At 41.0% G+C, this 72,089-nt stretch overlaps 1 protein-coding gene and 1 non-coding gene across 3 annotated transcripts; one reads left to right on the top strand and one right to left on the bottom strand.

Annotated features, from left to right (window-relative positions):
* Positions 1-28,966: 28,966 nt before the first annotated feature.
* On the top strand, positions 28,967-33,869 carry LOC131227724 (ubiquitin-conjugating enzyme E2 20-like). 2 transcript variants are annotated; one of them, XM_058223533.1, is made up of 6 exons: positions 28,967-29,215; positions 30,127-30,154; positions 30,311-30,538; positions 33,274-33,337; positions 33,435-33,494; positions 33,585-33,869. In XM_058223533.1, exons 1-6 carry the CDS (start codon positions 29,079-29,081, stop codon positions 33,623-33,625), a joined length of 558 nt encoding a protein of 185 aa, XP_058079516.1. In that variant the 5' UTR covers positions 28,967-29,078; the 3' UTR covers positions 33,626-33,869. The 2 variants fall into 2 exon arrangements, with proteins under 2 accessions (XP_058079516.1, XP_058079517.1); XM_058223534.1 differs by lacking the exon at positions 30,127-30,154 and having other exon boundaries at positions 29,088-29,215.
* Positions 33,870-42,307: 8,438 nt separating this feature from the next.
* On the bottom strand, positions 42,308-42,414 carry LOC131228400 (small nucleolar RNA R71). The gene has a single exon (XR_009162903.1). It is a non-coding gene; the product is annotated as a small nucleolar RNA R71 (small nucleolar RNA).
* Positions 42,415-72,089: the final 29,675 nt, after the last annotated feature.

Below are 72,089 nucleotides of genomic sequence, written 5' to 3'. Positions count from 1 at the left end.
GTGTAATGTATGTGTTAGAACTTGTGCAAAAAAGGGAGTGGGGGCCACATGCACTACTCCAAGGTGGGCCACATATCAAGATCAAGGGCCATAAAATGAAACTTACATAGCTTATGATCTATATATTAGATGGACGCACAAGATGCGTTATCGGAACTGCAACGACGATGCGAACAAGATGGCATAGGTTTCGGGCCGATCCGAGTCGGGTTAACATGACCGAACTAAAGGATGACTGCAAACACTATCCGAGGGTCGTGGGTCACAAGGATTCGACCGGTAGGACCGTGGGGCAAAGGAAAATGAAATACATACCTACACACACATGCATACACAGGAACTCGGGTCGGGTCTTATAATCCTCCTCACCAACAAAAAAATTTCGTCCTCAAAATTGACCAATCCAGGATAAAATGAAAGGCAAAACACCACCGTCATATATCAATAATCAAAGAGAAGGCAATATAAACAATCATATATCAATCAATCATCAAACAAATGGGGAATGCTCTCTAATCTTGGCCTCGCGTTCCCAAGACACCTCAGCCTCCGAATGATGACCCCATTGCACCTTCACCAAGGGAATGACCTTGGTCTTGAGAACCTACTCCTTCCGATCAAGAAAACGGATCGGTTGCTCGATGTAGGAAGCATCTTCACGGACATCGAGTGGCTGCCAATCAATCACAGGAATGATGTCCGACCCAAACTTCTGTAATATAGAAACATAGAACACATCATGGATCGTGGATAACTCAGGAGGTAAGGCAAGCCTATAAGCCACAGCACCCACGCGCTTGGTAATCTCAAAAGGTCCAATAAATCTCGGGGCAAGCTTGCCCTTCACAGCAAAGTGAACCACGCCTTTCATACGCGAGACATTGAGATATACCATGTCCCCAACTGCAAACTCAAGGGGTCGACTCCGACGATCAGCAAAACTCATTTGCTGGCTCTGAGCTGTGCGCATCCTCTGCCTGATAACATCAATAATCTCCGACGTCTACTGCACAAGCTCCGGACCTAGGAGATGTCACTCTCCAACATCGGTCCAACAGTTAGGAGAACTACATGGTCTACCATAGAGTGCCTCAAAAGGAGTCATGTCGATAGTCGCCTAATAGCTATTGTTGGACGTGAACTCGGCGAGGCGCAAATGCTCATCCCAACTGCCTGTAAAGTCAATCACATAAGCTCTGAGTATATCCTTAAGGATCTGGTTGACCCTTTCGGTCTGCCCATCCGTCTGCGGATGATAAGCGGTGCTGAGATGTAAAGTGGTCCCCATCGCCTACTGGAAACTCCTCCAAAACGGAGATGTAAATTTGGAGTCTTGATTAGAAATGATCGAAACTGGAATGCCGTGCAATCACACTATCTCCTCAACCTTTGCAAGCCGGTCCATAGACCAGGAAGCATGCATCAAAATGAAATGAGCCAACTTCGTCAGACGATCGATGATAACCCAGATGGTATCGTGATCGCGCTGAGTCCTCGACAAACCAGCGATGAAGTCTTTCGACACATGCTCCCACTTCCACACTGGAACGCTCAATGGCTTCAAGGGACCAGGGGGTCTCTGGTGATCGGCCTTAACACGCTGACATGTGTCACACTCGGCCATAAAACTAGCAATCTGGTGTTTCATCTGTAAGTGTTATGGTTTCTAGCTCCTATAATTGTTAAATTTTGTAGTGCCAAAACTTCTCTTGGAATCTGTGTATCTCATCTACATAATGAAGACTATGCATCTCTCAAGGACAATGGTCTTTAGTTCAAGAACTTCAAAGGTAAGTGTACTTGAATTATGATTTCAAGCTTCAAGAGTTCAAGATCTTCAAAGCTTCGTACAAGTTAAGATAACGTTCCTAGATTTTTATACTCAAGTTCAAGCTTCAACGTTAGTCAATTTCAAGCTTCATCCTATGACAAGATCTCAAGTTTCATGAACTTCAAAGAACGACTATCAATTGAAGAAAAAAGAACTTTCAATGTTCATACATTATGTATAAGGTGTGAATGACCCTAGATTGACCATAGGGTAGGTCATTTTGAATACATAATTCAATTAGATCATTTTATAAGTGAATAGACTGTTTCTCGACTAGTCCTAGACTCTGTTCGACTAGTCCTAGCACTGGCTTGACTAGTTTAAGAAATTCCTTGACCAGTCCTAAGTTTGTTGCAAATTTTCAGAATTTTTTTGTTAAGCCTCGACCAGTCCTGGAGACTGCTCGACCGGTCGTGTGAACAGTGCTTGACTCGTTCTCAACCAGTCCTGCAGCCTCGACTCAAAGTCCAGCAACTAAATTTAGTTCCACACGACTAGTCGTGGAGGTCTCTCGACCGGTCGTGAAGGGCCTGCGACCAGTCGTGGAACAGCTTTATCTTATCGCGCTCAAATTTTCAAAAATCTGTTGGTCCTGCGACCAGTCGTGGTGTTCTCAGAACCAGTCGTAAATGAGATTTCTTCACCTATAAATAGAGCACGAATTTCAAAGTTTTTTAATTCAATTCAAGCAAAATCAATATGCCACTCTGATAGATAAGTTAGTAATCTTTTTAAGCTATATTGTGCTCATTTAATATTCTCTTTTATTAGCTTTCTTTGTATTCGATTTTAAATTTTCACATTCCAATTTTATTTGAAAGAGGGATTGAAGTATTCCCATTTCTTGGAATCAAAATCAAATTAAGCTAGCCCAAGGTGCTTTAAATCTAGAACCATTTCATAAGTGAGTTTGGACATTAAACTTCTACTCTGATTTGGTTCTTCCGGGTTGCATCGAAAAGAGAATATCTAGGTATTTTACATTATTGTAAATTTCTGTATTTTGGTTTTATTGAGATTGAGCCAAAAAAATCTCTCTGTTTTGGTTTGTCTGAGGTGTTCCAGAAAACTCAGAGTGTGGGGTTTTTGAATTGTGTAAGCCTACTTAAAAGACACAATTGTGAAGGTTCTAGGTGAACGTTGAAAAACCTATTTTCATAGTATACGCTAATATCCACTGTGTGAGGATATTAGGAGTGGAGTAGTTGTGTGGCTGTTTTTCTATACAGTTGGTGTACACACAAGCGAACCACTATAATTTCTGGTCTTGTGGATTGAATGTTTATTTCTTTTTGTGGATGATTATAATTTCCCTTTTTACATTGTAGAGAATGTTGTAATTTCTTTTATGTAAGTATGGAGAATGTTGTAATAGCGTAGATTTCTTTCATTGTTATTTATTTCTTTATTCCTCTGTATCAGTTTGAGTTTTTGATACACAAACCGTTCTAGTAAGGTTGTCCTGCCATAAACCCTTGGTTTTTATGGTGTAAGGTTGTCCTTAGAACAAATCTGTATCAACCTCTTAATACTCATTCATTTGAGGTTGCCTTTAAATTTAGCATTGTGGGATTATCTATTGCTATCTGTATTTAATTTATTTAAATTTCGCTGTTATTTTTTTAATTTGGCATAGTCCTATTCACCCCCCCTTTAGGACATATAGCTCAGCCTTGTCATCATCCCTTGCCAAAAATACTACCTCCTCATATCACAATACATCTTCGTGGAGCCCAGGTGAAAGTAAGTCTCGATCGGTGTGCCTCGATCATCAGATCACGACGTAACTCTGGCACGTGCGGGACACATAATCGGCCTCTGAAGCATAATCCACCATCAGAACTAATCTGCCAGTTTGACTGCTCTACGGATGCAGCCTCTGCTCGGTACTCCTGAAGTGACTCATCTGTCTACCGAGCCTTGATCACCCTACCCGCCAAAGAGGGTTGAATTGACAAGATCGAAAGCTGAACAATGAAAGAGTACAAACCGAACTCATAGTTAAACTCTGAAACATCCTCGAGCATCTGCCATTGTCGAACCATCAGCTGTGCCACCAGGCCACGTGGCTGATTGCTGAGCGCATGCGCCATCATGTTTGCCTTACCTGGGTGGTACTGAAGGTCGAAATCATAATCCTTCAATAGCTCCATCCATCGACTCTGACACAGGTTCAACTCAGACTGCGAAAATAGATACTTCAAGCTCTTATGATCCGAGAAGAGCTCGAACCTGACCCCATATAGATAATGCCTCTAAACCTTCAGTGCGAAGATAACCGCTGCTAACTCCAAATCATGAGTGGGGTAGTTCAGCTCATAGACCTTGAGCTGTCGCGAGGCATACGCCACTGGCTTCCCATGCTACATCAGTACAGCACCCAAACCAACTCTAAAGGCATCGGTGAAAACAACAAAACCCTCACTCCCATCAGTAAGAGTGAGAATAGGAGCGGATGTGAGGTGGTCCTTCAACTCCAAAAATGCCCCCTCGCAAGCCTCACTCCAGATGAACTCGACGCCCTTCCACGTCAACCGGGTCAGCGGTGCTGCAATACGGGAGAAACCCTCGATAAACCGACGATAATATCCCGCTAGACCAAGGAAGTTACAAATCTCAGACGCATTCGTGGGCTGGCCCCACTGACGCACTGCATCAACCTTCGAGGGCTCCACAACGACACCCTCCCTCATCACCATACGCCACTGGCTTCCCATGCTACATCAGTACAGCACCCAAACCAACTCTAAAGGCATAGGTGAAAACAACAAAACCCTCACTCCCATCAGTAAGAGTGAGAATAGGAGCGGATGTGAGGTGGTCCTTCAACTCCAAAAATGCCCCCTCGCAAGCCTCACTCCAGACGAACTCGACGCCCTTCCACGTCAACCGGGTCAGCGGTGCTGCAATACGGGAGAAACCCTCGATAAACCGATGATAATATCCAGCTAAACCAAGGAAGTTACAAATCTCAGACACATTCGTGGGCTGGCCCCACTGACGCACTGCATCAACCTTCGAGGGCTCCACAATAACACCTCATCCTGTCAAAACTCATACTTTTCTAGCTTCGCATACAGGTAGTGGGCACGGAGGGTGTCCAACACAATCTGCAAGTGCTCAACATGGTCCTCCCGGGTCCTCGAATACACAAGAATATCATTAATGAATACCACCATGAACTGATCAAGGAACGACTGGAAGACCTTGTTCATCAGCTGCATAAATACAGCGGGTGCATTGGTTAGTCCGAATGACATGACCAGGAACTCGAAGTGACCATAGCGCGTCCAGAAAGCCGTCTTCGGAATGTCCTTCTTTCGGACCCGAATCTGATGGTAACCGGAGCGCAAGTTTATCTTGGAAAAATACTATGCACCTCATAACTGGTTGAATGGATCATTAATATGGGGAAGCAGGTATTGGTTCTTAATGGTGACTCTGTTGAGCTCACAATAATCTACAAAGAGCTGTAACGAGCCATCCTTCTTCTTCACGAACAATACCGGGGCTCCCCAAGGTAAACTATTGGGACGAATGAAATCTAACTCCCAGAGCTCATCCAACTGCTTCTGCAGTTCCCTCAACTCCATTAGTGCCACCCGGTAGGCGGCCTTCGAGATAGGCGAGATACCGGGCACCAAATCAATCTGAAACTCCACCTGCTGACGCGACGACAAACCTAAAATCTCGTGGAACACATTCAGATACTCACGAACAACTAGTAGCTGCTCAATACACCTTGCCAAAGAATCCTCGACGACATAAGCCAAGAAACTAGACAACGACTCTCCTCTGGGCTCGGCGACGAACTGGAACACTGGCAAGCCAGGAATGTGAAACGTAACCGTCCTCGCGGCAAAGTCTAAGACGTCATAATACTCCGCAAGCCAATCCATACCCAAGATAATATTAAAGCCTGTCATCGGCATCACAAACAGATCGGGGGGAAGGAACATGTCGCCCACTAACACTGGGCAAGAAGGGCAACGACAACTTAACACAACAGACTTCCCTATGGGAGTTGAAACGGCCAAGGCCTCAGACACGGACTCCGATGGAATACAAGTCGATTGGCAAAACTACTCGGTCATAAAGGAATGAGAAGCACCAGAATCAAACAAAACGTGGGCAATGTAAGTAGAAACGAGAAGAATACCCTCAACAACTCCGTCGGTTGATGACTGCGGGTCTTAGCCTGGTGCCTACTGCGTGGAATAAAATCAGCCCTGAGCTGGCAAGGGAAGCAAGCCGGAAGACTGTGGATCCTAAGTTTGCGCCTGCTGAGCTGCAATACATACTCGACTTAGGGACTGGACATGTGGATATCCCCTCTGCTGCTGCTGCTGTCTCTGCTGGGGAGGTCTACCTGGTTGCCTCTACTGCTGAGGAGGAGCCCTAGGAGCAGGGGATGGAAGCTACGCTCGTTGCTAATACTGCTACTGAGGAGGACAAGGAGGAGGCAACTACGGTGGCCTTTGCTGCTGCAAGGGGAGAGGGCAATCGCACCTCCGATGCCCGGTCTTCCCACAACCAAAGCAAACACCGAAAAAGGGGCCGGAAGATGAAGCGGCCGGCTATACTGATGATGACGATGAAGCTACTAACTGAGCCGCAGGCTACCGAAACTCTGATTTGCCCCTCCATCTCTGCTGATGGTGCTGCTTGGAACTGCCGGCTGGTGCTCTCCCATTCTGGTCTCCACCGGAACTCTACTCTCGTGATCTCTGGGTCATAGCCTAGTCCTCCTCATAAACCAATGCTCAATGGACAACCTGATCGAACGTCTCCAAGCAATGTCCCACCACACGGCTACGAAGAGCAGGACGCAAGCCAGTCATAGAATGACGAGCTCTCATCTTCTCATCACTGGTGAGCTAAGGAGCAAACCTAGACAAGGCCAAGAAACGAGCCTCATACTGTGACACCGACATATCACCCTGAATTAGAGTCTTAAACTCAATCGCCCTCTGCACCTGAACATGCTCGGGGAAGAACTTCTGGTCGAAATGGACCACGAATTCCTCCCAAGTCTAGACAAAATCTGGCCCAACCATCCTAGATACAGATGACCACCAATGACGGGCCTCGCCCTGAAGAAGGAAGGTAGTAGGGGAACTCTCTGATCAGCTGGACACTGCATAGTGTTGAAAATCCTCATGATTTCTGTGCACCATGCCTTGGGGGTAGAAGGGTCTGGCTCACCCTTGAACCTTGGGGGATCATGCTGCCTAAACTCTCTGAATATAGCGCCAGCGCGTGGCAAATCGCTCTGCTCAGAAACTGGAACGACTGCAGGCTGACGAGTCTGCAATGCAGTAGCAACGAGCTGCATTAACTGTTGAAAATGCTCGACACCTATTGGCACTGTCGGGAAAGCAGGAGCGACACTCGCCTCGGGCGGAGGCACGGGTGCGGCTGACGGAGCGGGAACCTCTATAACCGGAACAGCAGGCTGAGAAAGGGAAATCGGTGGAGGAACTAGAGTAACTGGAGGAACAGGCTCAACAGGAGGCTGAATCAAAACCTCAGGGATCGGATCCTCAACAGCGGGAGCAGGATACACTTGGGTAGAATGGGTATCACGGGCGCCTCGTCCATGGGCACCACGGCTAGGCGGCATCGTCTACAGAAAAATAAGGACAACGACGTGTAGGGTCAGAATAGTAAAAGCTTAGACGAAAGAAGGGTTCTCGGGACACTACTTGTCCTAAGCTTGCAGCAGATATGCGATGTGATCCCAAGTTATTCCAAAATTACTTGCTATGCTCTGATACTAACTCCTGTCATGCCCCAGACTCGATAACCGAACTCACAAGGAACCCGATAGCCAGTTCTAGCCACAACAGCCTCCATAGTACCCTATTCTCGGTTCCTGAGGCAGGTTCCGATCTTGGGATCCTACAAAGAGGATTTCCATAACCGTATATTCATTCCAATGCGAGCATACCCAAGATCACAGCAAGTAAATCTCAAAAATAACGAAGGGACACATTACAAATCCACTAAAAATTTAAACTTTAGATATAATGTTGAAGTGAAATACATCTGACAACAGAAGAAAGTGGGAGAGATCTGTAACACTAGGGTCCTCGGCTCAACACCTATCCAAGTTCAGCTGCTACGACACCGACTTAGGATCTCCTGCACGCATCAATCATGCATAAGCTTATAAAAGCATAGAGGGTGGTGAAAGTGTGTGACAATAGTGCGCAGAAGAATAATAAGAGATACAAGAAGGAAAACATGATCAATGACAATATCACTAGCCTTACCGAGGCTTGTCATGAATACAATGCAATGGGTACTGGCGCCATACCAAGGCGATGCATAAAGGGCTTATGTAGCCATGCAAATGCAATGTGAAGTGATGCCAGTCCTCATATCTAATCCACAAGTCAGTACAGTTCCATCATAAGAAAATCACTGGGGTCAAGTACACTGCTGGATGATTGCCGCTCTTTAGACCCACACAGTCAAATGAGCGTAAGAGCCTCACTATCCGCCTGTGGACAGCCAATCGCCAACAAGGCTCGTCGGCAGTGGACCCATTTACGAGCTGGTTAGACTCAACCTACCAATGCCTTCTTACATCAGGTGAGTAAGGCCAGACCCCAACCCAACCGACGACATGATAGTAGGAGTCGCGGCCTAACGGTATAAGGCCCTCGTGCGCTCATAGTTTTCACTCGGTCACGACATTGAGGTAGATCCTTGGTACCATGTAAGTTTTAAAAATTTCACCCATGGGCATCCTATGCACCTTATATGTTCAAGTAACATTTTCGGTGTCCACAAATGGCCATCCACGAATACCCCTGTGGAGGCAGGGCCCTAATGAAGCAAGAGTAACAATATTCATGAGATGCGATGCCAGATGCATGAGTTATGCATACCAATCATGCACTAGCTCCAAGCACACAATGTGCACAAGAGAGAAAACTCCATCCCTCTATCATGTCAACCTAATGACCACACACAGAAATGCAATCCAATCACTTAATGATACATATGGGTCATGAGGGCATGCCATACGACGATGATGACTTAAAACATACTCCTCCTTCCCAAGGAGGGAATCAACTCTAGGTACTTAGACAATTAAATCTTAGGAACAAACCTCTAGTGGGGGCCCAATACTTTGGAGTAGCCCACGAAACTAAGGAGGACATTAAATATGCCTAAGGGAATAAGCGGTCCTAAAGAGGGCTTATGGTGGACCTTAAACCACTCATAAAAACCCTTGGGCCTACCATAGGGCCACCAAGGAGGACATCTAACCTCAACTGGGTCCCAAAAGGTTGCCCGCCACTACTTGAATATGAAACAAGGCCCAAGGCCTAAGCAATCCATAACTTAGTGGGCTATACACCAAGCCCAACACATAGGTAATATGGTGGGCCCTCAAGCAAGGTTTGAACCCAATCCATAAAAATCATAAACCCACATATTGTGGTGGGCCTAATGGGCAGCCCGATAATTTAACCGTAAGGGCAATCCTTATACTTATTGCAAGTGAGTTGGGCTTACAACTTGGCCCAAGTACAAGGTTATCTTCGGTGGGCAACCAAGGGCCCAATTACTTGCATGTTATGGCCCATAAGCCCATCACAATAAGTAGAAAATATAGGCCCAAAGGTTAAGGTGCCTATCAAGAAAGTTCCAGGACAATAGGCCTAGAAATCTAACAAATAGCTATAAACATTGATCCAATAAAAACCCAACAGAAGTGGGCCTTAAGTGAGCACTAATTAAACTCAAATCCTGAATGGAAATAAGGCAAGATATGTATAAAAATATCTCCAAATATGGTGGGCCATGCTGCCCCAAAACATGCATTTATGGGCAGCCACTTTGGGCCTATTACTGAAATTCCAGCCCATCCACTACCTGGGCTCACTGAAAATCTAACAATAATTAATTTATATAATTATTTTAATCCCTAGTGACTCACACATGTCACAGAGGGTCCCACCAGATGAAAGGAGTGGATACAACATAACAATCAAGTAGGCCAGCTGCTGGACTGGACGTCCAGCAGCAGCCCATAGGCTGGGCATCCTTAGTGGACGGTCTATGGGCCTGAACAGGTGCCCAAAACGCTTCAAGTGGGTCCCAAAAATTGAAAAATCTTCAAGAGGTGGACCACGGCCCACATGGACCACAAATATATGGACGACGAGGATACACAACACATCAAGGTGGGCCCACAAGGAGGGTGGATGACCAACCATGGTTGGACGTCCCAGCTTGCGCGTTCCAGCTTGGTGGGCTGGTCCAGCCCGTACCAAGAATTGTACAGCTGTTGACCCCAAAACTTGGTAGGTGGGTCATACCATGGGTGGGCCACCTCTTTGTAAATTTTCAAGATTTTTAGAATAGTAGAAGTATTTTATTTAATTTAAAGAAAACAGACTATCCAGAAAATCTATTTAGTGCAGATTTTTGACAGGCCCTGATCTGAGCTTCCAATGGTGTGGATTAGAGGCCTCAAAAAATCGGAGAAAAATAGTTTTTATGTCCCCTTATATGTGTAATATAAAGTGAGGTCCATGGATATGGCCCACCAGTGGTTTATATTTAAGTAATTCCACACTTATATGTTGTTGGAATAGTGCAGAAATTTCAAACTAACCACCTTACTTGGGCCACACCTTTGGGACCTCAATCAAGGTCAAGTGGGGCTGGAATTTGGTAGCTTTATAGGTGAGACATAGGTTTTCAAGAATCATGTGTTAAATGGCATCAAATTTCCCACCAAAATATAAAAAATCAGGCCCTAAAATGGTCCACAATCTGTCCAGACAGACTGGACAGCAACATATGCTTCACAAAAATAAATTACAAACATACATTAAATGGGGATTTAACCCCTGAAAATCATGGTAGGGGTCCACCCAAGTGGGCCCACAAATATACAAACCATCCCATCACTAAAAACAAGCTTGCATGCACCCCTTTTTGTGCATTTAGGGGCCACACATTCAATGAGAGGGACTGTGAAAACGTCCCCTCTCTATGGATGGTTGAGATCTTGTTGGTCCACAAGGTGGGCCACACACTCATGATCGGCAAATATTAGGTAGAAAAATAGAGAGAGAAGGAGAAAAAGAGAGAGAATCCGACCATACATAGAGGGATTTCTGTAAGTGCTATAGTTTCTATCCCTGTTTGTTGTCAAATTTGTGGTGCCAAAATCACTATTATACTCTGTTATATATAACTTGCATAAGTGAAGCTCTCTCAAGGATCAACATTCATGAATAAACTAAGCTCACAACAAGCACTGCTCACAAGACAAGACTCAAGATCTTGAATACAAGCACTGCTCACAAAACAAGACTCAAGCTGAAAAGAAAGTACAAGGCAAGACTCAAGCTGAAATCAAGACTCAAGCTGAAACTCAAGCTGATCTCAAGACTCAAGTTGAAACTCAAGCTGAACTCAAGACTCAAACTGAAACTCAAGCCACTTTCAAGATTGAGCTACTTCAAGGTTTAATCTACATCAAGACTTCAAGGCTCATTCTTCATGGTCTCTTGTTTCAATGTCCATACTTCATGATTGAGGTTTGTTTGACCATAGGATGACCTTAGAAGTAGGTCATTTTGGATACATAAGTCGAATGTTTATTTTACATGCGATTGGTCTTTTCTTCGACTAGTCCTAGGCCTTCTTCGACTAGTCCTAGACTTGCTTCGACCAGTCTAAGAAATTCCTCGATCGATCGTAAGTTTGTTACAAATTCGGATAAAATCATAGCCTTCGACTAGTCACGGAATCATTCGACCGATCGTAGGAGCAGTGTCGATTGATCTTCAACAATCGTACATTCTTCGACTCGAAGTCCGCGAAGATATTCAGGTCCTACGACGGTCGAAGGAAACCTACGACCCGATCGTAGGTGACCTACGACCGATCGTGGAGAGCTACGACGATCGTAGAAGCGGCAAAGCAAATCCCGCCGGATTTGTCAAATATCTGTTAGAGCTTCGACTAGTCATAGAGCACTCTAGACCAGTCGAAGACCCGATCTTCTCACTTATAAATAGTGCACGAATCTCAGAAGAAATTATCGATTTAAGTCAAGTAGTCAAGCCACTCTTAATCGAACTTCTGAGATAATATTGTGCTCCATCTAAGCTAAGTGTGCTTATTTAATATTCTCTTTCCTTAGCTTTATTTAATTGATTTTGTTTCTTATATTCCAATCTGATTTGATAAAGAGGAATTATTATTCCCTTTCTTTGGAATCAAAATCAATTAAGGCAAGCCCTATTTGGTTTAATTTAAAATCTATTAGAATTAGAACCATTATAATCGAGTACTGGACATTGAACTTGGACATTCAATCATCTACTTTGATTTGGTTCTACCGGGCTGCTATAACGAAGGTGATATTCAGGTATTTTACATATTGTAAATTCCTTTCTATTATTTTGGTTTCTTTCAAGATTTGCCAGAAAAATCTTGTTGTATTGGTTATCTGAGGAGAGCCAGGAAAACTCAGAAGTGGGGTTTTTTTAATTGTGTAAGCCCACATACAAAGACACAATTGTAAGGGTTTTGGGTGAACCTGGGAAAACCTATTTTTAGTGAACGCTAATATCCCTTGTGTGAGGATATTAGGAGTGGAGTAGCTTTTTGTGTGGCTGTTGTATAACAGTTGGTGAACACACAAGCGAACCACTATAATCCCTTGAGTTGTGGTTGATTGATTTATTCTTTTAATCTTTTAATTAATTTTTGTGGGATGTATGTATGGTGGTGAATGTTGTAATAGCTTAGAATTTACTTTCTGCTATTCCTTTATAAGCTTGATTTTCAATTTCATTTGAAAGTTGTTCCAGCAAGGTTGCCCTGCCATTTTTATGGTGTATGGCTGTCCCTAGAACAATACATTTTTAATTACAAGTTATTTCATTTCAGTTTGTATTTAATTCTGTATTCCTCTTCGATTTGAGACTTGATACAAAGACCTTTCTAGAAATAAGGTTGTCCTACCATAAACTCTGTTTTTGGTGTAAGGTTGTCCTTAGAACAACGTTTGTATCAACCTCTCAAGATCTGAATTTTGAGGTTATTTTAATTTACTGCATTGTGATTTACTTTGGCTATCATTTCCTTTTATTTCCGCTATTATTAGTTTTATTTGGCATTGTCCTATTCACCCCCTCTAGGACATATAGCTTGGCCTTTTCAATTTCGCCACTATAAATCCCTCATGCAAAAATCCAACCATACAATGCTCATCTTATGGGTCCATGCATGTATGGACCCCATAATAAAAATATGAGATGGAGGATGCCATCCCCACCATAAAACAAAGGTCTAGATGATCTTAGAATGATTAGGATCATGAGATACATCATAATGGGGTCCATGGGGAATGACCCCATGTAACACCCCATACTTTCAGTACTCGGGTGTCACCACGTAGATCCAAATTAGCTTACATATATGCAATTACCCACATAATTTACTTTACACATCACTATCCAATAACTCTCAATCTATATATCCATCTTAAACCCTTAGATTTTAGACTATGACAACTCACAACATCATAATAAGATTTGGAATCAATCTGTCCATTTGACTATCACAAGTTAAACTGCATTTAAATAAATGAAAATCTTATTTGTATAATCTTAAGTGTAATGACATCTCATCATACACCTATTTAGTACAATCGATCTGTATGAAACCAATGTAGGGATCAAAATCACAAGATCCACCATTCATCAGTTTACAACGCCCCGTAGAAAGATCCTTTCTATTCAACTCCCAAATCTCACCTAAAACATTCATTAGGACCCCTAGGGTTATCAATAATAAAATACTAGGCAATCCAATCGTTGGATTGGTTTATAATGGTCCTAACTCCTAATGACCTATAGTGTGGCCCACATCATGAATTATATATATAGTGTGCAGACAATAATAATAATAAATATAAAAATGATATAAATACATGTATACACATAACAAAATAAATGAAATAAAATAAAATTATAAGTATTATATGGGCAGTAAGAAATCTTGAAGAGGTAGACAACTCAACTTTAACTGTTGACGATTGATATGGGGTAAATCTGACCACCGGAACAATTATAATCATCCGTTAAAGGTCAAGATCTGGTTGGCATGGCCCACCTGGGTCTCACCATCGACTCGAAATGGGACAGGGTCCCTATGAAGGGTTCCTAATGCAAATGAACGGAGTAGATCATGGTAATCACATTTCAGCGGACCCCTACACAATGCATGTACACAAAGGGTCCTTGGGCACGAGGTGTACTAAACCCAATGCTCGGTCAAACTAGCTCTGACCGAGCATTTTGCAAATATCTTCCGCTCTCTGTTTCAAACCGACCCACTTCAAGCCTGTAAGTGGGCCACCACAACCGTTTTCCGAGCTTTGTAAACCGTTCAAATCCTTCATGGGACCCACACGATCAAAACGGTATAGTCGTTCGACCATTGGTAAGCAGAGGAGGGAGATTGAACGCCACCGTCCATCTTAGCCTAAAAACAGCCCGACCCGAGAGCCTGTGGAAAGAGAGAGAGAGAAACCGACTTCCCCTTTGGGAAGGGCTAAGCTCGGCCGTCCACGGTAAGGACGATCACAGCCGTCCATCTCTCTCTCGCTGACTATAAAATGAGGTCAGTGTAGCCCTTGAATTCGCACCAAGTGAGAAGGAGAGAGTGCGGAGAGGAAACCCAGAGAACCGTCTTCTCTTTCGTTTTTTTTATTCTTCTTCTTCTTCCTTATAGCTTCATGTCATATGTCTCTGAACCGGAACCATGCCAAGCAAATGGTTGGGTTCGGTCCAGCCACAGTAACGTCGGGACGAGCCAAACAATGGCCGTTTCAGACCACATTACAGGCCTCATGACGAGTCTGTTTCGAGCTCTCTGTAGAGTTTCGAAACTAGCTCGGAGGGCAAGCCAATCAGTGGCAATAGGCGGACTGTTGAGACTGTCGTTGGGTCCCTGTTCGGACTAGAACTGAGCCAATCCATGGCCCTGTTCCGGGCTGAAAAACCGACTCAACTAAAGCTCTGTTCAGAGCTAAGGGCTGTTTCAACTGAAGCCTTGCTAGGATGCAAAATCTAGGGCAGTGGTAACAATATTCCAGGCCAAACTATGCCAAACAATGGCTAGTTTTCAGGCCAAACTCGGATAAAAGGCAGGGACCCTGTTCGGGACCGAATCACGTTAAAAGGCTGGTGGGCCCTGTACGAATACCCTGGGCCACCTTGCTGCATATCCACACCGTCCACCATCTTCCTCTTAAAATTTTGACCATGAAGGGCGAGCTTTGATCATCTGATGATGTGGCCCACCTAGGTAATCAAGCCTCAAAAGTAGCCGAACGGTCTTCTTTCGACCGCCGTAGAGACCTCGTGAATGTGAGTGGCCTAGAAAGATCAACGTGGTTTTGAATGTTTTTCCTCCCTCTACTTGATGAACGGTTCAGATCCACCATTTACTCCATGATGGTGGCTTACAACGAAGAAACGGAACCTCTGTTGGGAACAGAGTCGACACACATTACGTGAGGGTTGGTGGGCTGATTGACGGTCTGGGCCCTGCAAAATGCAGGTGGGCCTCGCCCAACATCAGTGGGCCGACCCTGAATATGAGCCCTGCATCGGCCGTGGGCCCCACCAAATGCCGGTGGATGGGTCTAGTGCTTGGCCACCATGGGCTATTGATGTATGAACCGTCCATCAGGGACGATGGTCCAAATGTAGGCCCTGGGCCGGACGTCCAGTACTGGGTAATTTCTTTTGTTTCTTTCTTTCTTTATTTTATATATTTATATGTATATATATATACATACGTATATGAATATATATATCTGATAGTATACATAGATATGTGGTGGGCCCCACATGGGACCCACCTATGAAGTGAAATAACATGCACCAGGACGTTGAAGCAGAGGACGCCGAACGCTCCTCTGCCAATCAGTTCCGTAAACTGATTTGCAAAAAGTTGAGATCTCATCAGCTATGATGAGTCTGGGAAATCCGAATGGTCCACATGAAGCAGCACCTCATAAAACCCCTTGGTTTCAAATTTTACTTTAAAACGAAACTTCGGTGGGCCGCAAGGAATGAAAATAGTTTCTTCCTTTAAATTGAAATTATTCTTGCTATGGCCCACCAGAATCTTGGGTCATGGTGAAAACTCACACCCTGAGGTTTCTTGGGATTCTACATCTTATGGACCATTCGGATTTGACACCCATGTTTATGCAGTACCCACACGTGAAGTGAATTGGCTGTGCATGCATGCGCCAGGGAGTGAAGATACGTAAGTTCACGTAAGCCACTGCAAAATTTTGAGATCTCCCCATGGCTGATGAATCTGGAAAATCTGAATGGTCCACTTGGAGCAGAACCTCATAAAACCCCCTGGTTCCCATTTTTACGTTGAACCGAAACTTAGGTGGGCCATGGTTAATGCAAACAGTTTCTTCCCTTGAAAGTGCATTTATCTTTGCTATGGCCCACCAGAATCTTAGATCAGGATGAAAATTTACTTCCCAGGGTTTCTTGGGATTCCACATCTTATGGACCGTTCGGATTCAGAACCCATGTCACAAGTGTGAAGGAACGCACGTATATTCATATTTGCATGGTGAGTCCTACATGTGTGGGACCCACTTTTGTGCACGCTGGATACAGACCGTCCCGGGGTCTGAATATGGTGTGCCTGGACACACATCCACACCGTCCACACAGAACTCGTGTGATACATGTATAATACACATATATATGTACGTATGTACTGTATGTTTCAATATCAAATACATAATGGATATAGGGATACATTGTGTGATGCATATGTACTGTATACAGTGTGTACGTGTATACCACGTGAGATGTTATGTATGTGGTGTATACATTATATGCCATGGATACATACCTCGGATATATAAGGTATGCATATATATATATATGTATGTATATATATATATATATGTATATATATGCTATGTGCTACGTATGTAATGTATACATGTATACCGCATGATGCAAATATGTTGTACACACAGATATACTATGGGATGTATATAGTGGGCAAGCTCATCTATATGGCAGTGGACCACATATGGGGGCCCCTCCATGATATAAATGCTTATCTGCCCGTCTTGAAATGGACCCCACCAACTAGGTAACTGTATCTTGTGCCCGCTTATTGGGACAAGTATTATTAGGCTTGTACCCTCTCAAATAAACACCAAACCATCATGATTTGGGCCATTCGACTAATCAGGACGTCCTAGAATCTTAGAACTTATTAGCTAATGCAAGGGATTTCTCTAGGAATCTGTTCAAGTGACGCAGAGACGCTAGCTTCTCGAGAGGGCTCACACCAAAGGATGCCCTACAACTTGTCTGGTGATGATTCTTCCCTTTGAGCTTTCCATCTTCTCATTAGCTTAAGTTACAGTTGTTATTTAAATTCATAATTAATATCTCTCTTTATAATCACATGTGTTAGCTAGTGGAAATTGAATTGTTGTATTATATGCTTTATGATTATCCTGTATAACTGTTCATGCTTGTGGATTGCTTATGGAACTTAAACTGGTACATTAGTGGAAAATTCCCACATATGAATGTACACCCATACTTGGGATGTAACTTGACAAGTTGTGATCGTAATGGACCTTCGACTTGGTGGTTATTGAGCGGTGGTCTAGATGGACCATTGATGTGGGCCTACCATCCAAGGTTGTTGTGTCCAATGGCTTTCAAGGATGGTCTTTTATCGCACAGTTCTGATACTCGCCCTATGTGGCCTACTTTGATATCGCCCTATGTGGCTTTGTTCTAGTATTTCCCTATATGGGTTCGATGTTTTATTCTGTGCAACCATGTGATGGTAAGCCCCATATATTGTAATGTGATTGGTCACTAGTCGATGGGGTTCCATTAAACATCCTAAGGTGGTAGTCTCATGGGCCGGGGATGGTGGTAATGGGACACTATGTCCGAGCCGTCGGCCTACGCTGGGCCATGTGCTACCCGTAGTGACCTTTGAGCTTACCTAAATTGGCTGGGTGTAAATGGATTAATAATGACTTGGCTAATCATGCATACATGGCATATTTCGATGACTTGGATCACTTTGCCCTGCGATTACGCTGAATGTTGCGCTTATGACCAGTCATTCGATGACGATGTTGACTTGGATCACTTTGCCCTGCGATTACGCTGAATGTTGCGCTTATGACCAGTCATTCGTTGATGATATTGACTCGGATTATCATGCCCTGCGATTACGCTGAATGTTGGCGATGACGATCTTATCCACAGGTAGCGACCCCAATGTCCGTCCGGATGTTTTTCCCGGGACATTGCCTGTCTGGATGTTTTACCCGAGGCACAGACCGTCTGAATGTTTTACCCGGGTCGATCATTACATTCATGCATCCATGCATCTAACAAGACTGCATTTACTCTGTTTTGGTTGTCTGTATGTTTTATACTATTTCTTACCTAATGCGGCAGTGTGTAATCTTGAGGGGAATTCACACTAAGTTGGCCACTCATCCATCAAATATAAAACCGTACAGGTAGTACAGGTGGCTTAAGTGATATGCATGTTCAGACTTGATAAGGAGCAGGGTACGATCACCAGGAATGCATGACTGTATGCTTGGAGGAGTTGTGTGATCTTGCGGCTTATATTTATATGCTTTCTATTATTTCTCATGTATTAGATCATGTAATTCTTGTATTTATTAATTTTGGAGACATTGGTTTGTATAAGTCATTTTGGGCAGCACTTGTATATTCTAAATGAAATTTAAAATTTCCCTTTATGCTACTTGTCCACTCTACGCTCATCTGCTTACTCTGATAAAAGAAAAATATTATACCTGACCATCCTTTAAGGTTAACACTCGGGTTTTCGGGACACGGGTCATGTACTCGGGTCTTGAAAAGTCGGGGCGTTACACCCCATCATGGAATAATGCATGCATGTAGGATGGGCAAAGGGCCACATCCAAGGGATCAAATGGGATCCCCACTATGGATTGGTGGGTCCCACATGCCCTATACATGAAGAAATAAAAGAAACAAGGGAGAGAAGAGAGATCAGCACTTGTATAGACACCCAGCTTAAGATCTCTATCAAAACTCCACTCCAAGCTTCTAAGGGTCCAATGAAGCAAGATGAAGGGTTGAGATGTGATTTTGATGGATGGATGGGGAGAGAAATGGGAGATGAGGGGCTGTAATATTGCAAGGGGGTGGGACGTTGGAAGCTTGCAAGAGGGAGAGGAGGAGGAGAGGGAGAGATAGAGAGAATGAGAAGAAAGAGAGAGGGAGAGAGAGTTGTAGCAATGAGGGTAATGATTTCTTTTTTTTTTTTTTAGAAAAGAGAAGAAATCTTGCCTTGATAAGAGAATGCTATGATTAGTTAGGGAGGAGAAACCAAAGTTTCTAGGGTAGGATATGTTTGGGTGGTGTGTGTAGTGTGGGTAGTGTAAGGTATGGAGGTTTAGGTGGTGTGTGTATTGTATATGTTGGAACTTGTGCAAAAAAGGGAGTGGGGGTCACATGCACTACTCTAAGGTGGGCCACATGATCAAGATCAAGGACCATAAAATAAAACATACATAGCTTATGATCTATATATCGGATGGACGCACAAGACGTGTCATCAGAACCGCAACGACAATTCGAACAAGATGGCATAGGTTTCGGGCCGATCCAAGTCGAGTCAACGTGACCGGACTTAAGGATGACCGCAAACACTATCTGTGGGTCGCGGGTCACCGGGATTCGACCGGTAAGACCGCGGGACCAAGGGAAATAAAATGCATACCTACACACACATGCACACACAGGAACTCGGGTCGGGTCTTACAGTTGTTCTATATAAACTTCTTCATTTAAGTCACTATTTAAGAAGACACTCTAAACATCCATTTGGTATATTTTTAAATATTTATGGCATACAACGGAAATAAACAATGTGATAGATTCAAGACAAGCGACTAAAGCAAAAGACTCATCATAGTCAACTCCTTCAATTTGAGTATACCCTTGTACAACCAATCTAGCTTTGTCTCTTATAATATTGTCAAATTCATCAGATCTATTTTTGAAGATCCATTTAGTTTCAATCACATGTTTGTCAGAAGGTCTAGGAATTAGATACCAAACATCAATTTTGACAAATTGCATTAGTTCATCTTGCATAGCCAAAGTCCAATTTTCATTAGCTAGGACTTCATTTACATTCGTCGGTTCTATCTGGGAAGTGAAGCACACATGATTACATATGTATTCTGGTTTGAACACCATTGTGAGGGTTACCAAGTATTTGATTATTCAGATGATCCTTGACTAATATATTCCCAGTTGAATATGACTTTGATGAAGGTTCTAATTGATTGACAATGATAACTTCATCATCATGATCATAATTGGGAGTGACCTTTTGATCGTCAATAAAAATGTTTATATATTCTTGTATTACTCCGGTCCTCTTTTTTAGAACACGATGTACTCTACTATTTAGAGCATATCCTAAAAATATAACCTTATCACTTTTTGCATCAAAATTTTTTAGATGTTCTCAATATCGTAAAATGAAGCATTTACTTCCGAAAGTATGGAAATATTTTACTGAGGGTTTTTTATTGAACCAGAGTTCATAAACAGTTTTATTTTTATAACAAGTAGTATTAATGGCATGTTATACTCCTCATAAAATTTTTGATAATTTTTTTATTGTTAAGCATAACACTCCTCATTTCTTTTAGTACTCTGTTTTTCCTCTCGGCAACATCATTTTGAAGAGGGGTTTTAGGAGCAGAGTATTTATGTAATATTCCATGGTCATTACAGAACTTCTTAAAATTACTATTTTTAAATTCAATGCTATGATCACTTCTTATTCTTTTCACAGATAATTCTTTTTCAGTTTTGATGTATTTAAATAACTTTTTGACTTCGTCAAAAGCATCCGACTTTTCTCTTAAGAAGGTTACCCAAGAATATCTAGTGTAGTTATCAACTACAACTAGAAAGTATTTCTTACCACATCTACTCTCCATTCGAGTTGGTCTAACTAAGTCCGTATGGAGTAGTTTAAGAGGTCTAGTTGTGACTAATGAATTCACCTTTTGTGAGAACTCCTAATTTGTTTGCCTATTTGGCAGGCACCACATACTTTCCTCTCTAAATTTTTTTAGCTTGGGTAAGCCTCGAAGATGATCTCTCTTTCTTAGTTTGTATATGTCTTTATAGTTTACATGTCTAAGACGTTGATGCCATAATTCAGTTTTGTCTATTAGGACCATGTAGCAAGAGTAATTTAAAGAATAAGATTCATCAATGATATAAAAATTTTCAGAGGTTCTTCGACCATTTAATATTATATGCACTCGGTTATTAGTTATCTCACATTTATGATATGAAATTTTAACACTATGATTATTATCACAGATTTGAGATATACTCAACAAATTATGTTTTAAAACTTCAACATATAAGACATCTTTAAAAACAGGTAGGTTAGGGAGTGTTACATTACCTATAATTTTGCAATTACTACCATCTCCAAATGTTATTGAGCCATCATCGATTTGATTGATGTCTGGTAGTATCGCCTTATCACTTGTCATATGTCTAGAACATCTCTATCCAAGTACCATCTTGAATGGCTACTTGCTTCGAAAGTTGTGTGGATAACAAGACACTTATCTTTTGCAACCCGTTTCAATATGGTTTTGGGTCTAGGAGGATCTCTTACTATTCGTTGTGTTTGAGAGTAAGAGTTGTTCTTATTTCTACTTATTTTGTTAATTCTAGAGTTGGATTTCAAAAGCTCTTTAAGTAAGTCCACTATCTTATCTGCTAGAGAAGAGTTATTATTTTCCTTTGATATTTGCGATAGTTGGCCTTAGTTTTTGGATTAGTAGTTTTTTGAAAAGGTTTTTCATTCTTCTTTATTTCCTTTATAATTTCTACTTTACATTTTGAAGATTCACCTTTTACAAATATAGGAGCAGAATTTTTAGATTTTTTTGTGTGATTCTTGATATATCCAAAGCCAGATTTGTCTCTACTTGGTCGAGATGCAGTTAATAACTTTTCAAGTCTCTGATCACCTTGGGTGTATATCTAAGTCTCTTTTGAATTTTTAAGAGAAGTAACTTCTAATTTTAAATTCTCATTTTTAGTTTTGAGATTTTAAATTTTAGAAATTTTCAGACTTAAATCTAGTTTGGTTTTCTTAAAACAATCAGAAAAATGAGATTTTTCCAAAATAGATTTTTCAAGTAATAATTTCAAATTAGCAAATTTTTCTTTTTGATTTTTTAGTTTTGCCGCAATCTTACAACTCTCTTTGTATAGAGAATCATAAGCAATTTGAAGATCTTCTTCATTTTCAGAATCACTTTCAAGAGTTTCGTAGTCAGAAATTTCACAATCATCTGAGGAAGTGATTTTTTTAGCTATAGTCATGAATGCTTTTTGTTCTTTCTCAGTTTCTTGGTCTGATTTGTCAGTTTCTGAATTTGATTCAGATTCTGATGATTCATCCCTATTGGCAATCATACCTCTTCTTCTGGATTTATCCTTCTTATGACATTTTGAAGCTACATGCCCATATTTAGAACAATTGAAGCACATTTGAGTTTTATTTTCAAAGTTTTTTAAAAATCTAATATATTTTTATTCTTGAAAATTTTATAAAACTTTTTAGTTAACATAGCCATATCATCTTCATTCTCATCATTTTCAGAATCTGAGTCTTTAGATTTAGAAGATTTAAGGGCTATAGACTTGTTCTTATGAGCTTTGAAATTCAGCTCATAAGTTTGTAGAGATCCAATTAATTCCTCTACCTTCATTGCATCGGTATCCCTCAATTCTTGATTCGCGGTGACTTTAGAATTGAACCTGTCAGGAAGTGATTATAGTATTTTTGCGCATGCTTTGCTTTCAGGGAGTTTTTCTCCAAGATTCCACATAGAGTTAACAATGTCATTTAGTTTAATATAGAAATCCATGAACGATTCATTTTCTTCCATACGGATTTCCTCAAACTTTGTAGTGAGGATTTGAATATTAAACTTTTTGACAATGTTTGTCCCTTCATGTGTCATTTCGAAAATATCCCATGTTTGTTTTACTGTATCACAAGAAATGATTCTCTTGAATTCATACGGTGATAGAGCACAAGTAATAACATCAAGGGCTTTTGCATTAGCACTTTTCTGAACTGTCGTCCAAAAAGTATAAGCGATTTTTTTCATGGACGTGGTTCCATTTTCAGCCACTATTGCCATAATTGGAGGGATCCATTGGGTCATGGTGGCTTGCCACACACTTTCACCAATAGACTTAAGGAAAATCCTCATCCCTGCTTTCTAGTAAGAATAGTTTGAACCATTAAAGGAAGGTGGCCTGGAAATAGATAGACTATCAAAATTTGACATTCCAATAGCTCTGGATCTAGCTCTAGGAAGTTAATCCCAAAAAGAGCAACCTCACTTTGAGACCACTTGAAAGGACGAGCTATAGATGTCCTAGAGGGGGGTTGAATAGGACTATGCCAAATGTTTCGTACAATGTGGAATAATAAAGCAATTAAACTCAATTGCTTAAAGTATTGAATTCTTGATATCAAATAGTTCGTAGGATAACCTTTACCTAAAGGATTTAGGCATGGCAATCTTATTTTACGACGTCTTTAAAATCAAAATATTAAACTTTAGCAAGAGAAAATGAAACATAAGATAAGTATACAAGTAATAAAAGCAATCACTACAATGCACAGAAATTATAGTGGTTCGGTACATAAACGCAACCTACTCCACTCCCAAAATTACTACTCTCACAATTTTGACTTTAACTATCTGAAGGTTTTCCTAGGGTTACCTTAATTACCTGATACAATTATTGCGATTTTCACGGGCCATCACAACAAACCCACTTTGTGATTTTCACGGGATCACCACAAACAAACCCGCAGAGATTTTTGAGCTATCTCAGAAAAACCCAAATTGAAATGAAAGTAAAATAATATTTATCTTCAATTGGCGAGTCGAAGTAATAGTTGTAGCTTAAATGCAGCGATATTCTTCTTAGGATATAGATGAAGTCGTGTATGAGTTTGACCCAAAAGAATATAGGGATGTATAAAGTATTCAATAAAATAAAACCCTAGGTGCTACAAATTCAATTATCTAAATCTCAAGTTAAACTATAGATTACTCTATTAAAGACAGTTACAGCGCCTTGAAAAAGAGAATGAAAATAAGCTAAAGCAGAATATTAGAATTACGCTCAAAAATCTTAAAAGGAGCCTGACTTTCTCTCTTGAAAAGATGGATTTTCTCACTAACTTTCGTTGTATCAATGAATGAGAGAAGCCCCTTATTTATAGCCAAATGATTTGGAAATTCGGCTAGCCCGAGTGTAGGTTCGGCTAGCCGGATTCCAACGATTTCATTCCAACGGCACTCGGTTTTCGTAGGATAAAATCTTTCAAAAATTCAGCTGGCCCAAGCCCAAGTTCGGCTGGCCGACCAAAGGGTTTGGCTGACCCAATATGCCTGAAATCCGAAATCTTGTCATTGCTGGAAACTTGATCGAATAAGTTCGAGCTGGCCAAATGGTTATGTTTAGCTAGCCGAACATGTCGCGGAAAATCTTATGAGATCTGTAAATTTGCCCGAATCATGTAAGGTTAGCCGAAGACAGTTAGGCTAGCCGAACCAGATGTCAGGCTGGCCTAACTTAAGTGTATTTTTACATAAAAGACGATCATTATAATGCTATGTGAAATACACCTAACCTAAGGTCAATCTAAGGTTATACAACCTGATAGTTGACTCATACAGAGTGTTCTGATCTTCGAACCATGTACTTTCATGACTTGAGATGTTGAGTCTTCCCTGAGACGCTTGATCAAGTCAATAATATATCTTCATGAGTTGTCGAAGAGAATCTTCATGAGAGCTTGCGATCCTTTCATGACTATGAAATTTGACAACTAAATTGTGCTTGAGTATAAGCACTTACAAATACCGATGCAGTTGGATTTGACATTGTCTTAAATGGAGTTTGCATTCAACAGCATGGTGAACCGTTCGACAGGAAAGTCCCCGTTCCAGATCGTTTACAGTCGAGTGCATCACCACACACTTTGACTTAGTCCTTTTAACCAAGCTCCCAGGCATGAGCGTTGTAGCAGAACATATGAAAGACCGAATCGTGGGCATTCATGTAGAGGTGTAAGCCAAGTTGCTTGCCTCGAACGACAAGTATAAGAAGCAAGCTGACAAGCATCAGTGACAAAAGGTATTCGAGGTAGGGGACCAGGTTATAGTCTACCTACGTAAGGAGAGATTTCCGATCGAGACTTATAACAAGTTGAAGAACAAGAATATTAGACCGGTACCAATCATCCGAAAGATCAATGACAACGCGTACATTGTTGATTTTTCAAATAACCTGGAGATCTCACGTACTTTCAATGTCACAGATCTGACCGATTATCATGAACCGAAGTGGGACAAGAACTCGAGGACGAGTTCCTTTGAAGTGGAGGGGACTGATGTAGAGAGGGCCGTGTACAATTTCATGGCCAAGATGGACTACAGAAGGATTGATCGGAGGTGAAAGTAATCTGGACCGTCATAACCTTAAAACAGGCATATCTCGCAAGCTAGAATGAGTTATTCAACGTACCATATATGATTTTGGGGTAGGAGAAGCTACTTTAGCCAACCAGGGTTTCCCACGCCGAATTTGTGAGATTCTATCAGATTGATGGTCAAAAATCCATTTTAATTCCGTTTTTACTATTTATAGTAAGTTTTAGTTCAATCATAACTTTTGATCCCTTGAGTTTTAGGAGTCGTGCCCAACATTAAAAAAAAAGGCTTAGAAAAATTAGGGGAATAATATGGTTAGGCCAAATTGGGCACTTACTAGTTTTGGCCGGAAACCATGAAGTCTAGTAAAAATCATGACCATTTATAAATAATAAGTTTACTATTTATAGTAAATCATGATTTTAGAGAGTTCGAGTTGGAGTTTGATTTTGAAACTTCTTCCTAAGATTGATATTGCTATTTAAAGGATAGTAAACTCATTTTTATCATCAATCAAGTTATTTTCAATTTTATTAGAATTTATTTATTTTCCCTCATGGATTTGAGGAATCTTTGTGAGGAGTCTAGAGAAATTTGGTGGATTCGGAGTAGCTATCCTTGGGAAGATGGTGCTCGACCTAATCACATTCATCCCTGTGTCAGTCATCATGAGCCTCTGCCATGTGAATGATTGCAAAATTTGAGATGAAAACAACCACTTTGTCTTTAAGTTTTCACAAAACTACACCTCTTACCACTCTGTCAACCAACGACAAGATGTCATGTGGTGCACTCATCCCCTTTAACCTTTCTAGTCATCTTTAATCCCCCAAACTTCACTAAAATTTCCAAAATGCCACTCTCTATACCTATAAATACCTCCTCTTTTCATTTACATACACCAATTTTTAAGAGAGGGGGAGTAAAGGAGAGAAAGCCTTAACCCATCCAGTAGAGAGAGAGAGAGAGAGAGAGAGAGAGAGAGTAAGGGATTTTACCCTTTTCAGCCTAACCCCACCATCCAAGCCCAAATCCCGGTTGCCTAAGCCTTCAAAAGGCCAACCTAACCCACTAAAGTCGACCCTTGTGACAATTTATCCACCCATCCGCCTCTTTTAAAGTGCCACCAATTGATTGCATTCATCCTTGCATTTGCATTTGCTTCATCATTTTCCTTTACAACGCCCATACTTCTCTAGTCAATTTAAGTGTATGTTTAGCGGCTTGCCGGGTTCCTTGGATCTTGCTAATAAAAAATGTAAACTGACTAGGGTCATTTTCTATTTCTTTACCATCCCTCTTAGGCAAACGGTCCTAGCAGATTGCCCTTGCCGATCCCCCACTCTCACTCCTGAGTTGGACATTGCATCCCTCATTCGTATCATACCTGCATTCTGAGCATCATCATTAATATATCTCTCATTAACTTCTATTCTACTCTACTTTGTTCAAGTGTACGCTCAATGGCATGTTGATTCCTCAAATCTTACCACTTCAAAAACTCTTGCCAAACGAAGTCATTTTTTATTAATTTACCATCTCTCTCAGGTGAACGGATCATGTGGATTGCCGTTACCAATCCCTCATTCTTATTCCTAAGTTGAACATTGCAATTAACTTTGCATTGCATGTCATCTATTCATTGCATTAATCGATGCTAGACTAATTAAATCCCTTGTAATTTGCCAAATTTCACAAAGTAGAGACAAAAAAAGGTGTCTAACACTTTCCTTCTCTATCATTATAGTCCCTTAAATCCTACGTCGCATATCAATAGTAATTTTAAAGTAGAAAATCTCTGAATTTTCTCATTTCTAAAAATTCTGTAAGGTCTAGTTGAGTGTGAAAATCTAAGTTAATTGGCAAGTGGCAACTCTCAACTAAATATTTCATATCCTGAGTTAAACCATATACCGACAAAAAAAGCTTAATAAAGCTCTGTAATCACCATCCCCACGGGAGTATACATGCTATTAAAGTAACTGCAAAATTCTATGCGTTAGCTGTTGTACTGGTTATTCCTTGGCATCTTTAATTGATGCATTACACAAGCATCTACATAGAAAGGTATCAGCATCTCTCGGTGAGTGGTTCACGTGAGATTTGTGTCTGCTTCAATTTTAGGACTATACCCTTCAGGGCACGGCTTGGTATCCACCAAGTTGCATGGAGTGGGGCCCACTTTGAAAAATGGGACTACATCCACACCATCCATTGCATTGAAAGTTATTATCGGGCATGATCCAAAACAATGAAGAAGATCCAAATCTTAGATGGGCCATAGTTCAGCAGTAATTGATCATTAAAAACTTCCTGTGGGCCACAAAAGCTTTGGATCAAGATTGGTATTTGCGTGGTCTCTTCATATAGTTCTTTGTGACCATATCAACAGGTTGGATGGCAAATAAGCATTCCGATGGACGCCACAAAGTTTTTAATGGTGGGGATTCAATCACAACTGTTTCCTGTGGTGTGGTCCACCTAAGATTTGGGCCTGCTTCATTTTCTGGATCATACCCAAAAATGAGCTTTGAAACTGGTTGGACGGTGTGGATTTAATCCCCACCATACATCACTGTGAGCCCGACAGTCAAGGGTCCCACTCACCTAGGTTTCACCGGCAAAACGGATGGATGGCATGGATCATAACGCATACATCGAGGTGGCCCCATGGCCAGGTAACCCAACGGAAACGGATTGGCTACTCCCCCTGCCACCAGCCCCGTGGCTGGTGGTCGGTGCTCTGTGGGCCCTACCATGATGTACGTGTTTCATCCCTTTTTAAAGATCATTTTAGAGCTTTATCCCGACAATTAGAGGTATATAAATCTCGGGTTGTCCACGCCACATGAAAACAATAGTGATTGGATATCCACCATTAAAATCCTCCTAAGGCCCACTGTACTGTTTATTTGATATCTAATCTGTTGATTAGGTCATACATGCCCAGATGAAGGGAAAAAACAAAAATCAGCTTGATCCAAAGCTTTTATGGCCCCAAAATGTTTTTAATGGTCGATGCTCATTCAACACTGTTTCCTGTAATGTGGTCCACTTGAGATTGGGATATAACTCATTTTTGGTCTCGTACCGCAAAATGATTCGTAAAAATAGATGGACAGCATGGATGAAACACATACATTATGGTGGGGCCCACGGAGCACCGACCACGAGCCATTGGCTGGTGTCAGGCGGAGTAGCCAATCCGTTTCCTAACCCAACTCTTATCCCCACTCGCACCAAAAGAGGCTTTCCCGAGGTAAACAAGAATGAGTGAGAAAATCTGTCCACTCAAAGAAAAAAAGACAAGAAAAGTTGTTTTAACATAGAGCCGTTGGAAGATAAGCCAATCCGCACCGTCCAATTTCCAACGTTCGAAAATATTCCTCCGTCCATTCGTTGATTTCCTTGCTGGAAAACGTCGTTTAAAACGAACCCGCTTGCGCAGCGAAAGGATCCTCTCTCTCTCTCTCTCTCCGTGGTCCTTCTTCTGAAATCCATCATTTTCATCTGAGATCTTTCATCTCCTTCTACCCATCTCTCACTGGTGTGCGCTGCATTCCAGATCTTCTTCCTTTCCCGAAAATCAGAACAAAAGGGATGGCTCCCACCGGATTTTCAGAAACCCAACACTACCAAAGCAATACGCCTGTGCAGGCTACGGCTCCAGCTGCAACGACTGCAAAACAGCAGCCTCCAATGGCCAAGACAGTCGACAGCCAATCCATTTTGAAAAGGTTCTCATATTTCATCTCATTCCTTTATCAGTGTCTCCAAACCAGGTTTTCACATTCCGAGTCTTTGGGTTTGATGATTTGGGCTCTTGGGTTGTTTGTCTGTTTTGGTTCTTCGTTTGGGCTTCTCAGACTGGTTTTCGTTGTTGGGATTTTGTCAGATATGATTTCTTGATATGGATTTTTTTAATTTTTATTTTTGGGTTCTGTTCTTTGTTTGGGTTACCCTTTAGTGCCTGTTCAATTAGGTTATAGTTATAGCCTTTCTGGTTGGGATTTTCTTTTCCGAATTGGACTTTTCTGTTCCATCCTTTCCGGTTTATTCAGGTCGAATTGGGAGTTATCTGTTTCAGCCTTCTGGGTTAATTTCAGGGCTGATCTCTCTCTCTCTCTCTCTCTCTCTCTCTCTCTCTCTCTCTCTCTCTCTCTCACATTGGGTTTTCAGTTATATCTTGAGTCGGATTCTTTGAATTTGTGATTTATTCGAATTGGGTTCTCAATATTTTAGAATTTCTAATTCATTCTTTTTTTAATTGTACGAGTTTGTTTCTTTGTTTGCGTTAGTCTTTGTAATCTGTTCAATTGGGTTCTAGTGGTAGCCTTTCTGGTTGGGATTTTCTTTTTCAGAATTGGACTTCTCTGTTCCAGCCTTTTGGCATCCGTTTCACTCTCGCTTGAATTGGGTTTGTTGAACTGGTGACTTGATTGAATTGGTTCTTTGTATTTTAGAATTTCTAATTCATTTTTGTTTCATTATATGAGCTTTCTTTTTGGATTTTCAAACATATATTTTCCAAACTAAAGCCTAATAGAATTTGGGTTTTTTAACTCAACAGATTTTGGCTTTTCAGATTTAGACCTTTTTTTTCTGGTTTTTCTTGTTTCTAACGGATGTTCCTTTTTATGGTAAACAGGCTGCAGTCAGAACTGATGTCCTTAATGGTATGAACATTGCTTTTCTTACTGAAAAAAATCTCCATAAGATTCCTTGTTTCTTCTTTCTAAGGAATTTCTACCCCCATTGATCTTGTTTTGTTCTTATTCTTCTTCTTCTTCCTTGTTTTTTATTATTTTATTTTATTTTTTGGGGTGCCTCAGATGTGTGGAGATCCTGGAATATCTGCATTCCCTGAGGGGGATAACATCTTCTGTTGGAGGGGTACCATTAGTGGAAGCAAAGGTACCGTCTATGAAGGAATGGATTACAAGCTGTGTCTCTCTTTCCCTTCTGACTATCCATTTAAGTCTCCAAAGGTGAAATTCGAGACCATGTGTTTCCATCCCAATGTAGACATCTATGGCAATATCTGCCTCGACATCTTGCAGGTATCCATCCATTCTTTTTCCTCTCCCTCCTTTGAAAGAATACCTGCATGTGACTCCAAGATATTTGCTAACATCTTTCTTTTTCCTCCCCTTCCTTTGAAAGAATACCTGCATGTGATTTCAAGATATTTGCTAAAATTATAAGTGTGTTGTGCAATATGGCACAAGTGCGAAAGAGTCGAGCTTTCCATCAAGATGTGTCAATATGGCACAAGTGCGAAAGAGTCAAGCTTTCCATCAGTGGGCCACACTCATTCTATCTCATGAACCAAACAAAACTCTTGTTATTTAATAGGTGGGCCACAATACATAAAACAAAATAAGAAAAAAAAAAAAAACATTTTAACCAACCATTTTCTTTAGTACATCATCACCTGCCGGAGGAGTGAAATGGCCTGATTTTTTTCTTTTTCTTTTTCGAGCCAGAAGATCTAAATCGGGTCACTTAACTCCTCAAGTGGGCCACAGTATGTAAATCAAAATGTTAGTACATTGTGGCCCACCAGAGGAGTGCCATATCCATTCTTTTGCCTTCTGCCTTTGAAAGAGTGTTTGCATTCAAATTCCAAGAGATGCTGAAATCACATGTGCCAAGATGGCATAAGCACGCAAGAATGGTGTTTCCACTCCATCACGTGGGCCACACTCATTATTGTGAACCAAAAATCGGATTATTTCACTCCTAATGTGAGGGTTAGGAAAAAAAAATGTTTTAACCATCAGTTTGTTTCGTACAATGTGGCATATTTGAGGGTTAAAACTGCTTGATGTACTAGCTAGAAGATATAGTCGGCGAATTCTAGCTGTATGTAAAGCATGGATTTTTGAGCCACATGTGTAAAACATGGATGGCTAGGGGAAAAAAGGTTTAACCATCAGTTTGTTTTAACCATCAGTTTGTTTCGTACAATGTGGCATATTTGAGGGTTAGAACTGCTTGATGTACTAGCTAGAAGATATAGTCGGCGAATCCTAGCTGTATGTAAAGCATGGATTTTTGAGCCACATGTGTAAAACATGGATGGCTAGGGGAAAAAAGGTTTAACCATCAGTTTGTTTTGTACATAATGGCATATATGAGTAAAACCACTTCATTTTGGAACCAGAAGATCCAAGGTGTTGGATCCTACCTGCGTGGCGGAACATGGTTAGCAACCCTCTCCATTTGAAGAGGTTCAGCCAAGTCGCAGCAGGGCTCCCTGTTGAACCACATTAGAAACCACTTGATTTTGAGCCAGAACGACCCCCCACAGTAGAAAACGCGGAACATGGTTAGCAACCCTCTCCATTTGAAGAGGTTCAGCCAAGTCGCAGCAGGGATCCCTGTTGAACCACATTAGAAACCACTTGATTTTGAGCCAGAACGACCCCCCACAGTAGAAAACGCGGAACATGGTTAGCAAACCTATCCATTTGAAGAGGTTCAGCCAAGTCGCAGCAGGGCTTCCTGTTGAACCACATTAGAAACCACTTGATTTTGAGCCAGAAGGACCCCCCACAGTAGAAAACTGTGTAAGATTCAATCTTTCTATCAGGTGAGCTCGGATCTCAAACGTGTGTGCCGTAATGACACATGAGCACCAAAGATCTCTGCCCATATGGAAATATCATACTGTGACAAAGAGTTCCTATTTTAGGACTGCACCTGATAATTTTCATTTACTTTTGCAAAAAAATAAAAAATAAATAAATAAATAAATAAGATTAATAAAATAATCTTCTGCAACATAATATTGATTGGTGGATAAATGTTAGAGGAAAGAGTCCAGTGCTAACTTCCACTTTTCGGTTTCTAGAATGTAAGTGTGTATGGAATATGGATTATAGAAGCATGGCAGATACCAAAAATAAAATAAAATCTCTCATATGTGAAATTTCTAACCCTTAAGTGGTAACCGGAAATAGATGGGTTTAGGAAGCAGAACAACAGCTCATGTACACCAAAAATCTTCCATTTGGAAAAATCTTAATCATTCCGTCATTGGCTATGAAATAGACTAGTAGGAAAGCGAGTATGACAACAGTTCAGGAGACTAGAATCTGATCCAAGCCATGATTCAATGGCCTTGATTGTCTGATAATTGGGAAGAAGCAGAATAACAGTTAATGTACACCAAAAATCTCCCATTAGGAAAAATCTTAATCATTCAGTCGTTGGCCATGAAATAGAGTAGGAAAGCGAGTAGGACAACAGCTCAGGAGATTTACTAGAATCTGGTCCAAGCCATGATTCAATGGCCTTGATTGTCTGATAATTGGGAAGAAGCAGAACAACAGTTCATGTACACCAAAAATCTCCCATTAGGAAAAATCTTAATCATTCAGTCGTTGGCCATGAAATAGAGTAGGAAAGCGAGTAGGACAACAGCTCAGGAGATTTACTAGAATCTGGTCCAAGCCATGATTCAATGGCGTTGATTTGTCTGATTATCGGGGAAGAATCTTAATTATTCAGTTGTTGGCTATGAAATAGACTAGTAGGGGAGAGCGACTAGGACAACAGCTCAGGAGACTAGAATCTGGTCCAAGCCATTATTTAATGGCACCTGAAAACACGCATTAGTAGTGTAGATATTATTTTATGTAAGATATCTTTACAAAATTACATTTCTTTAGGAATCTCTTGTATAACCCTGATTGGTAGTATTTGTATACTTTCCCATAGATGATTTCTACAACACATCTATTGATCATATTTGAGAAGAAACTTAACTTTTTCTCGTTTGTGATTTTAGGATAAGTGGTCATCTGCTTATGATGTGAGAACATTGCTGCTTTCAATTCAAAGTCTCTTAGGAGGTAATGTATAAGATTGAAGAACATTCTCAAATTGATGTAATATATATGCAGCTTGAACTGAAGAACATTTCTTGTTCTTGCTGTCTTTTGATTTCAGAACCAAACAATAGCTCACCTTTAAACACTCAGGCTGCGGCACTATGGAGCAATCAACAAGGTACATGTATGCATGCAAGCATGGTTATTGCCACTAGAAGAGAGAAACTTGGAACATTTTATGACAGTGATGGTTTTCCATCTTTTGCAGAATTCAGGAAAATGGTAGAAAAGCTTTACAAGCCTGCCTAGAAGGGAATGGGGGTGGCAGCAGTTTTGTTCTTTGTGGGTTTTTTTTTTTTCAAAATAAGAAATTGTCTTGCATATAAGGTCCACGTTCTGCTTCATCATATAGCTTTAGTGAAACCCTGCCCATTCATTTTATTCATATTTGTAGACAAGAAAATTGTCAACAAGAGGACTCTCTCCCATTCATTTTTCTATTATTTTGTTCTCAATTCCATTCATAGATCAATGGTTATAAGTTGATATGGCAGACCCATTTCTCAGTCAGAATGTTTCTTTACAAACAATTAACCGATCATTGAATCATTGATCTTCGAATCAATTAACAGATGACATTAGTTCCCAGCAACTGTGAGTGGATTGTAAGGATCTCAAGACCAAACTTGCAGGAGCCTTGAGAGATGATACGAGGGTCAGGATCAGAACTGATCAGCGTGATTTGTGCACCATAGTTTGCCAATGGGGGTAGTATTGATTGGGGGGTATTATTGAGGGTCAGGATCAGAACTGATCAGCGTGATTTGTGCACCATAGTTTGCCAATGGGGGGTAGTATTGATGGGTGACTTTGGGTGTCGTGAGACGGAGACTAGTCTGTAAAATTTTCTTTAAACTGATTTTTCATGGACACGCACTGCCAATCATCAAAGGCACAATCTCTAGCTGGACTTGAACATAAATGTCTTCCCTGCAGGCCAGAAGAATAGCAGTGAGTAAGCCCCCCATGCATTCAGCAAGTAGGACTGAGTTGTGAGCCTCTAGCACTTCCAGTGGTAGTGTCCAAGTTGACCGAGAGCCATCAGAGTTTAAAGTTTGATTTCTCTGTGCGGTGGTGGGATTTGCTTCTGTAACTGTGTAATGTCATGAGGGGGCAAAAGGTTACAGAATTCTTGCACAATTAAGCTTGTGTTTAAAATGAGTATTGAGGCTCAAGTCTGTAAAATTTTCTTTAAAGTAATTTTTCGCGGACATGCATTGCCAATTATCAGAGGCATGATCCTCTGGCTAGACTTGAACATAAATGTCTTCCCTGTAGGCCAGAAGAATAGCAGTGAGTAAGCCCCATGCGTTTAGCAAGTAAGACTGAGTTGTGAGCCTCTAGCACTTCCAGTGGCACTGTCCAAGTTGATCGAGAGCCATCAGAGTTTAAAGTTTAATTTCTCTGTGCGGTGGTGGGATTTGCTTCTGTAACTGTGTATACGTCATGAGGGGGCAAAAGGTTACAGAATTCTTGCACAATTAAGCTTGTGTTTAAAATGAGCATTGAGGTTGAAGTTTCTTTTGCCTTAGACAAATGCACCGTTCCAGGCTTTATATCAGTAATGCGGGTTTCAACAAACTTCATTGACTGATCTTGTGTTGAGGAGTTCTTCTGGCTCCTCAACATAGCAAGGTGCGGAGCATGCCGACCCACTGCATCCAAATTTTGAGCTCCTATCCCATCTCCTATCATGAAGAAAAGTATTTTCTGATACGAGAGTTGGGATCAACCGATCAGTGTGATTTCTTCGTGCGGTGGTGGGATTTGCTTCTGTAACTGTGTATACGTCATGAAGTGGCAAAAGGTTAAAGAATTCTGGCACAATTAAGCTTGTGTTTAAAATGAGCATTGAAGCTGAAGTATCTTTTGCCTTAGACCAATGCACCATTCCAGGCTCTATATCAGTAATGCGGGTTTCAACAAATTTCATTGACTGATCTAGTGAAGGAGTTCTTCTGACTCCTCAACATAGCAAGGTGCGGAACATGCCAACCCAATGCATCAAAATTTTGAGCTCCTATCCCATCTCCTATCATGAAGAAAAGTGTTTTCTAATATGAGGGTTGGGATTAACCAATTAGTGTGATTTGTGCACCATAGTTTGCCAATGGGGGATAGTATGGATTGGCGACTTTGGGTGTCATGAGACGGCGCCTAGTCTGTAAAATTTTCTTTAAACTGATTTTTCGTGGACATGCACTGCCAATTATCAAAGGCACGATCCTCTACCTGGACTTGAATGTAATGTCTTCCCTGCAGGCCAGAAGAATAAGCCTCATGCGTTCAACAAGTAGGACTGTCCAAGTTGAGCACGATCCTCTACCTGGACTTGAATGTAAATGTCTTCCCTGTAGGCCAGAAGAATAATAGTGAGTAAGCCTCATGCATTCAGCAAGTAGGACTGAGTTGTGAGCTTCTAGCACTTCCAGTGGCAATGTCCAAGTTGAGCATGACCCATCGGAGTTTAAAGTTTGATTTCTCCGTGCGGTAGTGGGATTTGCTTTTGTAACTGTGTATACGTCATGAGGGGGCAAAAGGTTACATAATTCTTACACAATTAAGCTTGTGCTTAATACGAGCATTGAGGCTGAAGTTTCTTTTGCCCTCGACAAATGCACCATTCCAAACTCTTTATCAGTAATGCAGGTTTCAACAAACTTCATTGACTAATCTCGTGAAGGAGTTCTTCTAGCTCCTCAACATAGCAAAGCGCGGAGCATGCTGACCCACTAAATCCAAATTTTGAGCTCCTATCCCATCTCCTATCATGAAGAAAAGTGTTTTTTGATATAAGGGTTGGGATCAACCGATTAACGTGATTTGTGCACCATAGTTTGCCAATTTTTTTTTTTTGGGGGGTGACTTTGGGTGTCATGAGACGGTGACTAGTCTATAAAATTTCCTTTAAACAGATTTTTCGCGGACATGCATTGCCAATTATCAGAGGCACGATCCTCTAGTTGGACTTGAACATAAATGTCTTCCCTGCAGGCCAGAAGAATAACAGTGAGTAAGCCCCCTGCATTCAGCAAGTAGGACTGACTTGTGAGCCTCAAGCACTTCCAGTGGCGCTGTCCAAGTTGACCGAGAGCGATCAGAGTTTAAAGTTTGATTTCTCAGTGCGGTGGTGGGATTTGCTTCTGTAATTGTGTATACATCATGAGGGGACAAAAGGTTACAGAATTCTTGCACAATTAAGCTTGTGTTTAAAATGAGCATTGAGGCTGAAGTTTCTTTTGCCTTAGACAAATGAACCGTTTCCAGGCTCTATATCAGTAATGCAGGTTTCAACAAACTTCATTGACTAATCTCGTGAAGGAGTTCTTCTGGCACCTCAACATAGGAAGGTGCGGAGCATGCCAACCCACTACATCCAAATTTTGAGCTCCTATCCCATCTCCTATCATGAAGAAAATTGTTTTCTGATACGAGGGTTGGGATCAACCGATTAGCGTGATTTGTGCACCATAGTTTGCCAATGGTGGGGTAGTATGGATTGGTAACTTTGGGTGTCATGAGACGGCAACTAGTTTGTAAAATTTTCTTTAAACTGATTTTTCGCGGACATACACTGCCAATTATTAGAGGCACGATCCTCTAGCTAGACTTGAACATAAATGTCTTCCCTATAGGCCAGAAGAATAGCAATGAGTAAGCTCCATGCATTCAGCAAGTAGGACTGAGCTGTGAGCTTCTAGCACTTCCGGTGGCACTGTCCAAGTTGACCAAGAGCCATTAGAGTTTAAAGTTTGATTTCTCCGTGCGGTGGTGGGATATGCTTCTGTAACTGTGTATACGTCATGAAGCGGTAAAAGGTTACAAAATTCTTGCACAATTAAGCTTGTGTTTAAAATGAGCATTGAGGCTGAAGTTTTTTTGCCTTAGACAAATGCACCATTCCAGACTCTATATCAGTAATGCAGGTTTCAACAAACTTCATTGACTAATCTCGTGAAAGAGTTCTTTTGGCACCTCAACATAGTAAGCTGCGGAGCATGCCGACCCACTACATCCAAATTTTGAGCTCCTATCCCATCTCCTATCATGAAGAAAATTATTTTCTGATACGAGGGTTGGGATCAACCGATTAGCGTGATTTGTGCACCATAGTTTGCCAATGGTGGGGTAGTATGGATTGGTGACTTTGGGTGTCATGAGACGGCAACTAGTTTGTAAAATTTTCTTTAAACTGATTTTTCGCGGACATGCACTGCCAATTATTAGAGGCACGATCCTCTAGCTAGACTTGAACATAAATGTCTTCCCTATAGGCCAGAAGAAGAGCAATGAGTAAGCTCCATGCATTCAGCAAGTAGGACTGAGTTGTGAGCTTCTAGCACTTCCAGTGGCACTGTCCAAGTTGACCAAGAGCCATTAGAGTTTAAAGTTTGATTTCTCCGTGCGGTGGTGGGATATGCTTCTGTAACTGTGTATACGTCATGAAGCAGTAAAAGGTTATAGAATTCTTGCACAATTAAGCTTGTGTTTAAAATGAGCATTGAGGCTGAAGTTTCTTGTGCCTTAGACAAATGCACCATTCCGGGCTCTATGTTCGTAATGCGGGTATCAACAAACTTCATTGACTGATCTAGTGAAGGAGTTCTTCTGGCTCGTCAACATAGCAAGGTGCGGAACATGCCGACCCACTGCATCAAAATTTTAAGCTCCTATCCCATCTCCTATCATGAAGAAAAGTGTTTTCTGATACGAGGGTTGGGATCAACTAATTAGCGTGATTTGTGCACCATAGTTTGGCAATGGGGTGGTAGTATGGATTGGTGACTTTAGGTGTCACGAGATGGCGACTAGTCTGTAAAATTTTCTTTAAACTAATTTTTCGCGGACATGCATTGCCAATTATTAGAGGCACGATCCACTAGCTGGAATTGAGCATAAATGTCTTCCGTGTAGGCCAGAAGAATAGCAGTGAGTAAGCCGCCCATGCGTTTAGCGAGTAGGACTGAGTTGTGAGCCTCTAGCACTTCCAGTGGCACTATCCAATTTGATGAGAGCCATCAGAGTTTAAAGTTTGATTTCTCTGTGTAGTGGTATTTGCTTCTGTAATGTGTATACGTGATGAGGGGGCAAAAGGTTACAGAATTCTTGCACAATTAAGTTTGTGTTTAAAATGAGCATTGAGGCTGAAGTTTCTTTTGCCTTAGAAAAATGCGTCGTTCTAGGCTCTATATCAGTAATGCGGGTTTCAACAAACTTCATTGACTGATCTAGTGAAGGAGTTCCTCTGGCTCCTCAACATAGCAAGGTGCGGAGCATGCCGACCCACTTCATCCAAAATTTGATCTCCTATCCCATCTCCTATCATGAAGAAAAGTGTTTTCTGATACGAGGGTTGGGATCAACCAATCCGCGTGATTTGTGCACCATATAGGTTGCCAATGGGGGGTAGTATGGATTGGTGACTGTGGGTGTCATGAGACGACGACTAGTATGGAAAATTTTGTTTAAACTAATTTTTTGCAGACATGCACTACCAATTATCAGAGGCACGATCTTCTAGCTAGACTTGAACATAAATGTCTTCCCTGTAGGCCAGAAGAATAGCAGTGAGTAAGCCCCATGCATTCCAGCAAGTAGGACTGAGTTGTGAGCCTCTAGCACTTCCAGTGGCACTGTCCAAGTTGACCGAGAGCCATCGAAGTTTAAAGTTTAATTTCTTCGTGCGGTGGTGGGATTTGCTTCTGTAACTGTGTATATGTGATGAGGGGGCAAAAGGTTACAGAATTCTTGCACAATTAAGCTTGTGTTTAAAATGAGCATTGAGGTTGAATTTTCTTTTGCCTTAGACAAATGCACCATTCTAGGCTCTATATCACTAATGTGGGTTTCAACAAACTTCATTGACTGATCTGGTGAAGGAGTTCTTCTGGCTCCTCAACATAGCAAGGTGCGGAGCATGCCGACCCACTGCATCCAAATTTTGAGCTCCTATCCCATCTCCTATCATGAAGAAAAGTGTTTTCTGATATGGGTCTAAAAATATAGTTGTGGAAATTAAGATTATGGCATTCCAAATCACCTGTACGTGACCTCGCCCCGCTTGTTGTTTTGGTGCCATGAAAAAGAAGGCTTGCAGAATCAATAAGCAACTATGGCATTCCAAATCACTTGGAAGTGACCTTGCTACACTTGCTATTGGTGCCATGAAAAGAAGGCTTGCAGAATCAATAAGCAAATATGGCATTCCAAATCACTCGTAAGGGGCCTCGCCCCCACTTGTTGGTGCGACAAAAAGAGGGCTTGTAGAATGATAAGCAAATATGGTATTCCAAATTACTGTATGTGACCTTGGCCGCATTTGCCACTGGTGCCACGAAGAGAAGGCTTGAGAAATGAATTAAACAAATATGGCATTCCAAATCACCTGTAAGTGGCCTTACCACTTGCGGCTTACATAATGAATAAGCAAATATGGCATTCCTGTAAATATCACAGGTATCACGCATCCAACTATCTGTTCGCTTTTTGTTGAGTGTCAAATATTGCATATTAGACCCCAATTATTACCTGATTTTACGAATATGATACTGTTTAATGGCCTATTTTAATCTTGTTTGTGCTGTAAGGTGAATTTAAGAGCTTGGACCTGAAAAGGGTATTAAAAGCATGAATTTAATGCTCTAAAATCACCAAGGCAAGGGACGGACCTCAGGGGACAGAGATCGAAGAATTTACACGCTAAAGATCCGAGAAAATCAAGCTATTCACGATAAAGAGACTTGAAAACCGTCCAGAAGTTCAGCAAGGGGGCCATGACCCTAGCCATGAAGGCCAAACAGAGGTTATGACAATCGGCTATCCCAAAATCTCCAGCCACAGCACTGCCTCTGGTTTTCTATAAAAGGAGAGAAAAGAGAGCTTAAAATCATCTTTTTTGGGACATGAAGGAAGAGAGGGAGTGGGTGGACGGCTGGCTTCAGCGAGTTCTCCTTCATTCATCTTTGTTTTCTTTTCCTTTCATGTTTTCTTGATTTTAGCTTAATCATGGTTATGATTAGCTAAACCTCTTAGCTAGGGCTAAGAGGTGAAGCTTGTAGCGTGATGGATGGTTTTCTATGCTTTGATTCATACTTTAGTTGAACTTTCTTTTGATTATAGTTTGATATTAAGGAATGCTTTCAATTTTTTATGGTTTGTTGTGACTTAAATTACAATAGATTTGAGATAGCTTTGAGCATGTTCTTAGCATTATAGGGTTTATGAATTTGAGAACCCTGTTGTTCACCATTATCTCCTGGGCATGGTTGGATGGTGGAATCCTTCCAAACATTCATACATTCCTTAGATTGGGTGTGGATTGGCTAAATTTTGTTGTTTGCTTTGTCTCATGGGCATGGTTTTGTGATGGAATCAATTCTAATTCTCATACCTATCTTCTCTTGAAAACTGGATCAAAGGAATTTCAAATTTGGATTTTAATGAAATATCTTCCAACTGGATGAAGATGGGACTCTGAATCTAGTTGCGCTTATGAATCAAGCATATATCTCCCTGATCTCCACAAGTGGATCCTTGGCACCCTAGTTTCCCACCTTTGAATTCTACAAGTTTTAGTTAATTAATTCACCATTATTCTCTTAATTCTCCCTGATTTAGATTACATCTTCGCCTAATTCTAGTTCAAGTTACTTTTAGATTACGTACAAGGTTCACTCCCTGTGGATTCGACCTCGATCTTACCGAGTTTATTACTACTTCACAACCCTATACTTGGGGTGTGAACAAGGTTTTGGCGCCGTTGTCGGGGACCGACGGTTACGTTTTTCTGAGATTAAGTAGTTTTAGAATTAGGTTAAGATTAAGATTTTTTTCTAGTTCTTAATTCTAGGTTTAGTTTTTTTATTTGATTTCTAGAAACTAACCAAATTTTCTTGGTTTGTAGGACCCTTATATATGCTTTCTAAATTGGTAATCTCTTTCTAAGTTTTCTTCCTTTTTTAGTTTTAGGATTAGTTTTTATTTCTATCTTTAGAAACTAGGTTAGTTATTTCCTTTTTTAGAACTTTTTCTAGTCTTAGAAAGTAACTCATCTTTTTAATTTTTATTTTTAGAAACTAACTTACCCTCTAATTTAGGTTTAGAACTTTCCTAACTTGTTTTAGAAATTTTCTATTTTCTTTTAGGAATTTTTCCCTTTTTAGAAACTAGTTTACTTTCTATTTTAGGAACTTTCTAATGTTAGAGTTTTTATTTCTATAAACTAACTTATTTTATTTTGTTTTACAGGTTTTTAACTTAGGAACTTCGAATTTGGTAACTTCTTTCCAAACTCTTTTCTCTTTATGTCTAGATTTCTATTTCTTTTCTTCCTTTTTAAGTATAGGTTTAGAATATGAATTAAGGGCTGCGAGTGTTTCATGCCCAAGTGGGTCCGTGACAACACTCGACGTCTCTTGATTGAAGGAAGATTGATTGAGGGGTTGACTATCTATCGCAGACACCGCTCGAGATCTACTGAGTTAATTGAGGTTATGGCTGGAAATCAACCTGAAGCACTACCTCCACCAAGGGTTGGGGAAGTCCAGGATGAGAATGAGGTGCATTAAACACCCCCGCCTTGTACTTTACGAGATTATTTACAACCGGCAGGGGTGAGTATGCCCTCATACATGGTTTTTCCAGAGAATACGGGACACATGAATCTCAAGCTAGGGGTGATCCTACTCCTTCCTAAATTTCATGGGCTTGAGTCAGAAAATCCATATTTACACCTGAAAGAGTTGATGAGATCATAGCCACTTTATATTTTCCAAACGTGTCTGAGGACACGATCAACTGAAATTCTTTCCCTTTTCTTTGAAAGCGAAAGCTAAGACGTGGTTGCATTCACTACGTCCTAGATCTATTGACCCATGGAATGATAGGCAAAGGGAGTTCATAAAGAAATTTTTCCCACATCATAAAATAAACACCCTTAGAAAATCAATCATGAACTTCGCCCAAAAGGAGGATGAAACATTCTTCTAATGTTAGGAAAGGTTCAAGGATCTTATCAGTTCATGCCCACAACACGGTTTTGAAATGTGGCGCATTACACACTTTTTCTATGATGGACTGACATCTTCCATGTGTCAATTGGTTGAGATAATGTGCAATGGGGAATTCATGAATAAAAATGTCAATGATGTGTGGGACTACTTAGATAGACTTGCTAAAAACGCACAATCATGGGACACATACCCAAAATCAAGCACCATGTCTAGGCCCACTCAATCTAAGGAGAGGGGTGGAATGTATCTCCTGAAAGAGGACAATGATATCACTTCTAAAGTGACTAATCTCATAAGAAAATTTAAGGCCATGGAATTAAAGAAGGATAAGATTAATGAAATTGTTTGCGGTATTTATGATGGCAACATTCACACAACTGAAAATTGTCCAATAATACCTGTCTTTCGAGGGTTGTTGAATGAGGAATCCAATGCCGTGAACAATTACCAAAGACCTTTCAATGGACCTACCTCCAATACATACAATCTTAGTTGCAGAAATCATCCAAACTTCAATTGGAGGAATGGATAAACGGCTACCCCTCAAGGTTTCTTCAATCAAATTCCAAATCAAGTGAAATCTTAAGAGGATCCGGTTTAAAAACATATTCGAGACCAAGAGCTACTCAACCAAGACATCAGAGCGGCTTTGAGATCACTTACGACATCTATTCAAAGGATAAAGTCACAATTAGCACTTGGAGGAAAGGGGATGCTTCCTGCTTAACCTCTCCCCAATCCCAAACAGCAATATGAAATAAGTGACCCCAGCTCTTCAGGTCAGATAAAGCAAGCTAAATCTATCACCACTCTTAGGAGTGGGAAGATCATTGACAAAACCATTCCGGTTAGGGCTGAAAAGCTTAAGGAACTGGAAGAGGACAAAGATGATGGATCTAGCCATGCTCCATAAGAATTAGAACTGGAACCTCAAGGGAAGCCAGTTGCTCTATTTCCCCAACGGTTGGTTGCACCAAAACCTCTCTTTAACTCTCAGGATATTCTAGAGGTGTTGAAATAAGTGAAGGTCAATATTCCTCTACTTAATACCATAAAACAAATACCTTCATATGCCAAATTCTTGAAAGAGTTGTGCATGACCAAAAGATGGCAAAATATTCAAAAGAAAATCTTCTTGACTGAGAAAGTGAGTGCCATCCTAAAGTAAGATGTGTCATAGAAATTCAAAGATCCTGGTAGCCCAACCATATCATGTGTAATCGGGAACTATCGAATTGAGCACGCACTTCTTGACTTAGGAGCGAGCGTCAATCTGATTCCCTACTCGGTGTACAAGCAGTTAGAAGTGGGTAAATTAAAACATACCTTAACCACTTACAACTTTCTGATCGCTCTGTTCATGTACCGAGAGAGATAATTAAGGATGTGTTGGTTCAGGTTGACAGATTCTACTACCCTTTAGATTTTATTGTCCTGGATACCGTACCCATCAGTAACATGAGCACTCAGATTCTCGTCATTCTTGGTCACCCATTCCTTGCCACTTCAAACATAATTATCAATTGCAGGAATAGTGTCATAAGTATGTCTTTCAGGAATATGACATTGGAGTCAAACATATTTTTCAATACAGGCAGACGGTTAGAGGATGATGAAGATTTCCACGACATTAACATGATTGTCTCTTTCGTGGAAGATAAGACATCTTTGACCTTATACTCTGACCCTCTAGAGACGTGCCTAGCCCACTCCCATGATTTTGATGATGACATGATTAGGGAGACATGTGCCATATTGGATGTTGTGCCGGTACTTGAAGTTAACCGGTGGAGGCCACAATTTGAAGAGCTGCCCCAAACTGATGAAGTGCCTCTGCCGTCTAACCTCAATCCACCAAAGCTTGACCTAAAACCTTTGCCCTTTGATTTGAAATATGTCTATTTAGGTCAAGATGAGACATAACCGGTGGTGATTTTTACCCACCTGGAGAAAGAACAGGAGAGTATGCTCATATCTACTCTCATTGAGCATAAGGGAACCCTTGGATGGATAATTGCGGACCTCAAGGGAATTGACCCTTCAGTTTGTACTCACCGCATTTATCTCGAGGATAATGCGAAGCTCTCTCAGCAATCACAATGTAGATTAAATCAAAATATGAAGGAAGTGGTTAAAGCCGAGGTTCTTAAACTATTGGATGTAGGTATCATATACCCTATATCCGATAGTCAATGGGTGAGTCCAACTCAAGTGGTTCCTAAGAAGTCTGAAATCACCATTGTAGCTAATGCTGATAATGAACTCATGCCAACTAGAGTTACTACTGGTTGGAGAATGTGCATTGACTATAGGAAGTTGAATACCGTCACGAGGAAGGACCACTTTCCTTTGCCCTTCATTGATCAGATCTTGAAAAGGTTAGCTGGTCGTTCATATTACTGTCTCCTTGACGAGTATTTAGGCTATAATCAGATAGAGATAGCCCCTGAAGATCAGTAAAAGACTACATTTACATGTCCATATGGCACCTTTGCTTACCGAAGGATGCCATTCGGATTATGTAATGCCCCTGCCACTTTTTAGCGATGTATGATGAGAATCTTTTCTAATATAGTGAGTCAATATCTAGAGGTCTTCATGGACAATTTCTCTATCTTCGGTCCATCTTTCAGCAAGTGCCTAGAGAGTCTTAAATGTGTGCTAAAAAGATGTGAAGAAAGAACTTGGTACTTAATTGGGAGAAGTGTCATTTCATGGTTCGTAAGGGAATTGTCCTTGGATGTATAATCTCGTCTAAAGGAATCGAGGTAGGTAAAAATTGATCTTATCTGACCCAAGAACATACAAGACATGCGATCCTTCTTAGGACACGCTGGGTTTTACAGATGATTCATAAGGGACTTTAGCCTCATCTCTCGTCCTCTATGTAATCTACTTCATAAGGATGCACCATACGAGTGGATTGAGCCATGCTAGGAAGCTTTTACTAAGCTCAAAGGCATATTGACCAGTGCACCTATCATATAGCCACCCGACTGGAGCCTGCCTTTTGAACTTATGTGTGATGCGTCTGATTATGCTCTTGGGGTAGTTTTAGAATAGAGAAAAGAAAAGAAGCCCTACGTTATTCATTACGTAAGTAAGACTTTAAATCCTGCCCAAGTGAACTACTCGACTACGGAAAAGGAACTCTTAGCCGTAGTGTTCGCTTTGGACAAATTTAGGTCCTACTTGATCAGATCCAAGATCATCATTTACATAGATCATGCGGCACTCAAGTATCTTCTTACTAAGAATGATGCTAAGCCCCACCTGATAAGATGGATTCTCCTACTCCAAGAATTTGATTTAGAAATTAAAGATAAAAAGGAAGTAGAGAATGTAGTGGCTGACCATCTTTCTCGCCTCAATCCCTCTAATTCCCTTGAGGCGACACATATCAATGACATGTTCCCTGACGAATAATTGTTCAGAGTCTCTCATTCGCATTGGTTCGTTGATATTGTTAATTATCTTACCACAGGTTTCATACCGACACATTGGACTTCGCAAGATAAGAAGAAATTTTTTACCGAGGTGCGCAAATTTTTCTGGGACGATCCATATTTATTTAAATATTACTCAGACCAAATTTCAAGGTGATGTATGCCAGACGATGAGCATCAGAGTGTCATCTCCTTCTGTCACTCACAGGCCTGTGGTGGTCACTATTCTACTAAAAAGACCACGGGCAAGATTCTGCAGTGTGGCTTTTACTGGCCCACTATGTTTAGGGACACTCATGAGTTTTGCAAGGCTTGTGAGCGTTGTCAGAAACTGGGAGCATTGTCCCATCGAAATATGATGCCCTTAAACCCCGTTCTTATCATAGAGGCATTTGATTGTTGTAGCATCGATTTCATGGGACCATTCCCCCAATCCTTTGGAAATCTATACATTTTTCTCACTGTAGACTATGTCACTAAATGGGTTGAAGCGATTCCGTGTCGGAACAATGACCATTGCACGGTCATTAAATTTCTAAAAGAGAACATCCTTTTTCGATTCAGAATTCCTCGAGCTATCATTAGTGATGGAGGCTCACATTTTTGTAATAGACCATTTGAGAGTTTAATGAAGAAATATGGTATCTCTCATAAGGTGAGCACCCCATACCACCTACAGACAAGTGGGCAAGCTGAGATTTTCAATAGGGAGATCAAACACATCTTGAAAAAATGGTTAACCCTGACCGTAAGGATTGGTCAATTCGATTGACCGATGCCTTATGGGCTTATCGTACTGCATTTAAGACCCCTGTTGGAATGTCTCCCTTTATACTTGTCTATGGGAAAGCTTGTCACTTACTTGTAGAGTTGGAACATAGAGCCTACTGGGCAATCAAAAATCTGAATTTCAATCTGGACAATGCTGGCTTGCTACGTAAACTTCAGTTGAATGAACTTAAATCTGGAACGATGCATACGAGAACTCAGAAATTTATAAGGACAGGATGAAGGCGTTTCATGATCAACATATTTATTGAAAATCATTCATACCATGTCAGAAAGTCCTTTTGTATGATTCTCGGTTACATCTCTTTTCAGTAAGCTTCGATCTCGTTGGACCAGCCCTTTCACTATTATTAATGCTTATAATCATGGGGCTGTCGAGATTCGAAATTCAAACAATGGCAATGAGTTTAAAGTAAATGGACATTGATTAAAGCCATTAGTTGAGAAATTTGATTCAGAGGACATGTCAATGCCTCTGAATGATCCTGTTTACCAGGATTGATCTCCTAGTCTGGTGGAGGTATAGGTAGGTTTATTGCTTTCATAGGACTAGGGTAGTTTGTCTTTTGTCATTCTTGGTTAGTCGGCTTTATGCCATTAGGTTAGTTTGCTTTTTTGTTGTTTTAGGATAGTTTACTTTTGTTAGCTTAACTCTAGTGCCGAACCGCCTTCACGTTGAAATCTCTTTGGGAAAAAGCCGCTTAATTCCGTCATCAAGTACTATCTTTCCATCACTTCTCCTTTACCTTCATTGTCTCTCATACATTGCATGCGTATATCTTTTACATTGTGGATAATGTAGATTTTAGGTTGGGGATAGGAGATTAGGTTACCTAATCAGTATTTTCATGATCTTGAGTAAAAATTGTGAAAATTTTTAAAAATTTTCTAGAAATTCTTGTGAATTCCAAGTGATTTTGAAGGCCATCTTTGATTTAAAAGTATAAGATATGTAATGTTGGATTCAGCTATTTTTAGATTTCACAGTTAAGTTTGAAATGTTAATCCATGATTAGAAGTTTTAAATATTGATTGAGTCATGATTTCACATGTCACATCTAGCTTACACATTAAGGTTTCAGTTCGATATTGAATTATTAACCTGGTAATCACTAAGCATGGAAGGAACTAACTTGGAAAATTTATCCATCATATTCATTGAAAAAAAAAAGAGAATACCCAGCTAAAAAATAGTTGTGTTAAAAAATGGCTACCTGTTAAGATCTTTAAAAAGGTTGACACAACGTGAAGCCATCGATGGAAAAATCAAAATCTAGAAGAATAAAAAGCTGAACTGTAAGGCAAGTTTTGGTTTATTTTTGGCTATCTAGGAATGCTCTGTTTGATTATCAATGTTATCATGAAAATTAACGATTGGACTCTTAATATTGATAAGCCGAGATTACACTATACACGCATGGAACTCAATGTTTAGAATTGTTCTAATTGATGGATTAATACTTTAAACTTGACTATGAGGTTTACCGTGCGCTTAAGTCTAAGAGAAAGTAATGCCCAACATTCATAAATCTTAGAATTCTAGTATCTGGATTGTTTTTCAAAAATCACTCGAGTTTATAGAATTTATCTTGTGGTTCTCAACTTGTTTTTCGCATACTTTGCTCGGGACTATCAAAATGCTGGTAGGGGATTGTGTTGAGGGTCAAATATTGCATATTAGACCACAATTATTACCTGATTTTATGTACATGATATTGTTTAACGGCTTATTTTAATCATGTTTGTACTGCAAGGTGAATTGAGGAGCTTGGACAAGAAAAGGGTATTAAAACATGGATTTAACGCTCTAAAATCACCAAGGCAAGGGACGGACCTCAGAGGACCGAGATCAAAGAATTTACACACCAAAGATCTGAGAAAATCAAGTCATTCACGCTAAAGAGACCTAAAAACCGTCTAGAAGTTCAGTAAGAGGGCCATGACCCTAGCCATGAAGGCCAAACAGAGGTTAAGATGATCGACTGTCCCAAAATCCCCAACTGCAGCACTGCCTCAAGTTTTCTATAAAAGGAGAGAAAAGAGAGAGCTTAAAGTCATTTTTTTGGGACATGAAGGAAGAGAGGGAGAGGGTGGACGACCGGCTTCAACGTGTTCTCCTTCATTCATCTTTGTTTTCTTTTCCTTTCACGTTTTCCTGATTTTAGCTTAATCATTGTTATGATTAGCTAAACCCCTTAGCTAGGCTAAGAGGTGAAGCTTGTAGCGTGATGGATGGTTTTCTATGCTTTGATTCATACTTTAGTTGAACTTTCTTTTTATTATAGTTTGACATTAAGGAATGCTTTCAGTTTTTTATGGTTTGTTGTGACTTAAATTACAATGGATCTGCGATAGCTTTGAGCATGTTTTTAGCATTATAGGATTTATGAATTTGGGAACCCTGTTGTTCACCATCGTCTCCTGGGCATGGTTGGATGATGGAGTCCTTCTTAACATTCATACATCCCTTAGATTGGGTGTGGATTGGCTAAATTCTGTTGTTTGCTTTGTCTCATGGGCATGGTTTTGTGATGGAATCAATTCTAATTCTCATACCTATCTTCTCTTGAAAACTGGATCAAAGGAAGTTCAGATTTGGATTTTAATGAAATATCTCCCAACTGGATGAAGATGGGACTCTGAATCTAGTTGCGCTTATGAATCAAGCATATATCTCCCTGATCTCTATAAGTGGATCCTTGGCACCCTAGTTTCCCACCTTTGAATTCTATAAGTTTTAGTTAATTAATTCACCATTATTCTCTTAATTCTCCTTGATTTAGAGTGCATCTTCGCCTAATCCTAATTCAAGTTACTTTTAGCTTACGTACAAGGTTCAGACCCCGTGGATTCGACCTCGGTCTTACCGAGATTATTACTACATCACAACCCTATACTTGGGGTGTGAACACTTTTGCGCTTGGCATGTATTTTGATTAGGCAAAATGGAGTGTGATATTTGTTGGGGATTTGTGCTGCAGAATCACACAGATCTAGATCTAAGATGCAATCCAATGGCACTAAGCAATCATAACAGAACATAAAGATTTAACGTGGAAAACCCTTTCGGGAAAAAACCACAGCACAAAGCGACAGAAATCCACTATGAAATAGAAATTACAAAGAGAGAGGACTTACCCGATTCGAACAACCTCGAATCTCACCCTTGCTATACCCTTTAGAAACCCTAAAACCCTTTTAGGAACCCTTAAAAAACTTTTAGAAAGCCTTAGCATCACTTATAATAGCCCTAGGGACCCCAATTTATATTTTAGGAAACTCCACTTACGCAACTAGTTTGGAAATTTTTGAAAACTGCATCAAATTTCCTCAGTCCGTGCGTGAGCTGTGTAACCCTCGACGAGTCAAGCCAGGGCATCGACTGGTTGAAAGACCCCTTCGACCGGTCGAGCCTAACCCTCGACTAGTCGAGCAACCCAAACCTCCAAAAAACATGGCACGCTAGACTTCGAGTCGAGCCGGCCTTGACCGGTCGAGCAACGCTGTGAAAAATAAGATTTAAGACTTCTTTTTGTAACAATCTCCACATGTCTTCAATATTTAACCGTGTAGCTTCTTGACCTCCTCTTTTCTCTGTATCACATCATAGCTTCTCGTGCACACTCTGTCCTTCTTTTCTGCCATCGCCAAGCCCAGAGAAGTTGCAAAGAACTTGAACTTCTCTGCAAGAACAACCTTCGTGATCATGTCTTTCAGATTCACGCTAGTGTGAATCTTCTCCAGTGTTACGCCTCCTTCCTCAAGCACCTGTCGGATAACATAGACATCCAACTAATTGCTCCACCCACTAGTACAAATGAGTAACCTGAAGTCGACTTCCAGGAATCCACATTGCCTGCGTAATCTGAATCCATATACCTAACCAACTTTGTCCCTATCTTCCCAAAAGTAAAGACGTAGTCTTCTTACCGTCTCACTGCTACCCAATATTGCATGCCAGGGTATTTGCTCACAACATCGATAGCCTATGAAATAATCGGTCTAATCCAGACCATAACATGCACTGCCAACCACATTTAAATAAGGCTCATAAGATATATCCTGCTTTTCCTCATCTATTTTGGGACATATCTTAAGGAAAACTGGAGGATAGATATGAAGGGAACTCTCTTCGGTTTTGCCTGGTCCATCACATACTTGATTAATACCTATGCAAGGTATTCTGGCCGTGATTACCAAAACCTACTCCTCTTCCAGTCTCAATGCTAAGAACCATCTTTGTAGCCCCCCAATCCTTCATCCTAAATGTCCCACTTAACTGAGTCTTCAGTACATTGATCTCAGATATGTCATAATTGGCGATCTACATGTCATCAGCATACAATTCCTGACTCACCATGAAGAAATCAAACCATTGCATATGCGACAGGTCGTACCATGACCTCCTACAAACTCTTTTTCTCAGCCCCTTTAACTTTGAACCACTCTGGTTGCTTCATTTAGATTTGCTCTTCTAATTTCCCTTGCAGAAGTACAGACTCCACATCCATCCTTTCAGCTTAAGATCGCATTGGCCAACCAGCACCAATCATAAATCTAATAGATACCTGTTATACTGTCGATGCGAATATCTCTGAGAAGTTGATCCCTTCTCTCTGAGCATAACCCTTCGCTACCAACCTCACTCTGTATTTATGTTGTATCCTCCTGAAGATCCACCTACATCCAACCGCTTCCTGGCCTATTGGAAGCTCCACCAGCTCTCATATGTCGATCTGGTACAACGAGTCTATCACATCACTCATAGTTACATTTCACTTAAATCCATCTCAATAGAAGACGGATCCCCTGCAATATTGAAGTCCTCCATGTACCTTACCGATATCCTACAATTATGCTGTATGATTCTTCTCACAGGTGGCTGCTCCACCTACTCTATATCCCTATTCGCGTGTCTCAGCCTTCCTACCCTGCCCGCTCATGTGGCCATGCCCAAAATGCCACACACGTGCAGAGGTGGATTCTGCTACAGCCACTGCAGCTCTACCTTTTGAAGTGCTCCCGATCAACCTGTACATGTTACCAAGTCGTTGCGCTTTCATGATTACCCGTGCCCCCTTAGATACCTTAAGAGCACCATCAATACCTGTGAACTTGCAGCCCATTGCCTCAAGTACACCAAGAGAAATCAGATTCTTCTTTAAATCAGGAACGTGCCTGACATCAGTCAAGGTACGCTCCACCCCATCAACCATCTTGATGCACACCAAACCAACAGCCACAACTTTATAAACAAAGTCATTGCCCATAAACACCTGTCTACCATCACACTCCCTGTAACTGGTGAACCAACTCCAATGAGGAGTCATGTGAAAAAATACCCCTGTGTCTAGCATCTACTCGTCCTTACGATCATTGTATGGTTGTCCGATCGTAGACAGACAAAACATCACCATCACATCCACTCGATCAATCTGACATGGCAGTGTTGGCCTCCCTATATATAGCTTCAGAATCTTCTCTCTTAGATATAGAATTTGTACAATCCTTCTTCACATGTCCTTCCATCCCAGAGTTCCAGCACTTTACCTTTCTCTTGCCCTTGCCCTTGGATTTGTATTAAGAACCTGTACCTTGTTTAGAATTCATACCCCTTATAAGCAGTGCACCAGAAGATATCCTCATGTCGCCGTTAAGCTTTCTCATAGCCTTCCCTTGAAGGGCTGAGATAACGGTGTCGACACTTAGGGTTTTATTCGTGGTGCACATTGTGTCCTTGAATGCCTCATAAGACGCTAGAAGAGAATTCAGCAACATACATACTTGTTCTTCATCTTTCATCACTTCCTCCATATCCAGCAGTTTGCAAACTAATTTATTAAAGTTGCTGATATGAGCCTCCAGATCTCCACCTTCTGTCATCTTAAAGTTATGCCACTACTGCTTCAAGTGTAGGTGATTTTTAGAGGATTTTTTCGCATAGACATCCTCTAACTTCGCCCCATAACTTAGCCGCAGTTTTCTCCCTCATGACATTGTAGAGAACCTCATCCGTGAGACATAAATGGATCACGATAAAGCCTTCTTATCAAGAGTATTCCATTCATCATCAATCATATTAGACTTTTGCTCCTCAAGAGCACCATCTTCGCCTTGCTTAATTAAGGAATTGATCATCTTGATATTTCATAACTCAAAATTATCTTTCCCTGAGTACTTCTCAATATCATACCTAGTGCTTCCCATTATTACTAATCCCTCAGATTCAGATCTATACCCCAACGATGGCTCTGATACCACTTGTTGAGGATTTGTACTGCAAAATCACACAGATCTATATCTAGGATGCAATCCAATGGCACCAAGCAATCACAAGAGCACATAAAGATTTAACATGAAAAACCCTTTCAGGAAAAAAATCATGGCACAAAGCGACAGAAATCCACTATGGAATAGAAATTACAAAGAGAGAGGACTTACTCGATTTGAACAACCTCGAATCTCACCCTTGCTACACCCTTTAGAAACCCTAAAACCCTTTTAAGAACCCTTGAAAAACTTTTAGAGAGCCTTAGCATCACTTAGAATAGTCATAGGGACCCCTATTTATAGTTTAGGAAACTCCACTTACGCACCTAGTTTGGAAAATCCATAAACCGCATCAAATTTACGCAGTCCGCGCATGGGCTGTGTAACCCTCGACTAGTCGTGCTAGGTCCTTGACTAATCGAAGGACCCTTTCGATCAGTCGGGTCCTTCGACCAGTCGAGCCTGACCCTCGACTGGTCAAGTGGCCCAGACCTCCAGAAAACATAGCATGCTGGACTTCGAGTCGAGAAAGCCTCGACCGATCGAGCAGGCCTCTCGACCAGTCGAGCAGCGTGGTGAAAAACAAGATTTAAGACATCTTTTTGCAACAATATTGACTTAGATATAGAATAATACATTTTATATTGGCGCAATCAGGTCTTTTCCTAGCTGAGCCAGGGTCGATGTAGATTCACACATGCAACTGCTTAAGTTGGTGGCAATGCACTGACTTCGACTCGACTTGGCACACGCCTAGCCAATTTATAACACCCTCACAACCCTCTGCCTATGTACCTCTCTCAACCAACTCTTCAAGGCCTTGCTGTGAGATTTGCTTTTCTTTTGCATGACAGCTGACGCATGAGGGATCCCGTGTATGTCCAGGGGTTGAGGTACACGGCCCTGCTTCACTACTTGTTTGGTCCAGCTTTAACCAATCAGATCCCATGGTTGTCTTCGGATGGTGTCAAGGACCCTTTTTGTCTTAACTTTCACAATTTTCTGGTACCATTAAACTTTAGCAAATGTGATTTGATTAATTTGTAATCCCTATATACCTCGGATGAACAATTGACATCTGATTTAAATGGACTGCAGGTCCACCAATCCGATCTGTCGATCATCTCTAGTTCATGTCGAGAACCCTTACTGACTAGCCTGTCTAGTTTTAAAGGCCTTTTGGGTCAGCCAGAGGAGGATTTATTAGAATAATGCACATTTTAATTCCTTAAAGGGTATTTTGGTCAGTTAGAATGGGATTGGCTGGCCCTTTATATCTTCAATCCGATTCCTCAATTATTCTTGAGAGGTATCCTGTGTTAGGGATTTGTGTTGCGGAATCACACAGATTTAGATCTAGAATAGCAATCCAATGGTACCAACCAATCACAAGAGAACATAATGATTTACGTGGAAAACCCTTTCGGGAAAAAACCAAGGCACAAAGCGACAGAATTTCACTATGGAAATAGAAATTACAAAGAGAAATGACTTACTCGATTCGAACAACGTCAAATCTTTCCCTTACTATACCCTTTAGAAATCTTAAAACCCTTTTAGAAACCCTTGAAATCCCTTTAGAAAGCCTTAGCATTGCCTAGAATGACCCTAGGGACCCCTATTTATAGTTTAGGAAACACCCCTTTCTCATCGACCTTGGAACAAATGAAAACCACCTCAAATTTACGCAGTCCGCGCGCAGTCTGCGTAACCTTTGACTAGTCGAGCCATGTCTTCGACTGGTCGAAGGACCCCTTCGATCGGTCGAGCATAACCCTCGATCGGTTGAGTGTCCCGAAAACCCAAAATCTCCCTTTGCCGGACTTCGAGTTGAGCGGGATACGACTGGTCGAAGGGCACCCTAAACCGGTCGAGCCAACCCCTCGACTGGTCGAACAGCGTGGTGAATACAAGATTTAAGACATCCTTTTGCAACAATCTCCACCATGTCTTCAATCTTTAACCGTGTAGCTTCTTGACCTCTTCTCTTATCTTTACATCACATCATAGCTTCTCGTGCACACTGCATCTTCCTTTTCGCCATCACTAAGCCTGGAGAAGTTGCACAGAACTTGAACTTCTCTGCAGGAATGACCTTGGTGATCATGTCTTCCGAATTCACACTGGTGTGAATCTTCTCTGGTGTTATGCCTCATTCCTCAAGCACCTGTCGGATAACATGGACGTCCAACTAATTGCTCCACCCGCTAGTACAAACAAGTAACCTAAAGTCGACTTCCTGGAATCCACACTACCTGCATAATCTGAATCTACATACCTAACCAACTTTGTCCCTGTCTTCTCGAAAGTAAAGACATAGTCTTCTTATTATCGTGAAATAACCGGTCTAATAATGACCTTGGTGATCATCTCACCGCTACCCAGTATTGCATGCCGGGTAATTGCTCACAACATTGATAGTCTGTGAAATAACCGGTCTAATACAGACCATGGCATATACTACCAACCGCATTCGAATAAGGCTCATGAGATATATCCTGCTTTTCCTTATCTGTTTTAGGACATGTCCAGAGGAAAACTTGAGTAGAGACAAGTAGGGAATGCTCTCTTGTTTTGCCTAGTCCATCACATACTTAATCAATACCTACCTAAGGTATTCTACCCGTGATTACCAAAACCTACTCCTCTTCCAGTCTCAATGCTGAGAACCGTCTTCGCAGCCCCCCGATCCTTCATCCTGAATGTTCCAATTAATCGAGTCTTCAGTATATTGATCTCAGACATGTCATAATTGGCGATCTATATGTCATCAGCATACAATTCCTGACTCACCATGAAGGAATCCAACCACTGCCTAGGCGATAGGTCGTACCACGACCTCCTGCACACTTTTTTCTCATCCCCTTTAACTTCGAACCGCTCTGGTTGCTTCATGTAGATCTGCTCTTCCAATTTCCCTTTCAGAAGTGTAGAATCTACATCGATCCTTTCCAGCTGAAGATCGCATTAGCCAACCAGCGCCAATCACGAATCTAATAGACACCTGTTATACCATCGGCGTGAATATCTATAAGAAGCCGATCGCTTCTCTCTGAGTGTAACCCTTCTCTACCAACCTCGCTCTGTATCTATGTTGTATCCTCCTGAAGATCCACCTGCATTCAAACGCTTCTCGGCTCACTGGAAGCTCCACTAGATCCCATGTGTTGATCTGGTACAACGAGTCCATCACATCGCTCATCGTCACCTTCCACTTCTTAGCACCAGGCTCACCTAGAGCCATTTCAATAAAAGACGGATCCCCTATGATATTGGAGTCGTTCATGTACTTCGCCGATATCCTGCGATTATGCCGTGTGATTCTTCTCACAGGTGGCTACTCTACCTACTCTGTATCTCTGTCCGCCAGTCACATCCTTCCTACCCTGCCCGCTCATGTGGTCATGCCCAACATGCCACACATGTGCAGAGGTGGAATCCGCTACAGCCACTACAGCTCCACCTTTTGAAGTGTTCTCAATCAACCTATAAACATTATCGAGTTGTTGCGCTTTCATGATTACCTGTGTCCCTTTAGATACTTTAAGAGCACCATCAATACCCATGAACTTGCAGCCCATTGCCTCAAGTACACCAAGAGAAATCAGATTCTTTTTCATGTCAGGAACGTGCCTCACATCAGTCAGGGTACGCTCCACCCCATCAAACATCTTGATACACACAGTACCAATAGCCACAACAATATAAGCACTGTCATTACCCATAAATACTTGTCCACTATCGCACTCCCAGTAGTTGGTGAAGTAACTCTGATGAGGATTCATGTGAAAGAATGCTCCTGTGTTTAGAATCCACTCGCCCTTACGATCATTGTATGGGCGTCTGATCGTAGACAAAACATCACCATCACATCCACTCGATCCATCTGATGTGGCAACATTAGCCTCCTTGTACGAAGCCTTAGATTCTTCTCTCTTAGATTTAGAATTTGTACAATCCTTCTTCACATGTCCTTCCATCCCACATTTCTAGCACTTTACCTTTACTTTGGCATTACCCTTGGGTTTGGATCTAGAACCTAAAGAATCTGTACCTTGTTCAGAATTCCTACCCTTTGCAAACAATGCATCAGAAGATATCCTCATGTCGACGTTAAGCTTTCTCATAGCCTTTCCTTAAAGGGTTAAGATAATGGTGTCGACACTTAATTTTATTCGTAGTGTACATTGTATCCTTGAATGACTCATACGACGCCGGAAGAGAATTCAACAAAATACATTCTTGTTCTTCATCTTTCATCACTTCCTCCATATCCAGCAATTTGCAAACCAATTTATTAAAGTTACTGATGTGACCCTCCAGATCTCCAACCTCTGCCATCTTGAAGTTATACCACTGCCGCTTCAAGTGTAGGCGATTTTCAGAGGATTTTTTCGCATAGACATCCTCTAACTTCACCCACAACTTAGCCACAGTTTTCTCCCTCATGATATTGTAGAGAACCTCATCCATGAGACATAAATGGATCGATGATAAGGCCTTCTTATCAAGAGTATTCCAATCATCATCAGTCATAGTAGACTTTCGCTCCTCAAGAGCACCATCTTCACCTTCCATAACTCAAAACTATTTTTTCCATGAATACTTATCAATCTCATACCTAGTGCTTCCCACTGATGTTAATCCCTTAGATTCAGATTTGTGCCCCAACGATTGCTCTGATACCACTTGTTGGGGATTTGTGTTGTGGAATCACACAGATCTAGATCTAGGATAGCAATCCAATGGCACCAAGCAATCACAAGAGAACACAACGATTTACGTAGAAAACCCTTTCGGGGAAAAACCACGTCACAAAGCGATAGAAGTCCACTATAGAAATAGAAATTACAAAGTGAAAGGACTTACCCAATTCGAACAACCTCGAATCTCACCCTTGCTACACCCTTTAGAAACCCTAAACCCTTTTAGGAACCCTTGGAACCCCTTTAGAAAGCCTTAGCATTACCTAGAAAGACCATAGGGACCCCTAGTTATAGTTTAGGAAACACCCCTTTCGCACCGACCTTGGAACAAATCAGAAACCGCCTCAAATTTATGTAGTCCGCGTGTAGTTACATAACCTTCAACTAGTCGAGCCATGTCTTCGACCTTCGTCCAGTCGAGCCTGACCCTCGACTAGTCGAGCGTCCTAGAAACCCAAAATCCCTTGTTGTTGGACTTCAAGTCGAGCGAGCTACGACTGGTAGAAGGGCACCCTCAACCGGTCGAGCCAGCCCCTCGACTGGTCCAGCAGTGCGGTGAATATAAGATTTAAGACATCCTTTTGCAACATCCTGGCCCAACTTATACAGTCGTTTCGACAAGTATAGGGCCGTATATATGTGTTTCATCAAAGCCTGGCTGAAGTCGAAGAGTGGATTTAATCTCATTTTTGGGTGGGGTGTCTACAATTCCAAATCACCTGTAAGTGACCTCACATCACTTGCCATTGGTGCCACACGGAGAAGGCTTACCAAACGAATAAGCAAATATGGCATTCCAAATGACATCGCCCTACTTGTTATTGGTGCCACAAAGAGAAGGCTTTTTGTAAGTAAATAAAGCATTTCAAATCACTTGTAGCCAACCTTGCCCTACTTCTTGTTGTTGCCATGAAGAGAAGGCTAGTGGAATGGACTATGGTGACAGAACATGATGTTGAACATGAAGTACCAATGTAGGGCATTTCAAGAATAAATGATGATCAATGTTGGATTTTGGTATCCCACTGGCCCACTTGTGGGAAACTGCTAGTGTGTGTCCCACATGATTTTTAGTTCGATTTTCCTCTTCCTAAGTCCAAGAAATAAAATTTTGAATTTTAAACTAAACATTTAAAGGATTGAAATATGGGAGAGAGCTTAGAGATGATAGGGGTAAGCCCTACCTCATTGAAAAAGAAACTCACATATTCTCTCAATCCAAAGGGACCTATTCTCTTGTTAAAAAGTATCATAGTAGATAGGGAAAATAGACATTGTCTATTAGGGTTGCCTCTAGATGATCTAAACCATTGATCGAGTCCAAGGGCCATCTTGAATGGAGTATTAGAGGGGTGAGTGGATCTTTCTAATCCCATAGTAATAAGGCAGACAACTAGAAATAGGCCAACTATCAATAGCTTTGTATGAAGGTCCATAAGATTGTATTAATATCATTAGATCCTATGGGCCCACCATCTGGGCTTTCAATAAGTGTCTCCATATTTTTATTTGAGATAAGGGCCATTTCAAGAATATGGTGGTTGCATCCCGCAAAGAGGGAATTGAAGTAACATCCATGAGGATTTTTTTTAAAAGGTTTAGTGATCCTTTGTGGACGTCTTTTATGCATGCATAACAAGCTTTGGGCATTGCCAGAGTTGTCCATACTGCCATCCATAACCAACAATGATGGGAGTTTGAATAAAGGAATTGGTATGCAGACACTTAACAGTGAAACTTTAGGATGGTGATGGTCCATTCTTAGGGCTTGGTCAATTGGAGTTTGGGTGATCCTACACGTAATGGGAGGCGTCCAAATAGAGAAGTTTAATTTCTCTTTCCATGGTAGCCGATTAGAAGTCAATAGGTCTCGAACCATCTCCAAATGTAAGGCTCACTGATTGGATGTAATCTAGGGTGGAGGAATTGAGAGGATTCCTCTCTTGAGTGAGAATGATGGCTTCAATGAAATCCTAGAGCTTGGCACATGAGTTTGAGATCCGTAATACCAATATCCCATAATGTCACGCCCCAAACTCGGAAACCAGACTCACAAAATTTTCGATCGATGAATCCGATACCAACAGCCTCTGTAGTACCCCATTCTCAGCTTCCAATGTCCATACGCCAGATTCTGATCCTGAGATCCTACAAGGAGGATTTTCCAATGTACATTTGTCTCATAAGAAGCATAACCACAAGTTTACCCAAATCATAAAGGCAACATTATCATCACATATCCACTAATATAAACAGTTGAATACAATGCTGAAAGGAAAATACATATATCAAAATTAAAGCTCCAGAAGACAGCTGCATACTCCAAGCTCAACGCTACTGCGACCAAACGCCACCTGTGCGCATCTATAGCGCATAAGCTTATAGAAAGCTTAGAGGGTGGTGAAAGTGTGTGTGATGCACGTGCCTAGCATATAAATATCAGAGTAAGTGAAAATATTGGCAATTCATAAATCATACAATATCAGAGTAATGTGGAACATGCTAGTAAGTCCATAAATATCATCAGCCTTATCCAGGCTATGCGATGTAAAAACATAATAGGCCAATCATCATATACTGAGGAAACAATGTAGATCAGCTGCGCAATGCGGAGACATAGTAAGCCAAATATCAGATACCGAGTCCATGAATATCATCAACCTTAAGTAGGTTATGCAATACAGAAGCACAGTAAACCAAATGCTATGTGCTGAGGATGCAATGCAATATGCGATGCGAATAAAATGACCAAACTATAGTGTGAAGTCGTGGTAATAATACGTAGTATTGCAAGCTATGGGGTCCACCACAAGGGACTTCTATCCAAACCAGTCTCATACCTAAATTTGAATAGTCAGACTCAATGTGGTAAACTCCTGATCCCAGGTTAGTCCCGCGCCCCAACAGAAATCATGGTCATTGCGAAGGTACACGTAATACATGGTTGCGCACCACTAGCCCGAGTGGATAGTGAATGAATGAATGAATGAGTATGCAACACTTACTCAATAAGTCTACATATCAGTATGGTTCCTCTCTGGAAAATCACCGGAGTCTATTACACTCCAAACTAGATTGCCGCCCCATCACGCGCAACAAGGTGAGTGGAAGAGACCTCACTATCCGCCTGCCAATATCGGGCCCGACTCATCGATAGCAGACCCATTCCTTAAGCTGGTCAAACTCAGCCTAACTTTGCCTCCTCCTCTCAGGCAGGTAAGGTTGCACCCCCTTTCAACCAACCATGACACAGTGGGAGACGTGGCCTAACGGTATACGGCCCTCGTGCGCTCATGCATCCACTCAGTATAGACATTGGAGCAACCTCTGAAACCAAGAGGGTTTAGGAAATTTCACCCAGGGATATCTATAGCACCTCATGTAGAACAGATTTTCAGTGTCCCATCTGGCCATCCACAATATGCATGTGGAGGCTACGGCCCTGATGTCACTAGGGCGTACAGTAATCACAACACAATGCGAGATGCATGAGTCATACAATCCAGTCATACATCAATCCTTCCTATACAGTGCGCTCATGTGAGACAATCTCCACCTATCAGGGAATCTCATAACAACCTGCCCAATAACATATGCAATGGTCAACCACATATCATAACAAATATGCAGATGATGCGTATGGGCATGTATCATGATGTTATGCTGTCACATACTCATAATCAGTATCGACAATCAACACCGATAATCGACCTCAATAATCGGCCTATACAATCAGAATCAGCCTTGATAATCGGAATCGGCGTCGACAATCAGCCCAATGACATATGTAATGGTCAACCACATCTCATAACAAACATGCGGATGATGCGTATGGGCATGTATCATAATGCTATGCTGTCACATACTTATAATTGGCCTCGATAATCGGAATCGGCCTAAGGGAAGGTCACAATGTGGATATTTAACCATCATTGCCCATTAATGTGGACATTTAACCTACATTACTCCCAAGGAGTGGCCTTCACAGGGCCAAACATATAGTGGGCCCATGGTCTCGCACAAGGGTCATATATATATAGCGCAATAGGCCTCATATACATCAAGTGGGCTGCATCAATGGGCCGTATCACATGGGTCTCGAATACAACTCAATGAACCACGTCAAAAAGGTCCATAAATACACAACAGGTGGGCCCTGCACATGGGCCTAATACACATCACATGGGCCGCATCACATGGGCCTCATATACAACAAGTGGGTTGCATCACAAGGACCACATATACATTATATGGGGCTGGAAATACGTCACAGTGGGCCACGACATATGGGTCAGAAATACATTATAATGGGCCGCAACAATGGGCCAAAAATACATCAATGGGCCATAACAATGGGCCAATACACATCACATTGGGCCTCACTCAAATGGGCCTCAATACAACAAGTGGGCCACATCATTGGGCCGCACCAATGGGCCTCTTATACATCAAGTGAGCCGCATCAATGGGCCTTATCACATGGGCCTCTACCAGATGGACAGCTAGTATATACAATGCATATATCATGGTGGACTCCATTGCTGATGGCCAGCAAGAACGAAACACATACATCATATGGCCCCATGGCCTAGTGTAAATATACAACAGATACCTCGAGATGGGCCTCAAAGGCACCATCCAGATGGATGGTGCGCATGTAAAATACATACATCAATGGTGGGTCCCACCATCCAGCCATCTGGACGGTGTGGATAAGGCCCATACATCAATAATGGGGCACAAAGAGCTATTGACGTCGACACATCAGCTGAATAGCCGGTGTGAGGTACCATAGCCAATCCGTCCAGCAGGTGGGTCCCATATAGGCCCACCATGGTATATATATATAATATTTATTAATTTTGAAAGAGGTCTAGCGTCCCGGGTCTGGACGCTGGACGGTGTGTATAAAACACATACTCATGTGGGTCCCACTGATTTAGACAGTGTACTCAGTGGGTGGGTGTCCACCATCTAGACTATGGACGGTAAGGAGACAACATATTCATCATGGGTGGGTCCACGTGGTGGCCCACTAGATATATATGTATATAATATATCTTATAATAATATTTATTAATATAATATCCATCCCAGCATCCAAGCCCTGGACGGGCGACTTGGACAGGAGCAACGAGCAGGTGGTTTTCCACCATCCAGGGATTGGACAGTGGGTGAAGCACTTACATCATGGTGGTCCCATGTCCAGTGGGCCACACGTGTTGAATCAAGTGATATTTGTTTTTACCTTTGTCTAGGCCTGATCACTGGACGGTATGGATCTTACATCAGGGTGAGATTTCCACCAACCGGATGACAAATGGTGTGGATAATATCATGCATCAAGGTGGGTGACAATCCATCACACAAAGAGAGAGAGAGAGAGGGAGAGAGAGAGAGAGAAGAACGTGTAAGAGAGGGACCCCGCCACTATTGGGTCCTCCCTTGAACAATACATACATCATAGTGAGTCCTACAACAAGTGGACCGTTAAATCACAAAAAGTAAGAATGTGGGTCCAAGATCACCCACCTCTGATCTCCTCTTCCTTCTTCCGCTAATGTGATCTAGAGCTCCAAGGGGTGTGATTCCACGGTCGAGATGAACTTTGGATGGTGGAGATGGGAGGTAGGAAGGTGGGCCACACCTAGCTCTCTCATGGAGCTCTCTTGCTTGGACGTTGGGTTGCTTGGGGTTTACTTAAAAAATGAGGAATGAGAGAGAGAGATGATGGGATGTAAAGAGAGAGAGAGATGGGTATGTGTACTTGACATGTAAGGGATGGGTTCTAAGAGAGAGAGTTGACTTTGGGGATGGTGTTGTACTTGACATGATGTGATATGGTATTTGATTGATTGATGTGATTGATGGGACATTCTCTTGGGATTATAAACACATGGCATTTCCTCGAATTTAATGTGGGCCCACATCTCTTGGTCCGGGTATCGCCTCGGTTCATGAGACGCGGCATCGGAACCGCAATGACGACGCAGTCGCTAGGGTACAAGTCTCAGGTCGAGACGACTCTAAAATACGGGATACGAGTTAGGGTTACGCACAAATGCTGTCTATGCATCGCGGGTCGCCAGAATTCGACCGGGAGGATCGCGGAAGCCTATGGAATAGTATGGGCTAGGATACGAGTCTTACACATAAGTTGTAAGTAACTTTCACTTAAAAGTGACTTTCGACTTTAAGTCACTTACAGGGAAGTGACTTCTTATATGAAGCTCCAAAAAGTTTCGTAAACAGTTTTGCTTACAAGTGACTTATAATTGAAAGTTATTTGTGGGTGAATTTCTTCCCCCTAAATACCACCTATAAGTCACTTCCCACTTACAAAACTTGTAGTCATCAAGACAACCTCTAGCGGATTCCCTTTCTCTTAAGTGACGGAGGAATTTGCATTACAATTTTCAGGAGACAAAAAACCCATATGCAATAAATAAGAATTTAGGCAATGGTCAAGTTTAGAAGAGTTAATCATTGGCTTTCCATCTAGTCAGGCAAGATTTAAAAGGCCCAAGCCACTGTTGTGTATTTGATGTCTTAAATCTAATCAAATTCTGCGCGTATTTTTCATGTAACTGCGAAAGTGCAGGATTTATTTCTGATTTTGTTTATGATTCTTTCTAAAACTATATGTATGGGTGTAAATAGGATTGGGAGGTATTCTAAAGGGATTCTAAGGCTTTCTAAAAGGGTTCTAGGGTTTCTAAAAGGGTGGAGCAAGGGAGAGATCTGAGGATTGCTCAAGTCTGGTAAGTCCTTCCTCTTTGTAATTTCTTGTTTCATAGGGAAGATCTGTCGCTTTGTGCCGTGGTTTTTTCTCGAAAGGGTTTTCCACGTTAAATCTTTGTGTTCTCTTGTGTTTGCTTGGTGCTCTTAGATTGCTATCCTAGATCCATCTCTGTGTGATTCCGCAGTCCAAAACCCAACAACCACTTTGGTGGTTGAGTTCCAATACTATACAACAAATTTAATGAATTGTTCCATGAGAATGTTGGATGTGGACTTGCGACCTCAATCCAACCAGGTGGGTGTGGCCGTGGCCTTGAAGCCCACCTCAATGTATTTGTTATCTACCTACACCATCCCTCCGTCTCGTTAACTCATTTAGGGAATGGTCCCAAAAAATGAAGTAGATACAAATCTCAGGTCGACCACAATGTCATATTAAAATTATCAATAAGAGGTTGACAATCTCTCAAATCAAGCCTATAATAAAAAGGAGACCTAAATATTTGATTGGAAACTCATTCCTTTATATAGAGATAATGAAATAATTTCATTGTTATTACAAGAGCTAAAAAAATATGGTTTCACTCTTATCTAAGTTAATATGCAAATCCAAGTGGAAACTAAAATTAACAAGCAGCCTTTTAAGATTCATAGCAATGATAGGGTCAGCATCAAAGAAAATTATGAAATCATCTACAAAAAGAATATGAGAAATAGTCATCTCACCCACATAAAATGAGAACTAATAAACCTATTGTTGTGGCATTTGATAAATAAAGCTCTTACATTTCCATAAGAATAGATACAGGAAAAGGGGATAAAGGGTCCCTTAAGGCAAACCTTTATTGCTCTTTTAAAAAACCCACAAGCTTCTCTATTAACAATAACTGAGAAGGAATGATGTAAGATGCAAGCTTTAATCCACCTAACCCATTGATTGGAAAAATTCAAAGCTTTAAAGGACTTAAAAGAGAAATCCCAACTATCACCATCAAGGACCTTATGAGATCAACTTTAATGCATATCCTTATAGGCCTATAATCTAGGTGAATCCCATGAACAAACGTGGATTGCATAATGATATTGCCAGTAGTGAATCACTACTCGACAGTGCTCTGTGAGCCCCACTATTGTATGCATTTTATCTATGCCATCCATCTATTTTACAAGCTCATTTTAGGGCATGAGCTCAAAAATGAGGCAAATCTAAATATTCGATGGACCACACCATAGGAAATCGTTGTTCAGAGGTAGCTTTTCAAATGTAAAGATGCAATTCTTTTCAACATTAATAAAGTGAATCCCTATCCTCATATATAGAGCAAAAATTCAAAGATTTTTAAGAGATCTTTTTTTTTTTAAATCCTGTTTAAGAATATCAAGAGATTGTTTTTAAATAATAGGTTAGTCATCGGAGCACAATTCCTCGAGCAAGCATAATAACCAATCCATCATCAAAATATTCTTGAGTCCATGACTAAGAACCTCTTCCTTAATAATAATCAGACTAGGAGAGAGCGGATCATAATAGCCATAGGATGTTTTGCTTAATAGAAAAATATCTCAAGAGCTTAGAGATGAGCAAGATGGGCTTTCACTTCCTTCTCACAATTCAAATTGGAGGGAGAGGGATCATGTTGAATGACAAATTAAATATTGTCAAAAAAATTAGCATTCTGAATTTGAAGACTAATGATGGCCTTGCCCTAAGCCAATTCTTAAGAGCCATCTTCACATACCCCAAGCTTAGTAGCAACCACATAAATAAACATTCCCATAACCTTACTATTTTCTAAGTTCCGCAACCACGAAGTACAAGTTTGCGATTTAACCCAGTGATTAAAGAATCTAAAAGGAGATCTAGGATTAAGGGGGCATTGTTATGATCACTTAAAATAGGTGAGTGAGCTGGAAGGCCCAAATTAACATAAGTAGCTTTATAGTTTGAGAAAGGAGCAAAGAAAAATAAGTTTTTTATTGCTGTATCCAATCTACAACAAATTCTATCTTTTTAGAGGCTCGAGTTAGACCAAGAGGAGCTTCCACTGATAGCGATATCATCAACAGCTGCCAAATTTAAACAATCATTAAGTTCTTCAATTTAAGCTATTTTTAAAGGGGCTCCACTTTGCTTGTTGCCAATAAATCTAATACAATTTAAGCCACCCACAATAAGCCAAGGATGATTGGTTGCCCCTCCAACAAAGATGATGTCATCTCATAATTTCTTTCTAATTATCGCATCATTAGAGACATAAACTCCGGTAAAATAGAGAAGCCCAGAGAAAGAAGTAGACTTGAAAGAGCAATGAAGATAGGTGGGTTTAAGAACATTAGAGATATAGTATTATTCCAAGCAATAATAAGTCTTTTATAGGAACAATGATCGACATTCAAAATATATTGTCATCAACCAGGCAAATTAAAATTGCAAATACCATATAAGTTGGACATGGGAATTTGAGATTCAATTATGCAGATAAGGGACAAATTAGGGCTAACAATGTTATCCTTAATTTCATTCTACATAGAGAATATATTCAACCCCTCATATTTCAAGTTTGCATCTTCATTATGAACCATTAAGAATCTAGGGGCGGTAGATGGAAAGGTTGAAATGCTCAAAATTGCTCACCTCGTAAATTTATTTAGTTCAGCTAAAACTGTGCCATCTATATCTATTATGGGAAAAAATGGATTGGCCACTAACGAGGAGTCAGCTCGGACATATATGCGCAACACGAGGAGGTCAGCCAATGCTAGTCATGACCAAGAAGCTCCTTAACGACCAGGAAAGACATTCTATTGTACTTCACTGAACTACCTCGAGCTCGTCCATCAGGAGATGAAGTCTCTTCACTTCTGTCAGATGCCAAGCCCTTCCACAGACCCATACATTTCTGAGCTGCTACTCGGAACATTTCTCAAGCAAGGTCTCCCGAGGCACAGCCCTGCATGAGGCAAAACTCCGAACCACCGCACTTGGCAATACCCTACCCCGTATGAATAAATGAAGAGGATGGTCATCCCCAATGTCTCGCCTATATTTTATGAAGGAAAGGGGCTTGGTCTCGGTCCTCTGACATGACTTCCAAGGACAGATTACTAGGTCGGTAACCTGCTCAATGCCATGAGAAAACTCAACCACAACTCACTAGAGAATCCAGGTCGGCAAAACTCTCTCTTCGAAGCGACCGTCCACCTCGAACTCCTAGCATGCCTTCTACCTGATCTTGACCTAGTCTGACTGTAACTACCCAAGATCCCAGCCAAGGATCTCGGAAGATGATCGCAACACGAATCTGCCCAAGATCTCTGTCGAGGATCTCAGGAGATACTCGCGACACGTTCGGGATACGAGTCCCTCTATAATACGCACTAACTAAATAAGGAGATCTCCATCTACGCCACAGCTCCTCTTCAACTATAAATAGGAGCACTCGCAATGATGAAGGGTACGCACAAATCAAACTCAAAAACCCTACGTTCTACTAGACCTAGATTGTCTGTCTGACTTTAGCATCACAGGGTCCTCTACTACAGCAAGGGTCTCCATCTTTGTCTTCTCTTATAGGTCTCAAGTGGTCTAAGAAGGACGTCCAATTTCTACATCAACAATATCCATGTTTTCATCTAAGTTCAAAAGAACCTTTAGGACTTGTTTGGATTCATGGAAGCAAGGGAAAGGAAGTAGTGTTTCGCATGAAATTCACTTTCCATTGTTAGTTAAGCCTTTTTTTGTGAGAAATTATGGAAAACACTATTTCCCACTTTCTTTGCTAGGAAATAAATAAATTTATTTTCCCACCTCCACTCCTAAGAATGCATTTTTCCTATGGTGGAAGAAAAATGGGTATCTCAATGGTTAAAGACCAAATACGCCACCACCCATGTTCAATCGCCTCACATGTGCCACGTTGTGCTAAATGAGACATTGTCCATCTTCGATCATGCTCCACATGTGACACTATGCCACATGTGCCACCATCAATCTTATCTTGTGTCTCACATGTAAAAAGCCCCCAATGTGCTAATATGCCACATGTGTCACCATCCATCTTCTCTTACACCCTACATGTGCTATTGTGATACATGCACAAAGCACCCCACATACACCAACGTACCACACATGCCATTATCCATCTTCAATCCTCCAAATATGCCACGTGCCAAAGGTGTCAATGTGCCCAAGAGTTTCATCTAGTTTTAGCACCCACATGTCAAATGTGCCAATGTGTTTCTTATGCCACATGTACCGCCATACAACTTCAAGCAATTCACATGTACCATGCGTGCTACAATTTAACTTTAGGTGCTCACATATGGCATGTATGCCACATGCCACCATTCATCTCTAACCATCCCACATGTGTTAATCCGGCACATGCTAGTGACTACCTATATATTTTTCCAAGATTTTTTTTTTTTTGTTTTGTTTTGTTTTGCTAAACAACAAACTTAAGATAGATCCTAAATTCCTACAAAAATCTTTTTGAAAAACAAACAAGGGAAACAATATTTCTTTTCCCACAGTTTCCTGGAAATAAGGTTTCCCAAGAAACACTGTTTACTTTTTTATACTTTTCATGAATCCAAATAGGCCCTAAAGGTATTAGGTATTAGAAAATGCATTCATTGAGACCTTTGATACCCCAAGACACTTTGCCTTGGCAACCTAAAGGATTGGGGAGGGGGGACAATAATTGTTTCTACCATGGGTTCTACCTGGGTTCAACCACTGGGGTAGACTTCATGGGCGGATGCACCGATGAATCATTAGGAATAGAAGATTTCTCAACCTAAACTTATTTTTGGACTCCTGGACAAGCTTATTGCGATAAACTATTATTTTGAGTGAAGTGAAAGAGGGGTTGCCTAGTCGAGAAGGCCATAAGTTCGACATGGTTGCAAGTGGACATGAAACATCAGAATGGTTGAAAGCGTGACATTTCTTATTATGTGTATTTCAACAAACCTATGAGTTTTCTTTAAAGAGTTAAAGTGTTAATTTTTTTTTCCTTCTGTGCTTTTCTTAGTCCCATATTGAATAAAATGGGAGGAGAAATTTGGTTTATATATCTTTGCTCAGCATAGACTCTTGTTAAGTATGTTGAACTATGCCCAAGCCGGTTTGCATGCGCAGGGGGTGCAACTGGTGAGAAATCTGACCCAGAAACCTTTAACCGGGCGTAGTTTCCTTGATTAGAGTTTTGATGGGCAATGTTTTGCCCAATTTTGTAAAATATTTTTTTATCCGTTGCTTTGATCGTGACCATTGGATGTGGCCTACTTAATAAGGCCATTTCCATAATGTGAAACATGCCTCCGTTATTCAGGCATGTTAAACGTTGCGGCCATTTCTCTTTAATGAGTCTTTTTCGAAACGTAACTTCAAGTCTTTAAAAGAGGGATTAGGATTAGGGTTTCTGCATTGCCAAAAAGGAAAAACCCTCCTCCCTTCTCCAAGATCTTCTTCTCCGTTTCATCTTAAAACAAAATCAGCTTTTTAGTGGGTGAAAGAAATAATCTGTACAGTGTTGTGTGGTGTCCTACTGGTGTTGATTTTCTAGCAGCGAGTGTATGCTGTGTGGAAACATTGCTGGAAAATATCCTAGGAGATAGTAGTGTCAACGACCTTTTGCATCGGTACTCTGCATTAAGGGGCACAAACTATTTCAAAGATAGCAACACATGCGTGCCTCAACCCAGCGTTGATCTGATTGTGCTACCTATAAAGATCCGCAAAACAAGTGTGGGGTTACTAAGCATAGATTCTTTTATGTCGAATATTTCAAGTTTACTTTTACAGTACTCCTAACATTTCTTACACGCTAAAAGCTTCCAAAACCATATCCCTACATTCAATTTCAATAGAGGCAACCAATGGTGAATCCGTCCCAACTTCCACACAAACTTAAGCAAACGCCAGTCTAATCCCAGTAGAAGTAGGTTTGTTAGTAAACAATGGTTGTCCAATCAAGCTAGTAAGCTTACTTAAGCCATCATCTATGCATTAGGTCATGAAGTTCAAATTAGGAAATTTGATCCAATGAGAAATGATGTTTAGATCTTACTTTTGAAGGGATGTAGTAATGGATCATTGCTTAAGCATAAGAGGATGTCCATCACCCACCAAGGCCCATTATTCTATAACCTCTTGGCTTTTCTTAAAGTTATAAAATTTAAAAAGATAAAAATCATCTTCAATCATGATAAATTCAATACCATATTTTTCCTTCCATGTAATATTCTTTAGAGATATTCAAATTGGAACTAAAGTCGCAAGTGTGAGGCCCACCTATGATTCCAGCACGTGCAGGCCCACCAGCACTAACAACATATACATGCCCATCAGCCTGTTGACTAGCAATCCAAGGTCAACCCTAGCAACTTGGGCCTGGTCAGGAGAAATAGAAGTGGATAAGATAAAGATTTGGTTGATTCTCTAGGTTTATACACATGCCTGTTCTCATTGAAAGACTGCTTGCTATCCAGGGGAAAAAACCACAGGCCTAACAGCACCAACAACTTGGATTTGCACACAAGAGTGAAGATAGGGGGAGAATTTAACCCGGATAGATTCCCGGGCCTAAGCCCAAATTGACTGGTTACCAGAATTAGAAGGCTAGGCATATAAAGGAGATGGACCCATAATAGAAGCAAGCCCATTATCTACACTAAGTCTAGTCATTGCAATGGTCATATTTCCAACCATCAACTTGAGAGGAGGAGGGAGATGTTGTTGGATTGGATGGATGTTAACAGTCAGCAATCGCCCGAGGTGGTCCTATTGCATATGCCAGAGATTGAGGCCTTGCTAGCGACATGTGGGTTAGTTAATCAGATAGGTGGGTGACTGAGCATGCTTCAGTATGGAACCATTACAGCTTGAAACAAGCTTGAAGAAATCTTTAAGTATGTGTTGGATAATCAAATAGTTTATGCACATTGAGGGTATTATTAGAAGTTTCTCATTAAGTGGAAGGGCCGACTAAGATCTAATAGTACAGGGATCTCAACCAATGATTTCAAGCATATCAACTTGAAGAGCTCTACGAGGAGTACATTACCATTAACTTGACAGAGTCAGTTTTTTTCAAGCTAGAGAGAATTGATGCAATCACCTCACATCTCACACATGCATATATATAGTAGTCAATGGGCTGGGTTAGGGCTGGGTTGAGCTCTGTCCAAGCCCAGCCTACAATTTTGAACCTAAACCCAAATCCAACCTGGGCCCGTGATGTGCTGAAATAGTCCAACCCGAGTCCGACCCAAGACATTTACACAAAGCCCAACCTGAGTCCTCCCAAGCCTGAGCTTGAATATCTCTATGGATAAATGATATTTTGGTGTGCCGGCCTTGTATGTGAGAGAGGAAGAAAATGAAAGAAAAAGGCCTGAATCCTGATACACCATCCCAAACTAGGCCCAATACGAGCAAACCCGAAGGCCCGTCGGGACTACCCGGCCCATTGACAGCCCTACATATGCATGCTCCATAGGTGTGCACAAGAAAATGCCTACTTTCTTATTTTAGTCTATTCTATTTTTTTTTCTTTCATCTCTATGTTAGGAAATAAATAATTATAAAAATTTCTTATTTAAGTACTTTTTATTTTAGAGATTTATATATCAAGAAATAAGCATTATTCAATTTTCTTATTTAAAGATTTTTCAATTTTAGAGATCTTGGCTGACTAGGAATCATATGTTTAGATTCCACATATTATGTTAAAGATTGTAAGCA

The sequence above is a fragment of the Magnolia sinica genome, chromosome 15, assembly GCF_029962835.1.
Source record: "Magnolia sinica isolate HGM2019 chromosome 15, MsV1, whole genome shotgun sequence".
Lineage (NCBI taxonomy): Eukaryota > Viridiplantae > Streptophyta > Magnoliopsida > Magnoliales > Magnoliaceae > Magnolia > Magnolia sinica.
This window is presented reverse-complemented; position numbering and strand designations above follow the sequence as displayed.

Excerpts from the sequence above, each read along its gene's own strand:
- LOC131227724 (XM_058223533.1), top strand. The coding sequence starts at position 29,079 with ATGGCTCCCACCGGATTTTCAGAAACCCAACACTACCAAAGCAATACG. Across the intron at positions 29,216-30,126 it reads AGCCAATCCATTTTGAAAAG|GCTGCAGTCAGAACTGATGT; the intron begins GTTCTCATATTT and ends TATGGTAAACAG. Across the intron at positions 33,495-33,584 it reads ACTATGGAGCAATCAACAAG|AATTCAGGAAAATGGTAGAA; the intron begins GTACATGTATGC and ends CATCTTTTGCAG.